At 31.4% G+C, this 72089-nt stretch overlaps 3 protein-coding genes across 3 annotated transcripts; 1 reads left to right on the top strand and 2 right to left on the bottom strand.

The window, feature by feature from the left end:
• Nucleotides 1-34328: 34328 nt before the first annotated feature.
• Nucleotides 34329-35806, bottom strand: LOC145642704 (uncharacterized). The gene is made up of 2 exons (XM_081693876.1): nucleotides 34681-35806; nucleotides 34329-34627 (listed from the first exon to the last, which is right to left on the bottom strand). The coding sequence occupies exons 1-2, from the start codon at nucleotides 35804-35806 to the stop codon at nucleotides 34329-34331; spliced, it is 1425 nt and encodes a 474-aa protein (XP_081550002.1).
• Nucleotides 35807-48456: 12650 nt separating this feature from the next.
• On the top strand, nucleotides 48457-49330 carry LOC145555787 (uncharacterized). The gene has a single exon (XM_081617509.1). It carries the CDS (start codon nucleotides 48543-48545, stop codon nucleotides 49128-49130), a length of 588 nt encoding a protein of 195 aa, XP_081473635.1. The 5' UTR covers nucleotides 48457-48542; the 3' UTR covers nucleotides 49131-49330.
• An 18845-nt stretch (nucleotides 49331-68175) lies between these two features.
• Nucleotides 68176-70626, bottom strand: LOC145555786 (uncharacterized). The gene is made up of 4 exons (XM_081617508.1): nucleotides 70469-70626; nucleotides 70045-70177; nucleotides 69626-69663; nucleotides 68176-68571 (listed from the first exon to the last, which is right to left on the bottom strand). Exons 1-4 carry the CDS (start codon nucleotides 70519-70521, stop codon nucleotides 68385-68387), a joined length of 411 nt encoding a protein of 136 aa, XP_081473634.1. The 5' UTR covers nucleotides 70522-70626; the 3' UTR covers nucleotides 68176-68384.
• Between the last annotated feature and the right edge of the window lie 1463 nt (nucleotides 70627-72089).

Raw genomic sequence — 72089 nt, 5'->3', positions numbered from 1 at the left:
GCAGATTGGTGACTTGAAAAGCCAATTATGTCAATCAACTATGGAGAAGAACAAACACATTGCTTACACAACACTGATTTTGCCAGCGTTAGTTATGTCATGGATTGGGTTTTTTGTGTTCCATTATGTTTGAATTTTTTAGTTGATGCTAAACATAATTGATTAAGATACACAGTAGAATTGAATCACTTATTAATAAAATAGTTATTTCTAATTATTATTTGTTTGTGTCATTGTTTTTATATGATTATTTTATGTTATAGAAATTAATACATTAAATATAGTAATCGACTTAACAATTGAATATATATATATATTACGCAGTAGTAAAAACCTTTAAATGGTCTTGACTAATCCAAGTTAACTTATCATAATTTAATTTAACTAGAAAGTTAATGTTTTGCCTTAAAGGACTTAATAGGTGACATGCCACCATAAAAGTTTTGCCGCAAAGGGCCAAATATTAAACCTAGAAATCTAGAATACAAAGTACAACAAAAGTTCATTATAACCACTGTCGTCTTCATAAACAAAAACAAGAAAACCCATCACTTTCGTGAAACCGTACAGTAATCAAAGTCTTTAACACAAGCAGGATCCCTAATCGTCATTAAAGTCTTCTTTTCCAGAATCATCATTAGACGGATCTTCGCCACCACCACTGTTTTTGTCCGTAGAGTTTGCATCCAAATCATCATCACTACCATCTTTGTATTCACAATAGATAACAAATATAACACCAGTTAGTTTTTCTGAAGAAATTATACAAAACAGAAATACGTAATAACCAAAAACATGATAGTTGAATACCATTTATAAAACAGATAACATATATATTACCATTAAGTTTTTCTCAAATAATAATAAATAAAAAAAATAGGTAATAACCAATAAAAATAATTGATGAATACCAATTATAAAATATATAAAAAATAAAACAGTAGTTAGTTTAACAGAATTAATAAAAAATCTATAATAGGTAAAAACCAAAAGCATAACAGTTGAATACCAATTATAAAATAGATAAATAATAAAACAACTGTTAGTTTAACATAATTAATAAAAATATAATAGGTAATAACCAAAAATATAATAACTGAATACCAATTAAAATAAAAAGATAACAAGAACAACACCTAGTTTAACTGAATTAATAAAAAAAAAACTTTAATAGGTAATAACCAAAAACATCATAGGGGAATACCAATTATAAAGCAGATAACAAATACAACACCTGTTAGTTTTACTGAATTGATAAAATAACTACAATAAGTAATAACCAAAAACAACATAAGTGATCACAGATTATAAAACAGATCACAAATATTACAAATAGAGACAGTTATGAGTTAAAGGTAAAGAAAGTATTTAAAATTACCTGAATCAACATCTTCATTGTCCATCCTAGACTTTGCTGTCTCTCGGACCTCAACCATAACGTCGTCAGTAAAGATGTCCGGCTTTAGGCGCTTAAGCATTTCTTGTACAACAATGCTCTCAAACATGACAGCTTTAAGGTTTCCATGCCCACTTTCCTCACCGATATCATCCTCATTTTCTTCATTAATTCGTTGTCGAACTCTTGCACGCTTAACCTCTTTATTTACCCACTATTTTGCCTTGACATCATACCTGTAACCCAATGCATTACCAACTGTCTTTTCGTTGAATGGTGTTTTTGGTCCAGGTTGCACTACTTCATCAGAAAAATCCACACCAAAATGCTCAAAAACTTTAGTTAACCACATTCCATAAGGAAGGAATAAACCTCTCTTTATTCCCTTTTGAGTTGCAACCATGTAGTCAATCATCATCCTTGGCATGTTCACTTCACACCAGCAAGTATAAAGTACATGACCAACATGTCTAGATAAGTTAAGGAAGACAGTCAACCATTGCGGCAATTGAACGTATAGAAAAGAATCAAATACAGCAGACGAGTTGGCAGGGGCAGATCATTAATTTCTGGGTTCTTTTTTCTCCCAGCGTCCTCTTCCATTAGCACAAGATCTAGACATTTATGTCGATCAAATGCCTCAACAGTACTCCATCTCTTACCAGGCAGAACGGCGTGCACCCCAGATCGCGGGATTTTCAAGATTCTGGCCAATACAGTTTCATCCAACTTTATTTCTTTTCCCTTGACCCAAGTGTATATTACTCCCTTCGTTATGTTAGCATGATCAAAGTGAGTGTAGAATTGGTGAACAAGGTCAGGGTATACGGGATGTTTTTCTGTTAGCAACTTCTCCCATCCTTGGAGTTTAAACCACTGATGTATAAAACCAGCATGGGCTTTGCCGAGGGATTCAAAGTCTACATGCCTCCCCTCGCAAATTGACCGATTACTGAAGTTCTTGTGGAACAACTCTCGGTACAGGTTGGACCGGAACCGTTCATCAGCTTCTGGTGCGTGGTCAGTGCTACCACCTGCTGCAGCATGAGGTGTTGTAGGAGTGGATGCAGTTTGCCTTGTGTTTATTTTTCTAGGAGGGGAAGCTTCTTCCAACCCAACGATGTTTGCCCCTTTTCTTGGTCTCTTTTCCCTGTCGCCTTGCTTGTTGCTTTACTTTAACCATTTTTTCTGGAAAAAAAATGAATAAATCTTATAAGAAATTATCATTACCTGTAGGGAATAAATTTCAAGCGTTAAACCCCTAGCTTGAACCCCACTGTGATCATACACTAAAGTACGGTGGCGTCCAAAAGGGAAGAAGATAGAGCAAAAGAGTCGCCAACAAGTTTTAGGAACTTGTAAATCGTTCACGGGGTGAAGGTTACACCCCTTAACGATCCAAGAGATCGTCAAATCCATAAGATCTTGAACCAAATAAGGGTTCGGGGATGAAGGTACAAATCCAACCTAAAAGAGATTGAACCTGCCCTAATGATAGGCCTCTACTTTATTCTGATCGTATTCATGTGCGCTTTTCAATTAACATGCAATCAATAGGATTAACCCTAAACCTGTTTATCTATGTTGGTTGAATATTAATGCACAAATAAACTATTATTGGCGATCACTTGAATTATAATCACATTAACCCTAACAAGATTATTAAACCTCTTATTAAGCGTGATTACAAGTATTAAATTCCCTTTAAACATGCATAAAAGGTGTGATCAAGCAATAAATAATAAAAATCAAGCAACATATTAAATAAATAAATATCATCAATAAAATTATAATCATCATAACAATAATCAAAATAATAATTATAATCATAATAATAATCATAATAAAATAATCATCATCGAAATAATAATCATAACATTCATAATCATCATAAATTATAACAATTATAATCATAGTCATGTTCATGTTAATATTAAAGCATAATAAAAATAGCAAGATCCTAGGCATGATACTAACAAGATTAATAACAAACCCTAACATGTCACTAAGCAATAAAAATCAAATATTTAGCCTTAACATGATACTAACAATCATAAATATTAGGAAGAAGATAGGAAGCATCGTACTTTTAATCATACTTAATATTAAAATTACCCTAGACATGATACTAGGAATTTATTGTTGTCACCCTAAACATCAAATTAAGGAAAACATCCTAACATGATACTAGGAATCAAAATAACAATCTAAGCATGATTTCTATATCATAATATCAATTAAACCATTAAAGTACTTACTTGGATGCCTCGTACCTCTTTCTAATAACAAAATACACACGTTAGTAACTTCAAGGAAAATAATAAAATTAAACAAACAATTAAATTAAATAATAATTGAAAGAGAGATTTGGGACCAAACCCTCAGAAATTAAACCTTTCACGTCTAGGGCGAAGGCAACTTCGAATATGGCTAGGTGTTTCTAGATCTTGCGAATGCGGAATTTTGTATGAAAAAGCAAAGTTAGAAAAGAGAAAGAGAGAGAGATGAATGAATTAAGAGAGAAAGAATTGAATGATTGCGAATGAAAACTGATTGTTGATGATTATTCGTGAGAATTGGTGAATGAAAATGAAATTTTTAATAAGTTATTTATAGAGAAATCAGACAAAAAAGATAAAATAAACAAAACAGAGTCTGGCGCACGCAAAACGAGATCGGCGCCAGCCATTGGCCATTGGCGCCAGGCGCCAAGCCTAGCTCCTGGCGCCAATGCCTGGAGTCAGGCGCCAGACCTGTTTTTGACGCGTTTTTGAAAATCAGATAAGTTTTGTCGTTCAGGAGGATAAAATCGTATATTTTCCTCGAAAATGCTTTTTGATTTTAATTAAAACTCTGAAAAGTCAACAAAAGTCAATTTATCAATGCTAATTGAATTAGGAATGAAAAGAACCTTCTAGAAGAATCTAGAAGACTAAAACAATTCCTAATTGCATTAGGAATGATAAATCATATTAGGCCCTCCCCTAGATAATTGAGCCGCACATAAGGCTCAAACCGGGCCCAGTTTAGTAAATTGGCCATAACTTCCTCAATATTCATCGGAATTGGGCTTATAATATATCGTTGGAAAGCTCTTGTCAAGCCCCATCCAACTACACTACTATTGGACCCATATCATGGACCAACCAAACTGGATTGGCTGATTTCTTAAAATAAGTTTTCAAAAACAGAGAGAAGAGAAAAGAAAATTAAAACTATCTGCAACACTAGACTTTCCACACTTTCGCTTCATTCGATTATGATTCGACGTGAAAGGTACTCATCACTGGGTTTGGTTTTGGGGAGACACAAATGGGTGTCTACATTACCAAAGGAAAACATGACAAGGCATTTACTTTATTCAAAGGACACCTGGTATAGATTAAAAGGAAAAAGGGTCATTACCTAAAAACAGAACAAGGAATTTACTTTCAAAGGACAACATGTGCTGACCAAAATAAATTCATTACTTAAGAAAACAGAACAAGGCATTCAGATGCAAACAGGTAAAGACCAAATTATTAAATGATCATTACCTAAATGAGAAGCAAAAAGCTTCTACTGGTTAAGGCAAACATGTGCTGACCAAAATAATAACAGATCATTGCTAATAAAAACATGGTTCAGTTAATGTTTTTAAGGGTCAATCCAAATCAAAGAAAATAAATTTTTTCATTCCCATAAGGCTCTAATAGAAATGTTGTTGTAGCTTTTGAAGATAAATGATCCAACCTAATAGAGTAATCATAACCAATGTCAAGTTGAATATTGCATTCACTTTCAGAGGCATACATGTGTACACCAATTGAATAAAAAATCATTTTCAAAGGTTACCAGAACAAGGCATTTACTGTCATAGGAAAACAAGTATAGACTTAAAACACAAATGGTCATTACATATGAAATACAAAACATTGCATATTCTTTCAAAGGAAAAAAGATGTACACCAAAATAATAAATTATCATTACCAAAGGAAAACATGACAAGGCATTTACTTTCAATGGATACCAGGTATAGATTAAAAGGAAAAAGGGTCATTACCTAAAAACAGAACAAGGCATTTACTTCCAAATTACAACAGACATAGATTAAAATAACAAAGATTCATTACTTAAGAAAACAGAACAAGGCATTCAGATGAACACAGGTAAATACCAAACTATTAAATGGTCATAACCTACATGAGAAGCAATAAGCATCCACTATTTAAGGCAAACATGTGCTGACCAAAATAGTGACAGATGATTGCCAATAAAAAAGGGTTTAGTTAATGTTTTTAAAAGGGTCAATCCAAATCAAAGAAAAAAAATAAAAAAAAAGGAAAAAACCATAAAAGAATAGAAACAAAACAGAACTATGTATACTTGCTACAATACAGTCAATTAGCATAGAAACCAACACTTGTTTGTAATAATTTAGATTAAGTAAAAGCAAAATTCACATTATATTAAGTAAAATCATTAGATGAAGGAACATTATATCCTTTGGTCAATTTGCAAAACATAGGGTCACCAACAAACCAAAATTAAAAAATAACATGCATTGTTTTTAATCGAGAAACTCATTTAATTTAAACAATAAATTTGTTCATCAAAATGTCACTTTATAATCGATAAACTAACAGATGTTGAAAAACTTGTGGAATTTAGGACTGATTTACAAATATTATATGCAATTAGGACTAAAACTTGTGGAAAAAGCACAATTATGAGAAAACATTCCCAAAAATGAAGAAAAATCGGAACAATTCGAAAAAATAAAAAGGCAATTAGCACAACATTACATTCGTAAGTTTATAATAATTCAACTAAAAAATTGAAAAGAAAACCTATTAATTATAAAGTACATACCTTGTTTTCGAGTTTGAAGTCGATGGAGGTTTTTTTCAAGAGAGAAGGATCCAATTTTTGAGAGGCTGTTTTTTTAAAAAAAAATGGGGGAGGGTTGTGAAAGGGAAAGGCGGTTTTGATTGGGTTTTTTTATATTGACGGTTTTTTCAATATTTTTTCTTTATTATTGTTTTTTTTCTCAAAAAAACAATTTTGACGGTTTATGGAAAAAAAATTTCTTTTTTTTTTTAAACGGTATATTGTTTTTGTTTATTGAATAGTTAATGTAAATTTTGTTAAAATAATTTGATTTCAAAAAGGGGTTTCATTTACCAAGGTGAATAAGTGGATGGGAGAGATGGAGTGTAGAGGTTGATTTGATATGTGATAATGATGACATTTATTTATCATTCATTTATTAAATTTTTAAATCTTAGTATTTAAAATAAGTAGTTGAGCAATATCCAATATGTGTTACAAGATTATGTAACAAGATGTTGTTAACAAAATAACTAGTGGCAAACCAAATAAATTTTCATTTAATAAATATTTTCATACATTTGTAATCACCAACATCTATTTGGATCATAAACTCGTCTTATGAGAGTCCATTCAAACTCAAGAAGCCCCTTATTTTAATTTTTTTGGTTATAAATGATTATTTTATAGATTAATCGAGACTGATTATTTTATAGTTCATAGTACAATTATCACTTAATAAATTGACACCTTTACCTAAGTTTTATAATTCACTCTACAATTAACATTAATATCACTTGCTTAAGAGATCAAACCCTTTTCAAGTATGCGTGTCTTTTTGAACAATCGTTATATTCAAAAAGGTCTTAGTGTGTCAAAAAGATTAAATTACATACATGTGATATCAAATATATTATTGAATATTTAATTTCTACAAGGTCATTTTTATTGTATTTTGGGCAAGTTGGTGTCATTTAACAAGTGACACAAGTTCATGTCTATATTAGTTATATATTCTTAAGTTGGTATGATTGTGTTTAAATTTTTTATTATTTTAATTAATTTTGTTGGTAAATCTAAATAAATATATAGGTTAATACCTATTTTGTTGTTACAAAAAGATATTTTTTTTTTTAATTTTTTAATTTTTTTCATAAACCAATGCTATCAGTTAGGAATAAATCTCCTAAACAATATGTTAGATTTATTAATGGAATCTTCCAAAAAAACACTGCAGATGAACCTTAAAATTGGTAATTATGTACGGAGGTTTTTTTGTGTGGTTATTTTAGTCAACCAATTTATACACACTACCGTTTTGATATACCTTACATATCTTAAATGATACGTTGTAAACTAGTAATATATTATCCCCTATTATTTAAGTCAAGAATTGACTAACTCAAAATTAAGTGCTTATTTCTGGGCTAAAATAATGGAAACAAACAACAATAATTATGTAGCTGAGTTAAATTTATATATCCTAATAATGTAAGGTTTAGATAAATACATAAAAATCAAAATCAAAATATCACATATCGCTAAAAATTAAATGATACAGTGGCCTGGAATACTTTATTTACAATAAAATCAATAAATATCATTAGTGTATAAATCTTTACAAAAACTTATTTTACTAAAATTCGTTATTGCCTTTGTTAATTTTTATTTTTATTTTTTGGCTAATATTTTAGACACTCAAATAACATTTATTTTCGAACTGTATGATGCATTTTAATAAGTAATAACATATACTGATATAGGTCATCCCCAATAACTCAAGAAAACATTTTATTATTCTCTTCTAATACTACATTAAATTTAATAAATTCTAAGGAGAGGAAAATCAGAAAATTTTGAAATTTAACTAATTGCATACATATATTCTAATCCTCCAATGTAAGATCAACAAAATCCAAAAATTTAGTAATTTTTGGCACTTTTTCGGGTCGGTTGGTGAAGGATGTTGGCGTCCATGTTTCTTCACTAGTAATTATATCATCTAGCATTTCCGCGACCTCAAGAACACGCTTTCCATTTTCATTCAACGGCATCATTTCGAACATATAATTCTCTCTGTAGTAAGAGTTAAGCTCAAGACGGAAAATTTATTTAAGAAACTCTGGTTGACCTACTATCAAAGTCTCTGCTTGTGTTATACCACAACCGATTATTAGTCTTTTCATAAATATCCGAAATTGGATGAAATCTCTTGCTGAGAGACATCATCCCCAAGTATTCCGGGAGGAGGCCCACCATCCATTTTGTCATCGTAGGACAACCCATTATCCATACGATACACCGTAACTTCATCATCAAAGATCATTTTAATCGTAGGCAATTGCCCACAAGAAAACAAGATGTCAATAACCTTTTTTTCCCCAATAGTGTAAAGCAAATGCGACATAAATAAACTAAAATGAATAATGTCAAACAAATGATCAAAGACAGCATCCGGATTAGGTGTCATTTCTGAATAAAATGAAATGATAGATAGAAAAATAAATCGTGGAAGTTTTAAAAGAGAAAGATATTGCAATGAATAATTGATGTGCTTTGAAGTGGTAAAATAGCTATGTATATATAGCATAAATGTGGCGCCAAAATGCTAGTAATTTCCCCCCAAAATATGGCGCCAAATTGTGTAACTTAATTTTTATTTTATTTTTTTAATTAAAAATTGTGTAACGTTTTTGGTTCAATATTATACTTCTTAAAAATGGAATAAATCCTACATTCCAAAATATATAAAATGAAAAATTATTTTGTAAACTAAATATGTAAAAAGATAATAGTACGAAATTATTAATATATGGCAGATCACCCAAGAAGCACTTAAAAACTATGACAGATCACCGAAGAAAGAAACTATTAAGGATATTTTATAGGTAAAACCCTATCAGTAATTGGTCATTACATATAAGGTTAAAAAAATTATAATTACATTTATTTAATATATAAATGTAATTAGATACATATAGGTAAAATAATCGGTCAATCACTTTATACACATCTTACACCCTACTAATTTCTGTTAACGAATTATATCTTTTATACATATTTATCAACAAAATCACTTCCACCATTTACTATGTTTCTAATTTTTGAATTTGATGCGGTTTTAATATAATTTTACGATGATATTTATTATCTTATATTAATCAAATTTACCTTATCTATTTTTATTGAGTAAAATAAATTAAAAATATAATTTGATTGAAAAAAGGATAATATACGTAATTCATTAAACAAAGCATTTCTACATGTTCACACGATCTAAATAAAGAATTTTTAAATTATTTTATTAAATTTTTAAAAACAGTTAGATAAATTATGCAGTTACCAAAGATAACTATCGAAAGTCAAAAAATAAAATCTTCAACCATGTTCATTATATTTCAAAACTGTTATACATATAAACGTGATATTATTGGATAAAGTTTAACCATAATTATAGCCCCTTATTTAGGAGAAGTAACCATAATTAATACATGTACAGATAAATCATATAAATTGGTGCCAATAACAATAAAATAAAAATCTAATATTTATTTTAATTTAAAAAAGTAATAACAGTACAGGTGCAAAAAAAATAAACAATTTATATATCAATATCAGTGATAACCAAACTTTAAATTAATCATTACATATAAATTATGTAGCACAAGTACATGTAATAATTTTTGTTTGCAACATAAACAGTAGTAATACCTTTTTTTTTTTTAAACCAAATACTAGTAATACTTAATAATTACATAATAGATTATTTATTTTGACGTAGACGACGCAAACACATATATTTAAAGTAATCCGGCTTTGGCCTCTTAATTTTGTTTTCTTCAGGGTTGTCATTAAACCAAGTCCACCTCCGACGAACTCTAGAATCATTCACAAAGAACGGTATAGCCCTACCCCACTCACGACAGACAACCATTGCTTGTGCAACCCTTTTTTCGCTCATTTTTGACCAAATTAACTCCATCACCGTCTTGATTCCGCCTACACAAGGACTTTTAGGATTAACAGGTATCACATCATGAAATATGCACAACTGAAAGTATAATGCTTTTGGCAACGGTGGAACAGATCACTTAGGGTCCCTCATTTTATCTTCCGCAATATTCTGTAAACAGTTGCAAACCCTATTGTCTTATGGTTCGTTTTGCTCATCGATTATCTTTTGTCTTTTTAACTGCCATTCATCATAGTTCGAAACATCATTTCCTTTTTGTTTTTTTGCTAGATGATGTAGTGCATCCATCACTGTCCAATGGACTTTTGCATACAGTACGATCATCCTGTGCAAGGCATTTGAAAATTAAATGCAATAACATAACATTATAAGACGTCAATATATGTTCTATTTTACCATATGCTTTAGGAAATGCATAAAGCATAATAAAAGCAAGTAATGAATTATATACGATATTTATGTTTGTGTTATAATAGTAAAATGAAATACATACTAATTAAATAATATAAGATCTAACACATACACTGTCTTGTTCCTCCTCTACGTTGTCTGAATAAATCTCTTTGATCTCCATTCTGCCTTAAACAACACTTTTTTTTTTTGTTATAAAATATTAACCAGAAGAATGAAGTGATTTAGATTTATATTAAAAAAATTGTAACCGTTTTTTTGTATTATCCTAATAATGTAACCGTTTTTTGTAGATAAAAATTAAATTACAGTTTTAGCATAGTATATTTTTTGTTTTTTTTTTGTTTGACGAGGGAACTTGCAGTTGTTTGACTGATGATGGAACATTGGAATGTTAAAAATGCATAAATCAATTCAAAAAAAATATTTTGGCAGATTATTATGCATAAGGCGGTCTTTACTTTATTATAATAATTTCTATAAAAAAACATACACACCAATTATTTAATGTAAATTTAATTTTAATATATCAACTACGCAATACTGAAAGTTGTATTATACATACTTTTTCATAACAAATTTAGATGATCTATTTATAAACAAGGCTTAAGATTAAATTGTGAAAATTTATACTGTAACTGTTTAAATAAAATATGATATGAATTGGCATTTCATAGTGTATAAAATTTTCAAAATATAAATAAAAGGAAAATTTGTCAAGAATAAAACGACCTTTCAGTGGTCTTCCAAAAATCAAACGACCTTTTGATTATTCCGGAATAAAATGACCTTTGACATGGATCTGCTCAAAATAGGATAAAAAACCGATTACCTGTTTTAAAGGTTAACTAGGACACGTGTAGCATATTGATTGCTTAGGATTTTTTATTTTAATTTTCAAATTTTCTTTTAAATAAAATACTTTAATTTAATTAAAACTTAATTAAAAAAAAACCCTCCCCTCTCGGCAATTCCGTTCAATCCCTTCCCCATTTCAACCACATCCCCTGTTCTCCGTGCAACGCCACCGGCACCGGCATTGGTTTTCTCCCTTTTCATTCCACAATACCACGCTTCCCCCTCCCCTTCCCGCTTCCTGCAGCGCCCCCTAACCTCACGCTTCCCCATAATAACAAATGGTTTTATTGGTTGTTGGTCATGAAAGGATGGAGATGTTAAGGGCGGTTACAGCTAGGACATCGATTCCGATAAGCAACTGTTGGGAGTTTCTGTTGGTGGTGGCTGGTGGGAACGTTTCGTTGGGGGAGTTTGTTGAGAGTTGAGGGTTTTGGCCGAGATTTTGGGGGCAAGGGTGGGATTCGGTTGGGCTGTCGGAGTTGTGGGAGCTACTGGTGGATTTTGGTGCCGGTGGTGGGTAATTGGGTGGTAGTTGAGGACTTGAGGGCTGGGGTTTTGGCCGAGCTTGTGGGTGGAGGTGACGGTGGTGGCTGGGCACTGATGGGTGGAGCTGATGATTTTTTTTTTTTTTTTTGATAAAATTATTTTTTATAAGAAAATGTAAAAATAAAAAATAAATAATTAAATTGACCAATCAGATGACGACACGTGTCACAATTAACCTATCAAACAAGTCACCAACCGGTTACGTCCTATTTTGAGCAGATTCATGTTAAAGGTCGTTTTATTCCAGAATAATCAAAAGATCGTTTTATCTTTGGAAGACCGCTGAAAGGTCGTTTTATTCTTGACAATTTTTCCTAAATAAAATTATCATACCAATAAAAATTGTATGGTAACAAATACTTTTAATTTGTCCTTCCCTTAAATAAAATATATGAAATTGCTCCTAAAGTTAAGCAATGAACACCTACAATAAATTAATCATATTTATCTAGTTGCTTTAATTATACTATACCTAATTATGAAATCTTGCTATGAATTTTAAAATCAACGAAAGTAAAATAATGAAAGTTACCATATGTATGATTTTCTTTTCCTTACATATTAACGCTTGTAAATTAAGTTTTTTTTTTTTACTGTTTTATTTTTTTCAAAAAAAAAGACTACGTGCTATAATTGTGTGTAAGGCTATTATTAATACTAATTTGTTAAATATGAAATTTTTAAATGAATCATATACAGCGTAAATAAATTTTTACTCTGAAATTTTTAATATGCTTTATCATGTTCAGTTTTATGTCATTACATATTTAATAAATAATATTAAAACTATTTTATTTGGTGTGATTCACCTAAATTTAAAAAGTATACACTAATAACTAATGTTCATTTCAAAAATAATATTTTATTGATTTTTTTTGACAAAATTAATAATAATAATAATAATAATATTTAATTGATACTATAATAATTTCTAGTTCAGATGCAAAAAATAATAGACGGATCAGTTACTAATTTTTCACAAAAATATGTAATGTCCAACTACATTATATGACATGACTTCATAATTTTTTTTAAGTGTTTCGTGGGTTATATGGAACATTTTATTATTGTTTTTGTTACAAGACCGTATACGTATTTTTTAGTCTTATGAATTTATATTACAGTCGGAAATATGATTTGTAATTTTTTTGTAAAGGTATTTTATGATTAGATTGACTTCACAAAAATAGATTGACTTTACTTAGCATTAGGTTATTTCAGTTATTCGGTAGGATTTATTCCAACTTAACAAAAAAAAAAGTAAATATTGAACTGCTTAATATCTTTAGGGTAATCTGTATGCAGTTTTTGTGCCACAATATGGTGGGAAAATATATCATTTTGGCGCCAATTTAATGGTTTATATACGTATATAAATCACCAATTGTAAAGCATCACAGTTACTTCGACGCAATCATTTTCTCCATTGGTGAATACCCTAAATTCTCTTCTTACTTTCATTTTCTTCAGAAATGCCTCCTAATCCAGAAGCTGTCTTTGACCATCAGTTTGATATTTTTGAAATTAGATTATTTATATCTCATTTAATTTATTGTATTGGTGAAAAAAAGGTAAGTGACATATTGCATGCATGTGGGCAATTACCCACAATTGAATTGATTTTTGCCGATGAAGTTATGGTGTATCGTTGGGATAACGGATTGCCCTTCGATGACAACCCGGATGATGGGCCTCTTCCCGGAATGTTGGGTGATGATGTAAGTCATGCAAAAGATTTAATCGAATTACGCATATTTATGAAAAGACTAATCATTGTTTGTGGTGAAACAAAAGCCAAGTCTTTGATTGATGATGTAACAGTTGGAGAGTTTCTTAAAAATATCTTTCGGCTCGAGCTTAACTCTTACTACAAAGAGCAATATATGTTTAACAAATTGTCGTTGAATGAGAATGGAAAGCGTGTTCTTGAGGTTGCAGAAACGCTTTATGATATTGTTTTGAATGAAGAAACATGGACTCCAGATTGGTTCACTAAACGTCCTGAAGAAATATATTGATTTTATTGATCTTACGTTGGAGGATTAGAAGTTTTTAATTACTTAGTTTGATGAAATTGCAGGTTAATATGGAATAAAACCATCTGTTTTTTTAATTTTTATTTATTTTTATTTTATTTTTGGTTGATGTAATCATTATATTCAATAATACGTATATTCCTTATTTTAGTGGTGTTGATATATTTATGCATAGTTAATTACTTAATTTATATAGAATTATATATGCGGTTTTTTTTAAGATACAACATTATAATTCGTATTTTATTTATTTTAACGGTTTTCATATACTTACTCATGCTGTATGCTGGAAAGTTTTTCACAACTTTTGGAAATAAAAGTTATTTTCGCTCAAATTATTTTTGGGTAGAAAAAGATAATACTCGAAAATCAATAAATCAAATATTGACATATCTTCACACGATTTAAAAAAAAGGAAAGGATAACCACTAACGTATGCAAAATAATAATGAATATATTTGCACCGTAATTATAGGCACGTAATAGGGATTAGTTGGTCATGGTAAAATTTTTATTTATATTTTTCGGTTGAATTATATATTCTTTTTCAAATATTGACATTCATGAAACAGTTTATTTGATATTTAATCAATTATTTCCAAAACGATTTATACAAATAGAAATATGAAGAAATAAATTATTTCCACATTCATGTTTAATTGAGTTTTAATCCTTCATGAAACAGTATCAAATCAAATTTTAGTGGTCCTTCCATGGACAACAATTTGTTTCAAATCAAATTTTAGTGGTCCTTCCATGGACAACAATTTGTTACATTAGACATTATGTTTAATAATGTAATTATATAAACAAATACTAAGGTGATTTAAATACCATTCCACGCACAAATGTATTAACCAAATATAAAATTTGTCAATACCTAGTCACCTAGCGTGAGTTTCTCATCATAGTAAAATTAAAGGAAACAAAAAAAACCGATATATTCAATTAAGTTATACAAATAATATTAAATGGAAAAAAATAAACATCACATCCACATTTGTGAACACGGTAAGCATTAATAGGGATGTAATATATGTTTAAAGATAATTACCAAAAATATAAAAAATCTTAAATTATTCTTCCAAATATAAGTAAAATAAAAGATTAATTTTAAAAGATTTGTAATTATTTGTTAACAAAAAAAAGGATGATTAGTTATTATCCTTTTTCATGGTTATGATGTATTTATATTAAAATTTGGTTTTTTTTTTTCCAGTAAATGTATACAACCTTTTTCAAACTTTGAAATTCAAAGTCAACACGGGTATCTATTAGAGAAGAAGACTCACATATGGATGTTGGTAGAGAAGAAGACTCACATATTAGAGAAGAAGACTCACATATGGATGTTGGTATAGACTCACATATGCAAGCTAATGATACCAACCAAGCTGATGATCGTGAAGTTGAGGTAGGTGACATAAACTTGTTTTATTGTGGTTTGTTTTATTTTAAATAATTCATATTTTATTAACGATAAATGGTGTGTGACAAATTTAATGGCTACATTGACAATTTGAAAATTAGGATCCAATAGAGGATGCTATGCAAAATCCAGAGGTAATATATATCATTTCACATACAGTGTACAAAAAATTATTTTCAACAAACTAAAAAAATTCTAAATATAACATTTGTCCCATAATTAATACAGGTTAGTGACGATGAAGATGAGATTATTAATGTATCAGACACCAACGATGATGAAATTCTAGATTCGTTTGCTGACATATGGCAAAAAATTGGCAAGAAGATAGAAGACTTCACTTTCCAAGATATGCAACAACTGTCTTTTAAAACCCATCATACATGCATTAAATTTTATAACATGTTTGCCAAGGTAAAAGATTTTGGAATCCGTCTAAAGCATGCAACAATAAGCAAAGTTGATGGTCATCCGACTTCACAAAAGATTTGGTGTAACAGAGAAGGGTTTCGTGAAACAAAACACTTTGGAAGACCTGATAGAAAGCGTAAAGAGAGGGCGATAACACGATGTGGTTGCAAAGCATTCATAACTTTCAAGTGGGATCACCGGTATGATTCATGGTACGTGAAAGAATTTGTGGCTTAGCACAATGGCCATGATTTAGTTCCCATGAACCAAGTCTATTTTGAAAGGTTGGTTTTCACTTTATGTCACATACATCATAACTAATTAAATATTTAAGTTTCTACATTCGTTAAATAATATTAATTTTTTTGAATATATTACAGGAGCCACAGAAAAGTCACTGAAGCAGATGAGATTATTTATTATGTTACAAGTAATTAAGAAAGTAATTACAAATGAACAATATTTGTTCTGTTTTATGTATTATGTTACTTTATATATTAATAAAACCAAATATTGGTGATTACTTATTTGTAATATTTATTATGATGAGTGTCCTGTTTATGTGTGTTTTGACATATTTATATATAGGTAATTAATTGTGTCTGGCAGAATATCTCTTAGCTAAGTACTTGTCTTGTTATGACCCTCCTTGTATACTTTCAATTTATGTAGGTAATGACATATGTTATAATTATCTAGGCAATTACAAGTAATTAAGAAAGTAATTACCATTGAACAATATTTGTTATGTTTTCTGTATTATGTTACTTTATGTATTAACAAAACCAAATATTGGTGATTACTTATATGTACTATTTATTATAATGAGTGTCCTGTGTATGTGTGTTTTAACATATGTGTATATAGGTAATTACCTGTTTATGACATAATATCTCTTGGCTAAGTACTTGTTTTGTTATGGCCCTCCTTGTATACTTTCAATTTATGTAGGTAATGGCATATGTTTTAATTATCTAGGGAATTATAAGTAATTAAGAAAGTAATTACAAATGAACAATATTTGTTATGTTTTATGTATTATGTTACTTTATGTATTAACAAAACCAAATATTGGTGATTACTTATTTGTACTATTTATTATGATGAGTGTCCTGTTTATGTGTGTTTTGACATATTTGTATATAGGTAATTACCTGTGTATGCCAAAATATCTCTTGGCTATGTAATTGTCCTGTTATGGCCCTCCTTGTATACTTTCAATTTATGTAGGTATTGACATATGTTTTAATTATCTAGGCAATTACAAGTAATTAAGAAAGCAATTACAAATGGACAATATTTGTTTTGTTTTCTGTATTATAATACTTTATTTATTAACAAAACAAAATATTGGTGATTACTTATTTGTACTATTTATTATGATGAGTGTCCTATTTATGTGTGTTTTGACATATTTGTATATAGGTAATTACCTGTGTATGCCAGAATATCTCTTGGCTATGTACTTGACTTGTTATGGCCCTCCTTGTATACTTTTAATTTATGTAGGTATTGACATATGTTTTAATTATCTAGGCAATTACAAGTAATTATGAAAGTAATTACAAATGAACAATATTTGTTCTGTTTTATGTATTATGTTACTTTATGTATTAACAAAACTCAATATTGGTGATAACTTATATGTACTATTTATTATAAAGAGTGTCCTGTGTATGTGTGTTTTGACATATTTGTATATATGTAATTACATGTTTATGGCAGAATATCTCTTGGCTAAGTACTTGTCTTGTTATGGCCCTCCTTGTATACTTTCAATTTATGTAGGTAATAGCATATGTTTTAATTATCTAGGCAATTATAAGTAATTAAAAAAGTAATTACAAATGAACAATATTTGTTTTGTTTTCTGTATTATGTTACTTTATGTATTAACAAAACCAAATATTGGTGATTACTTATTTGTACTATTTATTATGATGAGTGTCCTATTTATGTGTGTTTTGACATATTTGTATATAGGTAATTACCTGTGTATGCCAGAATATCTCTTGGCTATGTACTTGACTTGTTATGGCTCTCCTTGTATACTTTTAATTTATGTAGGTATTGACATATGTTTTAATTATCTAGGCAATTACAAGTAATTAAAAAAGTAATTACAAATGAACAATATTTGTTCTGTTTTATGTATTATGTTACTTTATGTATTAACAAAACCAAATATTGGTGATAACTTATTTGTAATATTTATTATGATGAGTGTCCTGTTTATGTGTGTTTTGACATATTTATATATAGGTAATTACCTGTGTCTGGCAGAATATCTCTTAGCTAAGTACTTGTCTTGTTATGACCTTCCTTATATACTTTCAATTTATGTAGGTAATGACATATGTTATAATTATCTAGGCAATTACAAGTAATTAAGAAAGTAATTACCATTGAACAATATTTGTTATGTTTTCTGTATTATGTTACTTTATGTATTAACAAAACCAAATAATGGTGGTTACTTATATGTACTATTTATTATAATGAGTGTCTTGTGTATGTGTGTTTTAACATATGTGTATATAGGTAATTACCTGTGTATGCCAAAATATCTCTTGGCTATGTAATTGTCTTGTGATGGCCCTCCTTGTATACTTTCAATTTATGTAGGTATTGACATATGTTTTAATTATCTAGGCAATTACAAGTAATTAAGAAAGCAATTACAAATGGACAATATTTGTTTTGTTTTCTGTATTATGATACTTTATTTATTAACAAAACAAAATATTGGTGATTACTTATTTGTACTATTTATTATGATGAGTGTCCTGTTTATGTGTGTTTTGACATATTTGTATATAGGTAATTACCTGTGTATGCCAGAATATCTCTTGGCTAAGTACTTGTCTTGTTATGGCACTCCTTGTATACTTTCAATTTATGTAGGTATTGACATGTGTTATAATTATCTAGGCAATTACAAATAATTAAGAAAGTAATTACAAATGAACAATATTCGTTCTGTTTTCTGTATTATGTTACTTTATGTATTAACAAAACCAAATATTGGTGATTACTTATTTGTAACGTTTATTATGATGAGTGTTCTGTTTATGTGTGTTTTGACATATTTATATATAGGTAATTTCCTGTGTCTGGCAGAATATCTCTTAGCTAAGTACTTGTCTTGTTATGACCTCCTTGTATACTTTCAATTTATGTAGGTAATGACATATGTTATAATTATGTTGTAGGAAAGGCGCCACCAGCACAAGTTTAGATGGTTGAGATAGCCTTTGATCGCATAAACAACAAGATTGACAGGTGGGGTGCGGCCGTAAATCAGATGTGGAAGCTGATATCAAATTTTTTGGCAGACTTTGCTACAGGAACTAGCGAAGACAATGTTGATAAACCAAGGAGGAAAAAGGGGAAAGCAAAATCTGAAGAAGAAGAGGATGAGGATTGTGATTATGATGATGAGGATGACACTGGTGCTGGTGATTATGCAGACAATGAGGAAAATGAAGAAGAAGAAGATGAGAACCAAAAGAAAGGGACGGTGAAGAAGAAGATCATTTTTAAGAAGGTGAAAAGGAAAAAGACCGAAATAAAAAAGATAAGGGATTGAAAGAGAAGGAAGTTAAGGTTGTGTCAAAGGAAAAAAAAGAAGGCAAAGGACAAGGAAGTTGAAACAGAAGTTTCAACTAAAAAAAATCAAAGCAAGAAGAAGAAAAAAACGAAAGGAAAGAGTGAAAAAGAGGGCAGTGGCGTGGTAAGTGAAGACAGTGATAGTGAGGACATGGAGGTCGTGGATGAAAATGTCAAATTAGTTATTGAGCGCCTTGAAGTTCAAAAGGAGGATGTGCACGATGTTGGTGCTGGTGCCACTCTCAAAGATGCATCTGGTGCAACTTTCGAAGATGCTCCAGTTGAAGAAGAAACTCCTGATATTCCTGCTGATGGCGTGGATGAAAAACAAAGTCTTGAAGTCCCGGCTGTTGATTTGAAAAGTGGTTCGATTGCAGATGACAAGATAACCACTGCAAAAAGAGGTTTTGCCTGAAGACCCTACTGCAAATGCGGGCAACATAACTGAGCATTTACCTGAAGGTGTTTCCTCACCCACAGAAAACAAGGACCATGCCACTGATATCTGATGGCATTAACAAATTCTACTTTTGAACATTACCTATTTAGTATATCTGATTTGTCATTTCGGTTATATTTTGGACAAGTTTAATATTTCGTATGGTGACATGAACAAAGTAGTAGTACTTGGTTTATGATTTTAATATCATATAGTATTTGTATTATATTTAAATTAGATGGTGTTATATATATTTGTTTTAAACTTTTATTTGATGGTAGTTAACGAATAAATGAGCTTAAAAAAAATTGTGAATTAATGTTTTGGCCAGATTAAAAGTTGGCCATTACATATGTATGTGAATGATTTAGAATACTAATTACTCTTAATAGGTACATTAGGCTATTTAGTTTTTTTTTTTTCTTTTGCATTATCATGATTCACATTAGGTAAAAACCTATATTTTAACTAAGAGTTTCTATTGAGATCTAAAATTGTTTACTCAATTGCTATGGAACTATTTTATAAGTTCAGTGAACATTGATAAAAATAAAATGAAATAAAATAAAATAAAATAAAAATAAATCAATAAAAAATAAATAAATGATTACAATTATTTCAAAGTTGTTGAAATTGCAAAAGGTTTGTGTTTTGGCAATAATACAGTTAGGTCATTACATATGTGAAATGTCTATACTATAAATGAAAGTACCTTTACATGGAGAAGTTTGATGCCATTTGGGTATTTGGGTAATCTGTATAAATATCACATGATATAACCCATTATTAAAGGAAAGGTCAAAATAGTGTACATAAGCGCCTCTCTATTAAATTTTCCACACGTTAAAGTGGATGCCATTTGGGTAATGTGTATAGTTATTATATGACATAACCTATTACTAAAGGAAAGATGGAAGTAGTTTACCCAACTTGAATATGAATAAAGACAAATAAACAAATTTTAAAAAACAAAACTTGTAAACACTAATGAAATTTAACTTTTATTTATTTATGTTGTCCATAGTTAATATAGGTAAATACTTGTAAAACAATTCCAAGATAAAAAGATACATTGGAATGAAATTCAGCTTGATTTAGCACCAATCAACCTCTCGATGTTACTTTCTTCATTGTTCTTGCTAAGAAGAAGTCTTGGAAGGTACTTTAATCGTTCAACACGCATGTCAGTTGTCTGGTCAATGAAACAAATGAAAAGGGACTTATTAATTGTACTGTGCAGTAATAACAAATGATATATAAGTTTCACAAATAATAAAAAATGATCTGTACGCTGTAATTAATGCCCTTAATGGCGTTGATATCACCACACTCGATGTATTTCAAAACAAACATTCCACCATCATGACTGCATAACAAAGATTACTTATATTATGATTATTTAAATTAAAACTATGAAAAAGTTATAGTAAAAGGAATGTTGTTGGATATACCTGTTTGACTGTGTTAAAAAAGATAAAACTTCAATTTGAATACTTTTAACATCTTTAAAAAAATTGACCCAAGGGATTTCTCCGCATTGCATTCCAGGCACACGTAATCTAATCACAATTTTATAAATCATGTTAATCACACAATCAGTAACAAAAAAAGTATTACCACAGAGTCCAGTAACTACCATATCCGTAGCAAGATTGTATCGGCTGTCTGTGACCAGTAACGAATCAACTACCCACATCTTTTTTATTTTGACATTAAAAACCAACAGGAACCAATGGTTTTCTTCTATTTCAATAACGGGTATGAATATCTGATGAAAAACCAACATTTTGTGACTCACTTATCATCAAAGACGTTATAAATTTATATTAGACAAAACTTGTATGTGTTAAATATCTCAAACCTGTTCAATCTTGTTGAGATCCCCAGACGGTATAAATGAATCAAACACTTTGGAACAGTAACTGAGAATAGATGGAGTCATGTAATGCGAGCACCTTTTATCTGACTTCAGTACTAATGTCTACACACAGCATGTATCATCCGAATTTATGAGTTTAGAAAATAAAACTTTAATTCCCATTATATGTAAAACCCAATGTAAATACCTGGAATGCTGGTGGCAATATCAGCTTAGTTTGGTCATGTAACCCCATTTGTATATCATACAAATAGACATTCATAAGCTGCAATTAAAATAGTTAAAATAAAAGTATCATGTCATGTTCCACAAAACAAAATAATGTCCTAGAAAACAAATTCGATGTGAAATTAGTAATAATAGTATACCTGATTAGTAATCATACTATCCGGATCCAAACACCAAGATTCACCCACAGTTAACCTGATAATTGATTTATTTTTGGCACAATAAAATTCCTCACTGTTCACATCTTTGCGAACATTCACACATATTTGTTTCTCCAAAGACTCCAGTTGTGATACATATTCAAGAAATAAAAATAGTGTTGAATGGTCTTGATAAAAACGAAACACAACCTCATCACTAGGTGATGTATGTACTTCAATCGTACTGCTTGGTCCCTGCGGTTTAAGCATAAAAGTTTAAGAAAGATATATAGAAATATATTTATAGGCAATGCTCTATATATTTATATGTCTTTGCCTAATAATAAAATAAATATAACTACATATCACCTCTTCAGTTATTGCATTAGAAGTGCATTCCTTCCGCCTTTTTTATTTTGATAATTGGCCCTATGGCATTAATAAAAGTCGAATATGTAATTACAATTAATAATATTACAGAATACCATTTAAATTACGATTACTGTTACTATATGCATTAGGTTTGTAGTCGGTACACAAAAAAAAGTTGCGCATAAATATTGATGAAATTACTTGTGCATCTTGGGCCTTTGAATTGCTTTTATTCCCCTTTTTTGGCTTTGTTAATGATGATTCCTGTGTCTGTAAATGGGGAGGAATAGTCGATAGGTCAGTCGTTAAAATAATACAATGTAATGACCTATGTCTACTTTAGTGATTACATATTTACCTTTTTCATATTCACATTGTTGTCATCAATCTGACTCAATTGCCTTTGGCTTGGCCTCCTAAGCGGCCTCTTCTCCGAATTTGTTTGTGGTTCACCTTTATCAATGGTTGTTATTGCTTTTGATTTTGGAGTATTCACTTTGATATCAGGGCTTCTAACTTTATCTTTTGGTTTTTTGTCCTTTGCTTTTTCTTCATCCTCTTTAAGGTCTTGGAGTGTTTCCAAACCCGGTGGAAATTGAGGCTTAGTAAAACGGATATTTCTAATGTCGAATGAGTCAACATCGAAGGCAGCAAAGTGTGTTTCCTCTACTTCTTCGCCTTCGTCATTAACTTCTAGCTTTCGCTTAGTTGTTGAGACACGTGAGCTAATTATCATCTCGCCATCAGGGCTTAGGAAAGGAGAATACGAACGATTTCCATGTGTTGTTTTACCAATAGTGTCTCCTTCTCCGTCACCCCTACACTCAGTTGATTCTGGAACCTTGGTTGAACTCTGAGATATACTAGCAGCAACATCGGCAACTAGTTTAGCCAATGTAAACTCTATGTTTGACAGTTTGCAATGAATATATGTTATTTGTTTCTCCATTTCCTTAATTTTCTACAAGGATAAATCAATACCAGAGATCATGAGTGATTTTAAAATAATTAAACCATTCTCAAAGAAATTAAATTTGTTTATATCATAAACCCTATATAGACGAAATTAATGTTCATAAATAATTGTTTTTTAAAAATTAAAAAGTTGTTCATAATTGAACCAATTACATTAATAAAAATACAATTGAATTTAATTTTAAAGATTGGTAAAAATAAATAGCAAAAATCCAAATCAATTTCGAGTATACTTACATCGGGTTTTGCTTTTCTAACCATGATTTGAATTCCAAAAGTAATTGTGCAAACTGTGAAACAAATTCAATTGAAAAGTGTATGCGAGGATGATAAGGATGTGAAGCGCAAAACCCTATCGCTGATGTTTGTAAAGATTTTTTTAAAATTTAAAAGATAACAATCATTTAACTTGTACAGATAATAAATTAGGAAAATATCCTACTTAGAATAACTGATTTCCAATATTTACTCTATTCAAAATTTAAAAGATAGTAAATTAGGAAAAGATCCTAATTAGAATATGTGATTTCCAATATTTAAATGCAATTTCTAAAGTTAAAATATATCGATTTCATAATTTTTGTGTTTTGAATAATTATAAGATTAATTCGAATCATTGTCCATGTTCATCGTAATATGAATTGACATCGAAGTAAATTCTATTATAATAATTGGAAATGTCCAATATTATTTATGGACATTACCATTTCTTAATTAATAAATTTTATTTAAGGTTGGGGAAAAAAAAACCTTCTCTCTAAAAAAAGAGAACTACTTCCAGCTTTCCCCTGTCGCCGGCGGCCAGAGCAACGTTAGCTCAATTAAGGTCATTGGCGAGCAATTCTTGACGGCCTCGAGGCTAATTAGGAGCGGTGCTTTGCTTAGCTATCCCAATCGCTCGAAATTTCCTTTAGAAAAGTTAGGGTTAGGGTTTGGTTTTCGACTTTTGGGGATTTTATGGTCTTACAATCTCAGACTATTCCCGCATCAAAGATCTAGTGAATTGGCGATATAACTACGGATACTCCAAGCGGTATAGGTGCAGCGACGACGACGCATCTGTTGAGGTCTCGTTCTTGTGCCAAAGTTTCTTCATCATAATGGTTTCTTTTGGTATCACTTATTTATGTTATGGAGAAGCATGTTTGCTCTCTGTGTAATAGTTTGGTTTTTAATTTTTGATTGCTTTTGGTGTGTTTAGTTGTTATTTCTCATATTTTTTATGGATAACTTTGAAGAACTTAGGGGGATTTTGTGTATTGCTCATGTTGAAGAGGATGATATATCTTCTCATAATTTAGAGCTGCTAGTTGGGAAGTTGGAAAATCCTTTTGGTTTTCTAAACTTTGTTAGGGGTTTGAAAGATGAAGGTAACACTTTTTACAAAGAGGGTAATATGGGATTAGCACTTGCAAAATACTCTCTTGCACTCAAGATCTTATCTTTTGTTATGGTCTATAATGATGAAGATAAGTCAGTTTTTTCGAGCCTTGTTGTGTCTCTTAATCTTAACTTAGGTGCTTTTTATGTCAAAGAGAAAAACTTTGACAAGGTGGGTCAGTTGTGTTCTGCGGCTTTCATGGATCTTGCACAAGCGATTAGGATTGATCCCAATAACAAAGAGTTTCAACAAAAACTCAAGGAGGTGACGTCTTTATTGGGTTGGTCTCCGAATTTTGTTAATGAGGCACTAGCAGTTACAAGAGAGGATGAAATGTTTAGAGATTACGCTACTTTTCGGAAGGAAGAAGAAAAGAGAAAGTTAGGGAAAAAAGGGAAAAGAAGGGAAGGAAATGGTGGTGGAGATGGTTGTGTTCGTAGGTGTTTCGGTGTACAAGATGTCACCAAAAAGAAAAATGATGTTGCTGGCAAATCTTTGAATTCGGAAGAGGGTAAAGTCAACCCTATCGATCAAGATCAAAGGCCCAACATTATTGATAACAATTCTGATCTGAATTCAACTTCAGAAACAAAAAACCCAAATCTTATAGGGTCAAGTTATCGGTTTTGCAACCGAAAACGTATTGATTCCTATTTGCATCTTACTCCAACAATGTATGGAGCAATTTCTAAGGGACAAACACTACATTACTATTGCTCCTCCAAGAAGGATTTCATTAGCATCTGAGTATTGGATACTCCAAAGAAGATGGACTGTGTTAAAACTGAAGTAGTTTTAACACCAATGGAGATTAGTCACCCCCCTGTGAAAGGGCATGATAGGTGTGAAACAACTCCAAATTTGGCACAAGAAGAGTTGACCATAGGTATGGTTGATCAAGTGTCCACATGTGAAAGTTCGTCGGTGCCCCTTCCGGTTGCTCCAGTTTGCGCCCCATCAAAGTCTACTGCCTGCCTCAACGTATCATCTTCTCAAAATTTGATGATATTGGCTTCCTCCCGTCGTTCCAGAGCTAGAAGGAAGAGTCACTCGCCAAGAAGCTTACCTTCTTCTGTTTTTACTAACCCTTTATTTTGCAGGATGAGTGGTTCGAAAAGAAAAGCATCCTACCCCACCGAAATCGTTTGGGTTCCGAATAGAAAGTTGTTATATGGTTCTACCCCTAATGTTTTAATTTGTAATTTAGTTTATGTTTAATTTAGGATTTTGCTGTTGTCAAAAAAAAAAAAAAATTATTTAAGGTTATGTCATATTTAAATTTAGGTCAATACCTGAATCACAAACAAGTTTTATAATTCGATCTTCGATTTTTTGGATCAAACAAGGTTTTGAAAACAATGTGTTACGGTTTCTTCTCAGAATTTCAAGACGAACATATATTACCGAAAAACTTAAAATTTTTGATTTCTTATACATACAAATCGCTATTTGACTTAACTTTGTACAATTAAAATCTATTATTCAAAGATTAAAAACTCACCCACAGATGAAAGAAACCGATTATGTGTACCATAAAAATGCGTAATGGCTGAATATATTTTTGCCTAATTATTCGGTATCCGTTGATGTGCGATTGAAATTAAGGTCTAATGGATGATAGAATCGTGGTTGATTTCATTATTTGATGAAAAATTTCAAAAACTGGGAAGAACATCGATGAACATTGATGAATACGATGAACGACGAAGAACAAATTTTCAAGTTTTTTTTTTTTAATTTTAATTTTGGATATTATTATAATTAGATTTAAATAAAATAATTTGGATAATTAAAATAAGAATTTCAGAAATTCATTAATTGAATTTTGGAAAATAAAAAAATGAATTAAAAAAGGAAAATACCTAAAATAAGGTTTGACCAAGCCCAAAAAATAAATCAAAAAACAACCAATGAAAATTAAGAATAGTGATGGTCATAATAAGGATGACCATAGTAGAATCATCCTTGTTGTGGGTTAGATGGTATGTTTTTTAAGGTGGGTCGAATTTTTTTTTTGTCCAAATCGGCGTTTTCTGGTCGTTGTTTGGGTGGGGGTCTGGTCGTGGTGGGTGGGGGTTGTGGTTTGGGTTAGGGTCGTGGGTGGGAGTCGTGGTTTCGGTGAGGGTTTTGGTGGGTGGGGACTGGTTTTGGTGGGTGGGTGTCAAGTGGGGGTTCTGGTGGGTTTCGCTGAGGGTTTTGGTGGGTAGGGGTCAGTTGGTGGTTCTGGTGGGTGAGAGGTCTGGTCGTGGTGGGTGGGGGTTGTGGGTTTCGGTGAGGGTTTGGTGGGTGGGGGTCAGTTGGGGGTTGTAGTTTCGGTGAGGGTGGGTGGGGGTGGTAGTTTCAGTCTGGTAGGGTCAGTTGGAGTCGTGGTTAGGGTGGGGGTTCGTGGTGGGTGAGTAGCTAGGGGGTCTTGGTGCCGGGGGTGTGGGGTGGTGGCTGGTGGTTGGTGGTTGTTTTTTGGTGGTGGCTGTTGTTGTGGGTGGTGGCTGGTGGTGTTTGGTGGTTGGAAATCATAAATTGTAATATATTTTTTTTTTGACAAAAGAGCTATCAGAAATTGTAATTATTTCAATTTTTTTGTTAATTTTTTTTGTAATTGAAAATAAGAAATTGTAATATTATAACAATTAATTAATAAAAATATTATTTTTTTTACATTCGGTTTGATTATGTATCAATTTAATTTAAAAAAACCAAAAAAAAATTATTTTTATTTTTAATACCCCTGATGGGCAGCGGTTTGGCGCCAAAATCGCTGCCCTTTCACTAAAATTGGCAAGCGGTTCTGAACCGCTTGCCATTTTAAAGACCAATTGGCAAGCCCCCTAAGGGCAAGCGGTTCAGAACCGCTTCCCATTAGGGGGTTTGAACCGCTTGCCATTATGTATTTTGTACTAGTGGAAAAATCAATACGAAAAGCCTTTTCAACATTAGATGTATAAATATTGTTTGACAAAGAATATATAAAATATGTCATAGCTTATTGGTGAAACATTTAATATAAGAGTTTGAGGTTGCATGTTCGAATCTTGTAAAGATTATACGCATGATTTGTTTTTTTTGAAGAAAATGAATTAAACATTTATAGCGATTGTAATCTCTACAATAATCACCACGATTGGATATAGTTTTTTGTATCGATTATTGAGGCCAAGCCCAGCGATATTGAAAACCACTACTAAAGGCTAAGGCAACGGGAGATATTGTATCAAATGACCATGCGTTGGGAAAGCTTTTTGTTGCAATTACAATCGATACTAAAGGTTAAAATAATCGCTACGAAAATGTTATTTTCTTGAAGTGTATCTCCTTGGATTAATTAAATCATTTTCAAAACCATGGGGAAGTCCTTCTCCTTCAAGTTTCTGTTTCAATCCCTGTCCAAAGCATGGAATCTGAAATCCGATGCCCAATTATATACCCTTGGCAAAGGCTATTAAAACTTCAAAATTCGCTCCAAAGAGGAACAGTTAGCTATAAGCGGGGGAGGACCCTGGTTTGTAGGTAAACACCTCGTCCATGTCCAACCTTGGACGCCAGGGTTTTGAGCTTCGGAAGTGAAATTCTAATTTCTTCCTATTTGGATTTCCTTAACAGAATTACCAGTGGAATTCTACAACCTCTCTGTTTTGGAAAAAATTGGAAATACATTTGGCATTTTTGCCAAGATTGATATGTCGCAATTTAGGTCGAATAGATTGCAGGAAATGAAAATTCTTGTTCTTATGGATCCAGATGTAGGAAAGAAATCCTCAATTTGGATTGGAATCCACTGCCAAAAGATAGTCTATCTGGATGAGTTCCCCATCTGCTCCTACTGCAGTGCGTTCGATCACAAGAAAGCGGCTTGCCCGAAACTGATCGCAAAATCACCTTCAATCGCCCCAGACCAAGGCCGCCGTCCGTCGGAAGCTATGGAGGCTAAAATCGAATAGGAAGGGGAATGGATTCCTTTATTAAGTAAAAAGGCAAAGAAGCACGAAATTTCCAATTCTGGAAAAAACTCCTCTGGCCAGAATTCAAATCTAGCACCAAAAGAGAGAGTGGCCCAGCTACCTAATCGGCCCACTCCAAAACCCTTGTAAAACCCTGATCCTTTAGGTCATGTTGTGGTCCAAACCTCTCAAAGCTCCCCAGCCGTTAGATCAAACAATCAAGATTCTCTTACTATACCCAAGCGGTTGATCCTTCTCCTCAAACCCCAACCGTTGATCCTTCTCCTTAAACCCCAACCGTTGGATCTTCCCAGGCTCTTGACGTTGATCCTTCTCCGCAAACCCTAACCATTGGATGTTCCCAAAGTAAGCTGTCTGGAGATAATTTTTTAAAAATCACAACTCCTCTCAACCCTACCTCACAAAGTCAACCAGACTAATTTAATATTGCCACCACCTCCATCCCTTCCAAATTCCAAAATCCCTTCTCCATTACAAAAACCAAGCCAAAAGTTCTCCAAAAACGTGGTATCATCAAACGAGTTTGACAAATTTTTGAAGGGGTATGTCCGGTCCAATTTGGGAGCAAATCGAAATCGGAAGAGATGGCGATGCCATTGAGACTTATTCAGTACCTACTCATGTTCAACCGACAAAATCTAAGATACTCCTTGCCATTCCGACCTCTGCCGCTGCCACTCCCTGTTCTGACAGAGGTAGCAAAAGCCACTCCAAACCAGATCGTTTGTCTCGACCCGCCAATTCCCTAGTATCTGGAATGAAGGGTCATTGAAATGGAATTTCTTCTCAAAACCCCATCAAAATGGCTCAAGCTCACGAATTATCAGAACAGACACTTCATCCTTAACCCACATTTTGTAGACGCACCTCACCAAGAGCTTATGATGGCTCACAGACCAGAAGGAAGCATTTATCCTACTCACCTCCCAGATCTTCAAGTCCTCAAGGCAATCTGTCCCTTCTTGGAAGTCTTTATGCGATGGTAGATGACTTTAGCACAAAGGGAGAACCTCCCTTGGGTTATACATCCTCAATTGGCCTTCTTAGTAGATCCCACGCCAACCCTCCCTTAGTTGCAAACTATCTTTACATTGACCTCCGAGCCACTCAAGCTGACCATGGCCAATACAATCGACTCCCTGATCATCCTCCAGATCCAAAGGGAGGCCCTGCAACTCCACATAAAAGCAACCTGCATCCCGGATGTGGACTTAGGGGACTTCCTCATAGAAGCAACCTTCAAAATTTCCAACAATCACCTTTTCAGCGACCTACAAAAAAAATTTCTCCACCTAGGCCCTCAGACCAGCCACAGAATTTGGAAGGAATTCTTTCAAGCCGGACCACTACCTGAACCCATGATCATTGTTTCTTGGAATGCAAGAGGGATTGCCCGTGGAACATTCATCCCCCACGTTGAACACATCATTGCTGAACACCATCTCGATATCCTTTTAATCTCTAAAACCAAGGCCTCTAAAGCCCATACTCAACACATAATCATACCCCTACCCTTTGACAAACATTTCCTAGCCGAACATGAGGGATTGTCTGGTGGAATTTTGCAACTCTGGAACTCTGCTTCCGTTGACTTTCCATTAGTGGGCAGAGACCTTCATGAAATCCATGGTGTGGTAAAGGTAACAAATTTCTCTTTCTTTATCTCTGCAATTTATGTTAGTACTAAGTTTAAGTCTCGTTGTTATACTTGGGATGATTTGGTTAAAATTAGTGAGGATATCAACTTACCTTCGATAGTGATTGGTGACTTCAATGAGGTTACCTCCCAAGCTGAAAAGTTAGGAGGTAAACCAGTCAGAATTAGAAGAGTTAATAAGTATGTGAAATGTATGTCTACTTGTGGCCTAATTGATGCTGATTTTTGTGGAAAAAAGTTCACCTGGTCCAATAAAAGGAGGTTCAGACCTATTATGCAATGACTGGATAAAGCCTGGATCAACTGTGTTTGGATCCAAGCTTTCCCCCAAATCTCTGTCCTCCACCTTCCTAGAGAAAGCTCTGACCGCTGCCCCATCCTTCTCTCCACAGACCCCTTTGTAAGCACCACCCCTGTACCTAGATCTTTCAAAATGGAATCATTATGGTACCTACACCTGAGCTTCAAACAAGTTGTGGATAGTAGTTGGACCAATCTCAATGGTTCCCTTACTAATAAACTCTCTACTATAACCCCTTCAATTTAACTTGTGTTGGGGTTTGGTGAGTCCGACTCACCGCGGAAACAATCCCGAAAACAAGACCGCACTCGCAATAAATAAAACCATAAACATAATTAACTTAACAACAAGATTAAGATAAAAATATTACCTTTTGGAGCGTGCTTCACCCGACCACTTGGGCTCTTACTTGAAAGCTAACTTAGAAATTACGAAGCCTCCAACGATGATCCACCCGCACCAACGATCACCGACTAGGTCCAATGTCTTGGGGTTAGCAAGACCCGACCGATAAACCCGAGTAATTGAGTTCAAAGGCTTTCACAAAATGTGATACCTTTTCCAACTCTTGAGTTCAAAGATTTTCACTACTAGTGATCCCTTTTCCAACTCTTACTCAAGCATCATTTCCAATGCCCTTACTTGGGTATTTATAGGAAATGATGAGAGTATGATTGTCTCTCCCATCAATGTGGGATATCGAGATTTTCACATTTTATTTTAAAGGTAAAATAAAATTATTTAAGCAAGCTAGTAATAAATCAACAAGTGTCAACTATACATGAGAGAGCAAGTGAGGACCACTTGGAGAGAGGGGACCAAACTTGATCCCCACTCTATCTCTCCCTCACCTTGCGCCACATGTCCTCTCCCACTTGGGAATCAAGGCTCCCAAGTGGGCTTCCCATATATTCCTCCCTTGGTCTCGGCCCAGCCACCTGTACCTTGGAGTTGCGGGCTGCTGCTGCTCTCAGCTAGCAAGCCTCGCACTCTAAGTGCGGGCTGCTGCTGCTTGAGGCCAGCATGCCGCGCACTCCAAGTGCAGGCTGCTGCTGCTCCTTGGTGTCGAGGCTTGCCTTGGCTGCTAGCATTGGTGCGCTAGCACGCACCAGCCAGCCAAGGCTCAGCTTGGTGCGCATGCTGGCCACCATGCTACGCATTGTGCCCCTAGCACTCGGACTGCTCAGGGCACTCCGATGTTAGGGGTATTTTGGGAAATATGTTGATTTATTACTATTTGCACGTCTCGTCTTTTATTATTTTCGACTCGACTTCCGACGCTCTATGCTCGAATTTTTGACGTCTAAATAAATATTACTCGATCGACTCATTAATTCCTTACGAATTTATTCGTCGCTTCGGCTCGTTGGTTGCTTGGGTGTGACCCAAAGGGTTCAATCAAGATTAAGCTGTAATATTAATAATGCATTAATATTACTAATCGGAAGCGGCCTCCACCCAGGCATTCCGATCACTTGACCTTACTAAATATATTAGCTTTCTAATAATTCTGAACCCACTATCAGAATAATACACTTGTTCGAAGGACATTATTCCTTTCAATCTCCCACTTGTCCTTCCGGACAAGTGTGCTTTTAGTGTATAGCCCTTTTCCTATGTCGCTTAATGCCTCTTCATGAACTATAAGGTAAGATTTTATTTGTCATCCTTATTACATCTAGAAGTGTTTCTCGATTTCGAGTCCGACTGTCAATAAACAGATTGTTTCTAAAATCCATCCGAGCACGACCATGCATTTTTACAGTCTCGCGCTACGAGAGGCTTTGTAAACAATAAAGTCATCTTTCCTATTTTAGTAGGGGGACATTTCCAGTCTTGTAATTATCATGTATCTATTAGTTGTATGATTTCATATTTCAAATCTATATCATTTATATGTTGGATGATATCATCTGATCTATTGTGTTTATGGTATCATCCATTGCCTAGATGATATAATCTCTAAGCCGGGTTAGTGTTTTTAAGGCTTGCCTCAAAAAGCTCTCGGTGAGCCAAGCTAAGCCACACACAATAGCTTCTCTTATAAATAATAATTAACAAGAAATTGTTCAAATCTCTCTTGTCAAAGACTGAATCATATGAGGAAAAAATAAAAGAAAAATAGAATTTGTAGTTTGAAGATATTTTAGTGCTCAAAATTGACCATTTCATTTATGAGGAAATGAGTTAAATTAGAGGTTTTGGGGTCCTGCATAGCCTACTAAAACTTATTTTGATTTGATGTTTTAAAGCTTGGATTGATGATAAAAGTGCATGCTAATTTAAATCAGGAAAAAAGAACTGCATTAAACTTTGACAAATCCCAATTACATACAAAGAATATAGTAGTCGCATGAAGGGGAGGGGGTGGAATCTCTGACACCGAAAAACATTTATGCTGCTTACGGCACCTAATCCCTAAAGTTTGTGACGCATTGGTCAACCTAAAGTTTGTGCTATATTGAGCGCATTGAAGCAATAGTTTGAGCCAATTTTTTCTAAAATCTATTACATCCTCCGTTTCTTTTTAGTTGACACGTTTCTTTATTCATGTTTCCCAATGCACAAATTTAACCATTAATATATTTAATTACCGATAAGCAATATTTGGAAAATATGTATCGTGATGAATATAAGAAGATACCACATGACTATATTTTTTTTTATTACGTATAATGCACAAAACACGATCAAAGAAGAATGTGTCAATAGTGCTAAAGTCAAAACGTGTCAACTAAAAGGACATTTTGTAAGAAACTACCTTTTTAAGCAATTTTTTTGCGAGAAACTACCTTATAAAAAAAATGTTGTAAAAAACTACCTTATAAAAGCTAAATGTTGTAAGATACTACCTTTGATCGGAAAGTGAGAGTTGACTAAATTTTTCCGGTGTTGACCAAGTCATGTGCCGGTCACATGACATTTAATTCATCTTGGGTATTATATGGATAGGCTCGAGGGAAATTAGGGGAAAAAATGGGGAAAGATGAATTAAACGTTACGTGACCGGCACATGACTAGGTCAACGCCGGAAAAATTAAGTCAACTCTCACTTTCCGACCAAGGGTAGTATCTTACAACATTTAGCTTTATAAGGTAGTTTTTTACAACATTTTTTTTATAAGGTAGTTTCTCGCAAAAAAAATGCTTTAAAAGGTAGTTTCTCACAAAATGTCCCAACTAAAAAGATGAAGGTAGTATATCTAAATGGTTAATATTGATTGATAATTTTCTAGACAAACCCTACGCTAGAATGTTGCCAATTCATGAAACACAATTCTTCAATGGTGCCAAAGATGATTAACAGATTGATTGATATTTTCATAAAATACTTTCATATACCATATAATTTAACCTTATTCTAATTCCTGATACTTACTATGTAATTTAAAGCTCGTTCATGTTTATGTATTTAACCAGGGGCGGAGCCAGGATTTTCAAGTCCTGGGGGCCGGACTTGTTAAACAAGGGATTGATGGAAAAAAATTAAAATGTACTAGTATTTTATTGTTACAAAAAAATTAGTTGAATCGTACTCTACGATTTTTCATGGTAGCAAAATCATCAATCAAAGATTCAACACTAAAATCTACAACAATCTCTTTTTCTATGTATACAACCAAAACATCTCTAAGAAAATCATCCTCCATTTTACTCCTTAGTTGAGTTTTGACGATATTCATTGCAGAAAAGGCACGCTCACAAGTTGTTGTAGAGACAGGAAGAGTTAGCACAAGACGAATCAATCGATCAACAAGAGAAACGTAGACGATTTCCCTGTTGTAGTTAACTCTTGGCAAAGATGTGATAAGGTAGATAACTTATCGAATTGCATATTTACACAAATATCCAAGTAAAAATGTTGCAACTTACATTCAAGTTGATATTTTTCTTGTTCAGAGAAGTCTTCAGGGTAATGCTTTTGCACCAAGTGGCATATTTTATGAACATCAAAAGACTTAAAAGAGTCTTTAGGATCCAATGTTGCACTCAATATAAGAAGATCAATCATTTGTTCATCAAACCTATTATTAATTTCTTGTAGTTGTGAATCTGAAGCTGCAATAAATAAATCAACTCGATAATGATGCTCCATTGTTATTTTTCCACCTTGACGAGAACGACCTTTACCGGCTGTGTAAAGAGTAGTCATATCTGGAATATCAACATTATTCTTCTCACAAAAAGACTTAACCTTTTCAAATAAATCATCCCAACTAGTCAATCTAAAATTTTGTATCAAGTCTTTTGTTGTAGAAACAAGACTCATAGCATTCACTATATCTTGACCATGCCGTTGTAGAGCTTGGCATAAATTAGCAGTCACCCCTAAAAGTTCCCTCATCAAGTGTAAAATAAAAATGAACTCAAAGGACATCAATGTATCATAAGCAGCATCAGCATTGGCACGTTGTTCAGAATTTCCTTCTTTAATAATGGATAAAAGAACACTACATGTAGAAGAAAATGTCCTTACTAAACTGTTGATTGAATTCAAATGAGATGTCCATCGAGTATCAGCAGCACGCTGCAAGCTCCCTATTTGATTCAATCCTCGCCCAGTTTGAACCTTGTCATTAGCAATCTTATTTGCTAAATCAGCTTTTTGTGCAGCTTGTAACTCATCATGTCTTTTGGAAGATGCATCAACTATATTGACTATAATTGCCAATTTAGTGAAAAATTGTTGTATGGGAATCACTTCTTTTGTAGCTCCAACCAAAGCTAATTGAAGCCGATGAGCAAAACAATGAACATAGTATGCATAGGGTGAATCTTTCAATATTAAAGCTTTCAAACCATTAAATTCCCCTCTCATATTAGAAGCTCCGTCATATCCTTGACCACGAATATTTTTTGGGTTCAAGTTATGATAAGACAAAACTTTATATAATTCTTGTTGCAAGGTTAATGATGAAGTGTTTTCCACATGAACAAGATCAAAAAATCGTTCTTTTAAAATTCCATCATGATCAACAAACCTTAAAACAATTGTCATTTGTTCTCTTAATGCCCTATCTTGCACTACGTGAAAAAATAAATTTGGCACCGGTTCAAACCCGGCCTAAGGCACCGGTTAGAACTGGTGCCAATTTGGGGGGTGCCAAAAAGGGGTTTAAAAAGGCACCGGTTCAAACCGGTGCCAAAAATGGGTTTAAAAAAATGTGGAATTGTTTTTGGCACCGGTTAACCGGTGCCAAAAGTGCCAAATATTAAAATATTTTTTTTTATTATTTTTTTTTAGAACAACAAACAATTAAAAATCGACTTAAATTATTTAGAACATCAAAATATAGATCGAATTTCAATCAACATAATAAAAAATTTACAATATATAATCAAAAGAATTTTACAATATAGATCAATACAGTAGTAGTACAATTACAACATATAAAAAAAAAAATTTCGAACGATTAATATAATTAAGCTTCCATCTTGCTCAATATAAAAAAAAATTTCGAACGATTAATATAATTACAACATATAAAAAAATTACAATATAAATAAAAAAATAAACTCAATATTCTTGCATCTTGCTTCTTCCATTTAAGATCTAACTCAAGATACCTGCACCAATTAAAGCAAAAAAAAACGATTAATATAATTAAGCTTCCAAAAAAATTAAACCCAGAAAAAATAAAAAATAAAATCGAATAAAATGAATATAAAAAATAAAATCGAATAAAATAAAAAAAATCGAAAAATAAAAAAGAAAATCAGTTGGTAAGAAAAAAAAAACCCAGAATATCATTTAAAAACCAAAATCGAAAATCTGGAAAAAAAAACTCAGAAAATAAAAAAAATTCGAATTTAAATCGAAAAGTAAAAAAGAAAATCCCAAAACAAACCCAGAACAAATCTTGCATCTTTAACGGATCTAAATCAAGTAAAAAAATCAACAAACCCAAAAACGCATGCATTAACCCAGAAATCGAAAAACAAAATCAAAATAAAAAAAAAAACCAGAAATAGAAAAAAAAAATCAAAATCGAAATAAAAAAAATTAACCCAGAAAAATTCACAAATCGAAAACACCCAGAAATCGAAATAGTTGAACTCGGAAAAAAATTGAAATCGAAAGAAAAATAAAAAACCCAGAAAAAAAAAAAATTTAAAATCGTAGCAAAAAAAACCGAGAAATCGCTGAAAAAAATAATCAAAATCAATTGAAAGAAGAGTTTGAAATAAAAAAAAATCAAAATCGAAAAAAAAACTATTAAATTCGATTGAAAAACCTCAAAATCGATTGAAAAACCTCAAAATACGTGTTGCATGTTGTTGTCTTCGAATTTGTTGGTGGTTTTCGAGTGATGATAGAAAGGAGGAGGAGATCCAGAAAGATAAATGAAGGAGAGGAGAGGAGAACGGCGACGCGAAAGAGTAGGAGAGGAGAGAGAAAGAGGAGGAGGAGGAGAGAGAAAGAGGAGAGGAGAGAGAACGACCGAAACATTTAGGGTTTGGGGTAGTTATAAGGGCGGTTTTTTTTTTTTATATTTAACTGAACCGGTTCGTAAAGGCACCAGTTCAAACCGGTGCCCTTTTTATTTTTGGCACCGGTTTGGGCTGAACCGGTGCCTTTTCTATTTGTGTAAAATTGCGCCCAATTTTGGGCCGGTTTAGGGCACCGGTTTGGCCTGAACCGGTGCCTTTATGGGGGTGCCTTATTGTATTTTTCTACTAGTGTTGAGATTCATCAAGGATGACACAAAATTTTGATTCTCCAATTTCCTTTCTTATTTTATCTTGCACTTTTTGCGCTCAAATTTGCAAAATCTCCTTTTGAATTGTGGACGACGTATATGAAGCATTCCCTAAAAATAGTAGTGTTACTTAAATGATGTTTGGGATCGGAGCATTGAATAAAAATACAAATCCTCTAGAACAATTTATAATGAGTACCTGGAGCATTTTGCAAAACGACTTTGTTCACATCTTTGTTGTATGAGGCTATAAACTTTATTAGCTCAAGAAAGTTTCCTTGATTCTTAGAGTTTACACTCTCATCATGGCCTCTAAATGGACAATTTTGCAATGCTAGCCAAGGAACTGCATCAATTGAAGTTTTTAACCGCAACTTGTTATTCTTAATCTCTTCTTCTGTCTACCCTAAAAGTGCTGGTTCAATATGTTGATTTGTATTCAACAAGTCATCACACGCCTTTTGATTCTTATTGTGTTGGGAATTCGGACCTTTTCCCATATGATTCAAAAAGGAACAACTCTTTCCACTATTCACTTTTTTCCAATTAGTAAACCCATCATAGGTAAAACATCCGGTTGCTTTATTTGTAAAAAGAAATCATGGAAAACAGAATGTCGCATCTCTTGATGGAGAATATTCTAACCAAGGAAATTGTTTAAACCACGTTGATTGAAATGAACGACGATGTTTTTCTGGCCTAGAATAGGGATAATCATTAATGGGTTGAAACGCTTTTAGTCTCAGATACTCCCTCCTTATTTGCTCACGCTCATTGGGATGATAGTCACTAATTTGTTTGCGTAGTCCGGGATCACGCTCAAGAGTACATGAGGTATTTTTATCGTTAGTTTCAAATCTTGGAACTCTTTGAGGGTTATCAGTTTCGGGAATTGAAGTACCAGATCTTTTTTGCCCCTCAAAATTTGTGTTTTGCTCATTATCATCACTCAAATTACTTTCGGGATTCAAATTTGCCTTTGAAGTGGAACCCTCTTCTTGTTGATTATTAACTTTTTTGTAAAAAAAAATCTAGTGTTATTGATTTCATGATTTAACCTATATCAATACAAAACAACAACTATCAAATTAAGTAGCATATAACCCTAAAATTTGATCTAATGGTCTATTCAATAAATTAAAAATTAGCCAAAATTATTAAAGGAGTATCATCACCTAACCAATATGACAGGCTTCATTTGTTGTATCATATGTGTCTTCAATACCATATATAATAATATCTAGGGGGGCCAAGAGTTAATAATCAAGGGCCGCAAATCTGGGCCGGGGAGGCCGGGCCTCCATCAGCCCCCCCCCCCCCCCCCCCCCCGGGACCTTTGCCCTTGAATTTAACAAATGATCCGAGTTTAAACAATTTTTGAAGCTTGTTTAATAAATGAGCTTGAATACGAATATAGACATGCTCTTTCATATAAGTTCATGAACATCTTATTTATTAATGTTCATGAACTATTCGTTTTTATTTATGTTTATGAACTACTCGATTGTGAATCTATGTTCATGAGTTGCTTACTCAATATTTACATTCATGAACAAGCTCCATTATTGCTCAATTCTATTTTTACAAATTTATGATACATAATCTAAGAGGACAATAAAGTCAACGAAGCAGCAAATAATAAGCCAAAAGGAATAAGATGGGCCTAAGATGCGATATCTCAAAGATGCAAATTTAGTTCTTGTAAGTGGAATGTAGCTTTGATATAAATTGTCACTAATAATCCTCTATAAATTTATGATTAATTCACAGTTGTTAATTTATTTCTTAAGTTTACAATAAAGATTTAATTACTATGCTTATTTTGAGATTTTTAAATGTCAATAGTACAAAGCTTGTTTAATACTTCCTCCGTTTTTTTTTTAGATGTAACACACACTTTTTCACGGTATTTAAGAAATGTGGGGTTCACATGATATAATACACTTTAAAATGGAATGAGTGATTGTTAGGAGTGTAATTTAGTGGGTCATGTGCTTTAAATAAGGGAAATATTATAGTTTTTCCCTAAAGTAACTTTTCTTTTATAGTGTGTTGCAAGTATTGTGACATTTCCTTTTTAGGGAAGTGTTGCAAGTAAAAGAAAACGGAGGAAGTATTAAGTTCGTTCATGAAATGTTTTTTTATCATATCGTTTGATAAACGAGCCATTCACAAACTGTTTACTAAAGGAGCTGACTTCAATAAGATTTTGAGATGAACTTTTACAGAATTTTGAAAGTTTGGGATTGTGGTCTGACTCACCTCAGGAAATAAACATGAACTTGAATAAGATAACACTCGGTTGTCTCGACTCATTACAACCGAACTACTTCTATCAAGTTGTACATAGCATGTAAAGGAGGTAGTACAATAATCCCAAGAAAAAAAATACCGTTTTGAACATTTACTGAATCTCATGAAAATACAATCATATACTTCTTACCATTATAGAAAATAGTAACTTATGAATTCTATGTACATATAAATATAATCTCCTTAGGTAAGTTTTTTTATAAAAAAAAAAATCATGGAAAGCCAATAGTAATTTTTGTTGTCTATATATACAACGGAAAAGTAAAGTCAATGGTCATATTCCAACATAAAGTCCCTCTTCACAACAAAAGTGACTTATAAGAAACTTTTTCATCACTTTGAACATATAAGGTCTTTCTTTGAAAAAAAAAGTTAATATATAAGCACCTTTCTACAAATCTATACTAAACTATTAAAAGGCGTTCCTAAGAACGTTCGCGTGTCACGTAAACCCTCCTTACTACGCCACGTCATCTACTCAACTATTCATTATGTCAGATGGCTCTCGTTCCATTTGTTTTTCATTCCATGTCATGCACTCTTCATTATTAAAAAAAAAATTCTCCATAAGAATTAAACCCACAACCTCTATTATTCTAAAACTAAGTATTTTACCACCAAGCTATGTTGTTATTTATGCAATCTTTTGAATAAAGAAATTCATATTTAGCAAATGACAATATGAACAACATATTTAATTACAAGAAAATTAAATCATACATTACAACGTATTTTAATGTTCAATTCCATGTAATTATCCAGGGCATTGCCCGGGCCCAAAAAGCTAGTTAATCTATAAAAAAAACAGCTACATAATTTTGAAAAATTAGTGCACAACATATTATTGATAATGAAAAAAAAATCTATTCAAAGTAGAAACATACAGGCCATGCTTGTTCCATAAAACAAAATATATATATAAAAAAAACGTTGTGTCGAAAACCAAGAACAAAAATGAGATCAGACAAATTCGATGGTACATATTGTATTTTTATAAGAGACAAGGGTGGATGTTTAAATAAAGAATTTTTGTGAACAATTACCTTATGTATATACATATCAAATCTTACGAAAAACTATCTTATAAATGATTCATTTTCAATTATTTTTTCTCCTTATTCCATCCAACTTCTCAATAATCCCTTTAGAACATCATCGCTCATGGTATAAAAATTTATACCATTCTTCTCTCTCTACCACTTTCTCACTCCTCGACATCATTTATACCACAATACACTATACTTTCTCCAAAAATTACCTCACCCATGGTATAAAAAAAGTTTACCACCGTACTTTCTCTCTCCTATATGTATTAATTATACAATTAATTTAATTATAATGATTTTTTTTATCTATTGTTGGAAATAATTAATTATGTTTGTAAAGTTAATTAAATAAAATAAGCAATTTAGGAAATAAAAAGCGAATTCGAAAAAATATATAAAACTATATCAATATAGTCGTCTATGTTTAGGTCTTGAAAAATTATGAACAATGATAATTTTTTCATAATTATATACTTTATAATTTTGTCTTAAAATGCAATTGAGAAAAAAATTATAAAATATACATGATAATCAAGCCACATGGCGTGACCTGGTTGGTTTATGTTACACAGGGACCAAAGCAAATGTTTACCATAGGATGGTATATAACTATATACCATTCCATGGTATACTTTTACACCACCATTGTAGTAAAAATTATCATATCTATCTATATATATACTAAAATAACAACCGTTGTTATCATCATTGCCTACGTGTCACTTTTTTGTGTAATTTTTTCCCTCAAAAATGCAAGGATGATGTCATATTTTTTTTTCCCTTTTTCAACTACCCTATTTAACATAACTTTGAAAATATATTCCATTTGAATTTTTAAATTTTGGATTTTCTACACATCTATTAACTATTACTAAAACAGAAGTTGCTAACACCACTATTGCCCACGTTTCGCTTTCTCAATAAAAAATTTCCCGCCTAAATGCAATGATGATGTCATTTTTTTGTTGTTGTTGAGAAAGCTATCATGTTTAACATTTTTGAAATTTAAATATTAAAAACTTTTACATTACAACTAAAATCTATCAATTTATCGTATGAAATTGAAACAATTTTAAATATCACACTATTAAATGATCTCCTACATTGAACTATGAATTAGACACACTAAACAGATACTATATCATAATTTTGATTAAAATAAAAAATTTTAAAATTTTAAAATTACAAAATATACAAATTATTATTTATTCATGTATAATAGCAATTTATTTATTAAAATGTACAAATTAAAAATAGGCTTTATATAAACCGTGCATCGCACGAGTTCTAACCTAGTTTTGGATGAATATTTACACCGTGGTATAAAATTATACCACGAGTGTTGATGCTCTTATAACTCCTAGTTCCCCTTCTCTTTTATGCCCCTCCTGATTTAAGGGAATAGTTAAGTGGTAAATGATTAGGAGGGGATTTTTTAAGGGGTAGTAAGTTTAGATGGGAAACTAATAAGGGGACTAGTTTTTAACAGGTTTGGTACTTGGGAAGTTTATTCTTGTGTTCCGTATTATTCATAATTTCACAATCATTCTTTTTCTTAAAAATTATTAAAATCTAATTAATCCCAATAAAATCTTGAAAGCTAAATCTAATTACCAAACATGAAATATATCCCAAATTATCAATCCTAGTAAAGATAAACATCCAACATTTATCAACAAATCACATGAAAATACAATTTAACAACTTAGATGATTGAATATATACTACATAATAATCTAAAAATTCGTCGTAAAAGAGAGAGAGAGAGAGCGCATTAATCAGGGGCCATGTAAAAAAAAGAGTTGAAATTCGAAATTGAAAAAAATGAAGAACACGAAAGGTAAAAATTGCAATAAAAAAGAATTAAAATAATTTGATATTGAAAAAAGTGAATATTTTTTTTTATAACCATAAATTAATATTAAAATTACAGTAAATATATCATATTGAAAATCGAAGTTAACAAATTATTGATGAAAAGAAAAATCATAATTCATACCAGATTTAAAAGCAAATTCGAATTTAGATTGCAATATCATGGCCATGGATGGTACTAAGGAAGAAGAAAGAGAATATGGGAAGAAGAGAGACACTAGGTTAGACATGATTTTTTTACTAGGTAATTGTTACTCAAGGGGGGGGGGGGGGGGGTGGGTAATATATTACCCTCATTTGAGGGGTAGTTTTTTTGGGCCCAACATATTAAACTCAATCCAGGCAAAGAGTGAAAGCCCATAATTACATACTTACCCTTTAATTTTTACACCCCATTTCCCTCAATCCATGCTACTTCTTATTGTTAAATTAAGCACATGATAAGAACTTACAATATTCAGGTTTTATAAGGTAGTAGGTTTTATGGGAAATTGTTTTGTGTACCCCTATCCTAAGGTTTTAAAAAATGCACCGTTTACCCTTAAAAACTTTCAAATGCACCATGTACCCCCTGAAGTTTGTAAATAAATGCACCAAATAACCCTAATCCTCTAACAAATGCACATATCATTGACTTATTAAACTAAAATCATGTCCACACACTGACTCACTTTTAGTACTTTATAGGAAATTTTGTCTAAAACCACCCATTAAATAACACTTTTTGTCTAAAACCACCAACAATAAAAATTGTTGCCTAAGACCACCCAAATTAAAATTTTTGTTGTCAAATTAATGCCACCGATCACAAGAAATTAGACCTTGACTAAATTTTCTGGCGTTGCCCTAACATGTGCCTTGCATGTGACTTCTTTTTTTTCCCTTTTTTTCCCTCTATTCTTTCTCCATATTCTAAAACCCATATACTCTTAATAACTTCATCATTCCATGGCCTGACTCCTAACCTTTCTTCAATTTCTACTCCTCTCACCCCACCCTTGTTTGTCTTTAATTTGTTGATTAATTTAATGTTCTTTGTTTCCTTCTTGCCCCAAATTAAAGGAACTCAATTCTTTAAATTAAATAAGCAACAAATGAATTCATATTCTACCTTCATCATCACAACCATAGGTAACCATACGACAACATCATTGGCATAAGGAGCTACTTGGTTGGTCATGGCTTCCATGGAAATCATTGCTGATTGTTTGTAAATCTAGGGTTTGGGTTGTGGTTCAATTTCGGGAGAAAAAAACAATTGGTACAATCATTTGGGTAATTGATTTTCCATCGGAGCGTACCTCGAGCTCTAAGTTCTCCATTGAAGCCACCTCTATTTCTATGTGGGGCTAATTTTCGGGTAAGATCGTGGCATGGGTAATGGGTAGGTGGGGTTGATTTTGTTTGGGTGACATGTTTTATCGAGGTGGGATACAAATTAGGGATAATTCAAAGGGTGTTGCTCCTATCCAGCAATGGGTGATAAGAATTTTAGAACTTAAGAAGTAAAAATGGAGATTAAAGAGAGAACAGGGAAGAAGAGAGGGAACCCAAAAATATCGAAGGAAAAAAAAGGAAAGAAGGGGGGGTCATTAGAAATCACGTGCAAGTCACGTGCCCCAAGTCAACGCTGGATTTTATGGTCAATGTCGGAAGGTTAAGTCGGCTTCTCATTAAGAGCAAAAATTTAAATTCGGGTGGTGTTGGACAACATATTTTTAAGTTGGTAGTTTTAGACAAAAAAGTGTTTTTGACGGGTGTTTTTGGACAAAATTTCATACTTTATACTCCCTCCGTCCCCTTTTGATAGTTCCTTATGGGCAAATTTTAGTCCCAAAATGTTCACCCCATTTGTTTTTTCCAACAACCATTAGTATTAATTTTTTTTACCAAAATTCCCTCCAATTTGCAAGAATACTTGTGCAAATTTAAATTTCCCATAAAAAATTTGTTTTACTATGTACTTTTATTGTTTTTTTTCTCTTTATTTTTTTGCATACCTAATGTCAATTTACTTTTTAAGTGTACTTTAACTAGCTATTCTTATTTGTGTTTATTAATTCCCGTGAAAAATGCCTATAAGGAACTGTCAAAAGGGGACGGAGGGAGTATTTATGTAGTAAAACAACATAAAAGCATAAATTACATCAAAATTTAAACTCCGTCGATCATTCTAAATCTTAAACTTTTGGGTGTTAGAATTTGCTTATTAATTAAGTTTACTTATAATTAAATGATTTAGCATTAAATTAACATTACACTATAATAGTTTCATATAATTTAATGCTTAGAGAGTCTCTATTTAACAACCACAACTAAAATTCGGCTAAATTGCGACCGTATTTCTATGACCGTCTGAAAAACGGTTGCAAATTATGAAATTTGCGACCGTTTTTTATGCGGTCGCAATATTACGACTGCTTTGACAACGATCACAAATTTGCGACCGTTTTTAGCCTTTTAAACGGTCGCTAGGATGTTTGAATAATTAAAAATAATTCTAAATTAAATTAAATCGTTTGCGACCGTCAAAGACGGTCGTAAATGTCATAATCTGCAACCTTCAAAGAGACGGTCGTAAATATCATAATATGCGACCGTCAAAGATGGTCGTAAATGTCATAATCTGCGACCGTCAAAGAGACGGTCGTAAATGTCAGAATCTGCGACCGCCTCTAAAACGGTCGCAGATTTCTAATTTTGCGACCGTTTTAGCTGTCGTAATTGTTTTTTTTTTTAATTTTTAAAATAGGGTATAAAAGAGATGGAAACTCACCCTAACCCTAATATTTTCACAGCCGCTACTCCTTCATTTTCGTATCTCCTCTCTTTCCTTCTCACGTTCCTCCTCTCTCTAATTCTCTTTCTCTTTCTCTAAATTTCCTCCCGTACTCTTTCCTCTTCTCCTTCTCGTTCTCTTTCCTCACCTTCCTCCATCTCTGTTTCTTTGTTTCTTTTTCATTTTATCTTTTTCTTAGGATTTTTGTCAACTAATGAGTTGCGGTGTTGTATTTTCGTCAAAGTTTGGTATTAATGGTCAAATTCAACCATAAAAATTCCAGATCTGTAGTTTTTATGGTCGAATTTGACCATATAAAACTAAAGAGGAAGAAGTTTTGTGAAAGGTATGTATTTCTTCTCTGAATTTTTATTATATTTTTGTTTATTCTCAATTTTTGTTGTTTTATTTTGTTCTCTAATTTCCATGATTGTTCAATTTTTTTCCGATTTTTGTTTGTGTTTTTGTTTGAGTTTTGGTTCGATTTTTGTGTGTTTTTGTTTGAGTTTTGGTTCGAATTTTTGTTGATTTTGTTCAAATAGTGGTTCGATTTTTGTCGAAATTGTGTGATTGTTTGAATTTTTGTGGGTTTTTTTGAGTTGAATTTTTGTTCAAATTTTGCTTAGTGTTTGTGGGTTTGATTTGTTTTTGTATTTTTTTTGCTGATTTTTATTTAATTTTTGTGCATTTTATTTGTGGGTTAAATTTTTTTTTTATTAATTTATGTTGTTTTTTTTTCGATTTTTTGTTTGATTTTTGTAAATTTGTTCGAAATTATATGGGTTGTTTTTGTTGGTTTAATTGGATGTTTTTGTCGGTTCAATTTCTGGGTTGATTTTTTTGATAAATTTATTTTTTTGGGTTAAGGGTGGGTGGGTGGTGGTCGGTATTGATGGTTGAAGGTGGGCGAAGGTGGTGGTGGGTAGAGGGCGGCGGATAATGGTTGTTTAGGGTGGGCAGTGGTGGTGGCTTGGGTAGGTGGGATCTAGTTTCGGTGGATCTAGGTCAAGGGTGAGTGGGTGGTGGGTTTGTTTTCCTTTTTTTTTTTTTTTTTAAAAAACTTTTAGCGACCGCTTATGACGGTCGCTAATTTCAAGATTTGCGACCGTTTCATAAATCGGTTGCAATTATTAATATTTGCGACCGTTTTCTTCACGGTCGTTGAAAATAGTAAAAACGGTCATAAAAAATCTGCGACCGTCAAACAGTCGTAATTTTGTTTTTTTGCGACCAAGAGAATAACGATCGCCATGTTACGATCGTTGACGGCCGCAATTATGTTTTTCGACCGTTTTTGCTATTTTCTGCGACAGTTTGAGGCGATCGCAATGTGGCTCAATTTTAGTAGTGAACATTAACATTTACTGTGAGGTCAAGGGTATTTGGTGCAATTTTATACAAACCTCAACGGTACAAAGTGCATTTAAAAGTTTTCAGGGGTATATGGTGCATTTTCTATAACCTCGGGGGTACATGAACTTGTCTTATTTAATGCAATAATTCAACAAAAGGTAGTTTCTTACAACATTAATTGTTTGAAAGGTAATTTCTTACAACATTAATTGTATTATAAAGTAGTTTCTTATAACATCTATTGAATTGTTTAAAAGGTAGTTTCCTACAATATTTTTTTAATCAGGTAGTTTTTCACAAAAACCGACTTTAAGGTAGTTATTCACAAAAATTCCTTAAAATTATTTGTAATATGGAGAGAATAAAGAACGTTGTTGTGAGGGAGTGTAAGAAAATAGTGGATCAATCTAATAGGCAAGTGAGCAATATAATATTTTTTTTTAATATTTTTTTAGTGTTTAAAGAGCCACATGAAGGGGATGATAATCGATACCAGGATCTCCTAAAATCGAGTAGGAAGCTCTAAGCACTTGAGCTATCCCTCACTTCAGAATAACAGAATAATACACAAGTATTTTTTGACAAAATATAATACTTTAGGTGGTAATTCGTAAAACAACAACAATTTTACTCCCTCCGTCCCGTAATATAGTTCATGTTTGTGTTTTTTCACAGTATTTAAAAAATAGGAGGAAAAGTGGATAAATTACATTGATAAAAAGTAAAAGGTACAATCATGGATAAAAGTTAAAGAGGGAAAGTGGAAAAAGTACAAAGCATATGCAAAATTCAAGGGTAAATTAGGAAGTACAATGAATAAAGTTAGAAAAGTGAGAGTATAATAGTATTTACATACTATCCAAAAATAAAAACAGGAACAATATTTTGATACTCCAAAATAGAAAAATAAGAATAATATTATGGGACGGCCGGAGTAGGTGATAATTGTCAAAGAATACAAAAAAAAAAGGGTCTATTCACATTTACTTCAGTTCATTTCAACTTTAATTAATTCAATTCAGTTCAGCTTCAATCAGTTCATTTCAATTCAACTCCTAATTCCCCTCTCATAAAATATTTATTTCATTTCAAATCAGCTCATTTCATTAAATGTGAACATACCCTAAAGTAAAGTGGGTAGATTAGTAACGAATGAACAAATTAAAAAGAAAAATAAGGCTGGACTGAACTATGCTAGTTTACGCGAGCTTCGTACTGTAACGAGAAGTCACATGAATCATTTAATGGAATGGTTAATATCGATTAATAATTTTCCATAATCCATACCCTAGCTAGCTTAGACCGTTGTGAATTCGTGAAACACAATTCTTCAATGATGCCAAATATGATTTATTGATTGATGGATATTTCATTAAATGCTTTCATATACCATTTTTCATATAATTTAACCCCATACTAATTCGTGAGACACATGACCTTAATGGTGCCAAAATTTCTCTTGTTTTATATTTTCAACGCTAGCTAGCGAAAATGGGGGACTACAACCTATCCAAGAGGCAAGTTAGCAAGGAGTGGATGCCTTAGCTTATTAGCTTAATCTTCCCATCTATAAAATGAGTAGCATCAAGTGCATGGTTCAACACCAATTAAAACATCCAACATAAACATAAACATAAACATAATAAGCAAAGTGTTCCAATAACGAAAATGTCTCCAAAAACAGCCACTATCTCCCTCGCTCTCCTCGCAATTACTCTTACTCTAACACTGTCCTCCGCCCATGCCCACTGCCCTGCTTCAACGATCCCTGGGATCTTGAAGTATTATGGGTTACCGCCCTCGATTTTCCCTGGTGATGCTGTGAGCTTCAGCTGCGATCCTGTCAACCAAAACTCCATCAGGTTAAATATTAACTTGCGTGGTAAATGTACCGTGGTTAACGAATTGGGTGCTATTCAAAATGTACTCAAGTGCTCAGAAAAGATATCGGCGGTCTTATCACATGACAAACTGAGCGAAGTTAAGGGAGTGACTGTCCAACTCTATGTTAAGCTTCTCCCTTGGCTCGATGCTGCACCATTTGGTCCCCTCATGACCATAACCGGTGCTGAAGCCTCTTACGCACCTTTTAACATAAAGTTGTTTATGTTTAAGTCTGACACAGGTGATAGTCCAGCCTTCCCCTACATGTTATTCCCTAATCAAGCTCCCAAGTGTGCCAATCTCGCTTTCTATGACACCGTTGTTGCCAACACCAACCAAGATATTCCTTTAATTCCTATTCTTGTTGCTTAATAAGCCAAGTTCACGCTTCCACTCGCACGCAGTCTTGCACTTCACTTGGTGATGCTTATCAATCGTTTCTATTTTATCGTGTATGTTTGTGTTTTATCCTTTATCTATGCTTCTATTTTTGTTTGTTTGAATAAATCTGCTTAAATGTAAGCAGCCCATCAATGTAACACATCTTGTACTTGTATGATCATCTCATTATTTTTGTTTGTTTGAATAAATCTGCTTAAATGTTTCTATCAGTCTTATTTATGTATCATAGAATTTTTTTGCTTAGCTTATCAAGATGTCACACTACTAAAAAAAACTTGGAAAAATGACCCCCAATTAAAGACCCGTTATTTAACTAACGGATTTGTTTGATGTAAGAGATTTTATTTTAGTTATACCGGGCCTCTTAGGTGTATTAGAAAAAAAAATATAAAAAAAATTAAGAGACCGGTTCTCTACCTAAGGGTCTTGAAAAAAAAAAGATAATATATTGTTAACTTAGATGGAACACACAAGAGGGGGGTGAATTGTGTAGGAACTAGTGTTCCCAAATTTTGCGGAAATTAAAAACGTAGAACGAAATAAATGATGCAAAGAGATTTTTACGTGGAAACTCCTTGTGCCCAACAAGGAGAAAACCATGACCACTTGGGATTTTCGAACACGACTTCACTAAATAGGGCAACTACTCCGTTACAACCTATAAGGAACTCGAAAAACCTTAAGTTCTAATTAGAACCTAAGCCAACCCCAAATGCTCACTCTAGCTTCTACTCCGAAGCCTACACTCAAGACTTAACTCTAAGTCTTTACAAGGATCACTCAACCCTTTCCCAAATTACAACTCAGTAATTTGAACTCTACGTGTTTAGATATCTTACAATAGTTGGAACATAGGAATACTCTCACTGACAAATATAATTTTTTTTTACTCAAATGTTGTACGATTGTCAGGATACCTTAAAACTAAAAATCAACTCCTTTTTTATACTGTTTCATCAACCTAGCCACCTTCCCCACATTCTCCACTACTTGAGGTGGTATTCCTAAACTTTAGGAACTAACTCAAGCAATGTAGAGAAGTCAGGAAAGTCGTTCAATATAGAACGTGGGATGAGATTTGAATAAATCTTTTCCTTGGAGAGTAATTTAAGGAATCAGTTAAAATCTTTTTACAGAAGATATTTATTTTGTTAATAAATATAACAAAGAAATATCTTTTTATAATTTTAACAAAAACCAAAAATAAGATAAAAACCAATTTTATAAAACTGATTGATCGTTTCACTTTTAATTCCAATTAACTCTCGTATTCCTTGTGTTCCAACCAATCATAAAATATCAAACACTTACATAAAGCCTAAAAATAATAACTCATACTTTTTAGTCTTCATGTAATGCCCGTTACTTTTATGATATTCCAATTGGACCTTTGATAACTCTATCTTGCCAAATAGAACATCCAAGCATAAAACCTTATTTGCCTTCTTCACTTCAAATTGTTGTGTATCCCATATGTAGAATAAGGACTTCTCTTAGTTCTTACCCCGGAACTTTGTTCTTAATAAGAACATGCCTAAATAAACTGCACACTTAATACACTTTTATCAAATCGAGTTTGCTTGTCATCACCAAAACTAATTTTATATGTATATATATATATATATATATATATATATATATATATATATATATATATATATATATATATATATATATATATATATATATATATATAATAGGTTGTTAGAGATACTGTATGTTTTAATATAAAGTTTCATTATCCAATTTTTAAAATAATTTTTATTAACATTTAATTATATAAAAATAATGTTAAACGAATGCATTGACATGTATGTAATGTTTGAATGTGGCATGTATTATGGGACAGGGAAGCTTCTAACGTAGTCGTCGACTACGGACGACTACAGACGACTATGGGCGACCACGCTAAGGGATTAAATCTAAACCATATTATGGTTGTTGCTTTATCTTAGCCTTTGAATATTACAGTTTTGAAAAATTATAAAATCTAATTTACACCTCATTTAAGTCATGACCAGTCAGCGCCCCGTGAGCAAAGTGTTGTTTGTTTTCTTACTTTTAGAGGGTAATTTTTTTTTCTTTTCAAATTATGAATTTTTTTTTAAAAAAAAAAAACATCCAATTTAACTTTCAACTTTCATTAATCATCCAAAACACATCTTAAAATTATCAAATTATATAAGATTTCATTAAGATTAACGTATAATCATTACATATATGCTTCAATTTTCTTAAAACCAGAGTTTGTAATCAATTTCAATATCTACATTCTTGAAAGTTTACGGATTATATCTTATTATTTCGTGATTAATTGTTAGAAGGAAAAATGGAATCTAAAAATCCAACCTTTGGCCGGTCTGACAATAAAAATCCAACCTTCTATTAATCTCACAAAAATCCAACCTTTGCCCCCCACCTTCTTTGACAGATCCATTTGACCTTGAACCTGTTAAACAGGTTAAAATCTTTTTTTTTTCCTTTTTTTTCTTTCTCCTTCCTCCTTCCTCCTTCCTCCTTCCTTTCTCTTTCCTTCCCCTCCATCTTTTCCGGTCACCGACCCAAAACCACCCAACCACGACCACCCAACCCCCTCCCCTTAAAAAACCGACCACCCTATTTTTTTTTTCCTTTTTTTTTCTTTCTCCTTCCTCCTTCCTCCTTCCTTTCTCTTTCCTTCCCCTCCATGTTTTCTGGTCACCGACCCAAAACCACACAACCACGACCACCCAACCCCCTCCCCTTCAAAAACCGACCACCCAACCCCCTCCCCTTCAAAAACCGACCACCTAACCCCCTCCCCTTCAAAAACCGACCACCCTAACCCCCTCCCCTTCAAAATCCGACCACCCTACCCCCTCCCCTTCAAAAACCGACCACTCTAAGGTGGTAGTGGTGGCAGGGTACGGTGGGGACGGGGGTTCTCTGTTTTTTTGTTTTTTTTTAAATTTTTTTTAAATAATTAAAAAAATAATTAACCAATTAATAGCTGACACGTGGCATGTAACTTACAAAAACCGGTCATCAACAGGTAATGGATCTGTCAAAGAAGGTAGGGCGCAAAGGTTGGATATTTGTGAGATTAAACGAAGGTTGGATTTTTATTGTCAGACCGGCCAAAGGTTGGATTTTTAGATTCCATTTTTCCTTGTTAGAATAGGTATGATTTTATGTTTAATTTGATCAGCCAGATGAATTCATGAATAATCATCCACCATTATTGTATGTTGAAGCTATGGACATGATTTTAGGTTGAAGATGTATACACAAAAAAAAAAATTTGAAAAAAAAATAAAAAAATAAAAAAAAAAAAACTGATTTGCATTATTTTTTCCTTTTTTAACATTTTTTGTGCCATTTTTTCCTTGGAAACATCAATCATGTTAATAGATAAATATAAAATCAGAATCTATTTAACTATTACTAAAACAGAAGTTGTTGACATCATCATTTCCCACGTGTCGTTTTCTCAATAAAAAATTTCCTGCCTAAATGTAATGATGATGCCATTTTTTTCGTAAAGTTATCATATTTAACATTTTTGAAATTTAATTAAATATTGGAAGCTTCTACATTATAACTAAAATCTATCAATTTATCGTAGGAAATTGAAACAATTTTAAATACCATACTCTTAAATGATCTCCTACATTGAACTATGAATTAGACAACATTGAACAGATACTACTACGCTCATAATTTTGATAAAAATATAAAAAAAATTAGAAATTAAAAAATATACGTAATTCTTATTTATATTCATGTATAATAGCGATTAATTTTTAAAATGTACAAATTAAAATTAGGTTTTTATAAACCGTGAATCGCATGGGTTCTAACCTAGTATAAATTCTAATATAAGGAAAGAATCTTTTCCATAACTAAAATATTTTTTTGAACAATCATACTTAAAATATCACAAATATATTCTTGTCAAAAAATTATCAATCAAAATATATATATATATATATATTCCATGATTATTGCATTAAACGTGAGTTTAAGAAAAAAAATTGCATTGAACGTCAAGTACAGGTTACTAGAGAATTATTAGGCTACAAGTCAGCCAACTAATATGATATATGAGTATATGACTAAATCATAAATAAAGATATATTTGATTGTACATACTCCACAATAAAATTAGTGGAATATATTTGCATTGGTACCGTTCTTAGTCTAACACTTTAAGTAATTAAATCTTTATTTAAGATTAATTGTATATAACTAAATAAATAAATATCTTAGTCTAACTAAATAATTTTTTTTTTTGACGGAACTAAATAAATATTTATGTAAGATTAGAATTTACAATAAAATGGAATATATCTTTATAAGTTAAAGCTAAATTATTATTTTTTGATTATTAGTTAAAACTAAATAAAAACTTTATTAGTTATATACTTCGTATATAATAAAAGTGGAATATATGTAAGATTAAGGGCCTGTTCATATTTACTGAACTGAACTGATTGGAGCTAAACTGAGCTGAAATGAAAATTTTATGAGAAAAAAAAAATTAGGAGCTGAGCTGAACTGAACTGAATTGAAATGAACTGAAATTAAGTAAATGTGAACAGGTCCTACAGGCCATTAGGGCATATTCTGATTGACTGAGCTGAACTGAACAAAACTTATTAGAGCTGAACTGAATATTTTATGAGAGAAGGAAATTAAGATATGAACTGAAATGAACTTAATGGAGCTGAACTGAACTGAACTGAAAATAATCTGAAGAAAATAGCCCATAGTCTAACGCCTATAATAAGCTGAACTGAACTGAAGTTATTAGAGCCGCACTGATATTCTTGCATCCCTTCCATCTGACCCATTGCCATCCCTAGATGCACCCAAAATGAATGTCTTTTTTCTTGCCTTTAAATTTTGCTTTTAGATATCCCTAAGTAAAACTTTGGAGTATCTAAAATGATATTTTATATTTTCCCCCAAATTCATAGAAATATACTATGTAACAATCATTACTTCGTCTAATCACACTCGTTTCTAATAAAAACAACTTGACATCAAGTACATATTATTTTTAAGCAACAATATATACTTGAATTTACGTAGTACGTAAGAAAAAACGTAACTAGGTGATCCAAAATAACTTCTAGTCACTCCTAAAATAAGAAGAAAAAGATTAATTTGTCTTTATTCGGAGGTCATTTATTGAAATTCGTACACACAAGAATCATAGCAATATCGATTAGTTCTTTGTTTTTGTAATGGATTTATTTTGCGTAGAACAAACTCACAAAGTATACTTAAAACTCGCTTTTAGATATCCCCAATTTAATTTTGGACATACCCAAAATGATATTCTTTAGTCAATCAGACCGCTTGAGGAATATAAGACTTGATTAATAAATAGATCACGGAGTATAAACTATCTCCCATTTTGGGGTATACCTAAGTTATATATCGGCGTACCTAAAACAAAGTGGTTCATTTTTTTTTTGGTACAAAATACATAAATATATATTAATACAGTTATTTGGGATATTCACATACATATTTAGTAATCTTGACTATATTAATTGTCACTCTATCTAGATTAAGGGCATGTTCACATTTACTGAACTAAACTGAACTGAACTGAATTGATCGAGCTGAAATGAATACTTTATGAGAGAGGAAAATTAAGAGCTAAACTGAACTGAACTGATTAGAGCTGAACTGAACTGAACTGATTAGAGCTTAACTGAATTGAAATTAAGTAAATGTGAACAGGCCCTAAGTTGTCACTTTTGGAAATTTGGATATACCTATTTTATATTTAGGCGTACCTAAAACAGAGGGGTTCAATTCTTTTTTTTTTTTCTTTTTTTACAAAATACATAAATTAATATTAATACAATTATTTCGTATATTCACATTCATATTTAGTAATCTTGACTAGATTAATTGTCACTCTATCTAAACAAGGTCTCATAATATAAGTTAATCACAATTCTTTTCAAATTAGAAATTAAAGCCTGAATCTATACTATTAATATATTAAAAGGTGTTCCTAAAAACGTCTCTATGCAACGTAGGCCTCCTTACTACGCCATGACAGTACACTCACTCAACTCCTTATTGTGCCACTTCATCCACTCAATTCCTCAATATGTTTTTGTATATCCCTCCATTAATTCACAATAAATGCTATCTAAATCTAAACAAGGATTGTTATGTAACAGGTAATGTTTTGGCCGAGAAGTTAATTTCAGCATTTAAATTCAGGCTTTCTACTTTAATAATAACCGTGATTATGCTGATGAGACCTCAGTTAGATAGAGTGACAATAAATCTATCCAGGAGTTCTAAAAATGGATGTGATTATCCAAAATAACCATATACTCTATATTTTGTAAAATAAATAAAAAATTAAACCACTTCATTTTAGGTGCTCACATATAACTTAGGAATACCCAAAACGGAAAACATTGTATACATCGAACGTGATCTATATTTTAATTAATAAAGTTTTATATTTGTCAATCGTTCTAATTGACTAATGACATTCAAATTTTTCATACGCCCAAAATGAAATTGAGGATATCTAAATGCAAAATTTTGATTATAATGATCTAACTTACAACTTAGGTATTGTTTGGCATCATTTTTGGTTTTCAGTTTTCTTTTTTTTTGTAAAACTAAAAACCAAAAACAGGAAACAAGAAAAAGGTGTTTCCACTTTTTTTGTTGCCAGTTTTCAAAATTATCATGATTTTAATAAGTCTAAATAATTTTTGCTTCATTATGTGACATATATAATATACTTTAAAAAAACCAAAAAACCATAGCAATGTCAAACATCTAATTTTTTTTTTTTTTTTTTTTTTTTTTTTTTTTTTTTTTTTTTTGCTTTTTTTTTAAAAAAAACATCTAAGTTAGACATTTCTTTCAACCTTTTTTTTAGTATTATTAACGGCATAATATATTAAATTACCAACTGATAAACCTCCACCCCTAATTTTAATTTGACTATACATCACAACCAATAATAGTAATTTTTTATAATTTTTAATTTAAATAGATTAACCTTATTATAATTTTAAATTAAATAGATTAACCTTATCGTAATCATCTCTCGCTTTTCCTCCAAAAAAAAAAAAATTGGTGTTTTAAATAATTTTCTTTTTTTATTAAAATAAAAAATAATGGGTAATATACTTATTATAGGCAAAGATGAAAAGATATTGGGATATTCCACCTTAAATCACGAATCACAAAGGTTTAAATTTATATTCGGATTCTTTGAGGATTTATGTTGTAGAAAAACGGTAAAAGAAAGAAACAAGATATTATTAAGTGAAATATGATGAGTGATTAACTATTGCCAAAGATGAAAAGATTTTAAGATATTCCTATGTCACAACAATGTTAGTTATTAATAATTATTAATTAAACATAGTTAGAATTTGTTATGTGAAAATTTAATTAAATTTGAATATTCCAATATAAATAATTAAGTTTTTTTTTCCCGAACAAATTTAATTAAGTATTTCAATGTACGCAAAAATAGTAAAAAAAATCCATGTATAAATAATATACGTAAAGTGTTTTTTAAATATAAAGAAAATTATCCTTTGGAAATATTTTTAAAATATCATGATCCTATCTTAAGGCAAAGATGGTGGAGACTTGAAGACTAAAAGATACTCTCTTATCACGCATATTTTCCGATTTTTTTTTTGTTTTTTTTTTTTGGAATATATTTAATTGCTAATCCTTGATGTTCATCAATGGTGGCTTAGACATAAAACATGTAATTGATGTCATATTACAATTTATATTGACTAAAAAAACATAGATATTAATGTAATGATTATCAATTTTTTACTACTAATTTCACATTATTGATGAATGAAGTTTGAAATTGATGATAAAAGTTAAGGTTGGCAATGGAGATTTTTCTTTTAATAATCCATTGATAAGGGTTGAGTTTAACATTATTGATGATGAAAATTAAAGATGAAACTAATTATGTGTAACTAATTTATTTTTAATCCTTAATTATTTAACGAAACAACACATTAATGAATTTTTAAATCATAATTGTTAGTTTTTTTGGAGAATGAATGTTTTGGTTGAAGCTGAAGGTTTTAGGATGAAGATGACATAAAAGATTAATAATGTGAAAGATGATTTAGGTTGAAGATGAAATATTTAAATTTTTTTCGATTTTAATGAAAAAAATATATTCATATGTGTAAAACAAAAAAAAAAAAAAAAAAAAAAAAAAAAAAAAAAAAAAGTAACCAAACAATCCTTGGATGATTGTGTAGCTTAGGTGTTGGATTGGGTGGCTATGATTAGACAACTAATAAATCAACGGTTCAGATTTAATCCCTTAGTATAGTCGTCCGTAGTCGACGACTACGATAGAATTTTTATATGGGACAGAGGGAGTAGCTAAACAATAATTAGAACATTGTCCTGGAAACACACTAGTTAGCTATCACAAATTCATATATCTAATATTAAACTTTCATATTAAGTCAGAAAAATTGTTTAGAATAATCCGTACGTTGCCTTATCTACACATAATAATCCTAAATTTGGTTTTTTCTTTTAATAATCCAAACTACAATGCAAATTTTATCAATATGATCCCAAATGGTCATCCAACTTGTTATAACAAGTTACATGCACATTTTAGCACCATGATTGGTAAAAAAGTAAATATATATATATATATATATATATATATATATATATAATTTAGAAATATAAAATAAAAAATAAAAAAACATAAAAACCCACCACACTTTCCCCCTACCATCACCATCCCCTCCCCACCCCGCCAAGCTCAACCCACCATGTCAGATGCCCTTACTCTAGCACCACCCCTCCCGTTACCCCCTTTTCTCGCCCCCTTAAACACCACACCACATACCCTATCCCGTAACCCCCCCCCCCCCCCCGATATCCCTAAAGGCCCTTCCCCCCCCCCCTCGGTCGGTTTAGCCCTCGACCGCCCGTCCCTCCACCCTCAAAACCCCTAGTCACCAGGGTTTTGAGGGTATGGGAGGAGTAGTTGGGGGTTTTGCAACGGGGAAAGGTTGTTTTAGGAATTTCGAGGGAGGGAAGGGGTCTAGTGGTTTAGAGGATATGACATAGGGTAGGAGGAAGGGCGGCGACCTACATAGGCGAGGAGCAGGGGTCAAGGCGCGATGGGGGGGCAGTGGAGGCCTGGACTGGGTCAACAGTGGGGAAGGGAGCAGAGGTGGCTAGGGCTGGTAGTGGTGGTTTCTATGAGAGAAGGGAATTAGTAACTTATGATTACTATGTACATATAAATTAATTTCCTTAGGTAAGTTTTTTTAAAAAAAAAAAAAAAGAAAAGATATCATGGAAATGCGATGACACTTAGTCCATGGTCATATTCCGACATTAAAGTCCCTCCTCATACCAAAAGTGATTTATGAGGACCTTTTCACCACTTTGAACATAAAAGGTCCTTCGTCGCAAAAAAAATGAACATATAAGTACCTTTCTAACAAATTTTTCTGTAAAAGCTTTGAAAAATTAGTGCACATCATATTGATTTTTTTTTTTTTTTTTTTTACAATAGCAAATGTATTTATAATATCATAGTCAAAGATTCAAATACTAAAGTAATCACCAAGATTATTACAGAAGTACACGTGTCGTGTCCATACTAATATTTTCCCGCCATAATTTTTCATTAATATACTATATACCAAAAAAAAAAACACCTAAATAATAGAACAATAATACCTTTATTTACAAAAATAATTTTTTTTGAGGGGAAAATAAAATATTAAATGTATATCTAATCTATAAACAAATACAAACTTATAGCAATATATAAATATAAATTTTTCTTGTGAATATCCGAGTGGTTGCTCGGGAAAATAACTAGTTTATAAAATACAGAACAAGAACTAAAACTTAAATTATGGCTTTTAACACTTAAGCCTTTACAACAACTTTTGACATTATAAATAAAATTAAACTTTAATTGGCTGGACATGTCGCAGATTAGGGACTCCTTACAAACTAAGGAGCAAAACATACTACACAATCAATAGCTTACCTCATTGGCAAGAATGCTTATCCTTACCTAACAAAACCAATTCATCACCAAGTAAGGTCATCAAATGAGCCACTGAACTAGTGACCTCCTAATCAATAGCTTACCTCATTGGCAAAATTGCTTTGACAACGTCGCATTGAGGCTCAAGAAACTCCAAAACAAAGTTTAGGCGCCAACTTCAGATAACAAATTTCAAGAGTAAAGATCACAAGAATCATTACAACCAAGGGAAAAGAAACCAAACCAATACCACTTCAACAAAATACACACCTTAGCCAAGGCCAACTTCTTATTCAAACCTCCAACAACAAAACCTGCAAACACTTTTACCACTATAACCACACCACAATCCTTAACAAAGGATCCAAACTCCCTCTACACACAACCATCCAAAATACTATGGCCAACAGAACTTAATAGCCCATAAAACAACCAAAGGGAGCTAAAAATACCATAAAACAAACTAAGACAAGTAAACTCTGATAATTTAATTACCAACTAAAAAATACTTAGGAAAGATAACAAACCAGAGGAGAGCACCGTCCAAACCGAAAACCTGAAACCACGAACACAAACACGAACCCACGAATACAAGGAACCTCAAAACCCTAGCCCTAACTTCATCGTTTCCGTCACAAACTTCTCTTGACGGCGGCGTTAGGCCTAGCACTCCAGTGCAAGGATCCACGAAACCCTAACCCTAACTTTATCGTTTCCGTCATGGTCAAAATTACTAATGACCTATGACGGCGGCGTTAGGCCTTGTCCTTAGGCCTTGTTTCACCGGCGGAGAGACCTTTTAAACAATATCTTTCCACGCACGCTGAGGTGGGGAAGGTGGAGGAGTTCAGCGTTCAGAATTAATCCCCTTGAAACTTTTTTGACAGGTATATGCTCACACAAACACCTTCAAAACTAGAAGAACTGAATATGAGAAGGTAAGGGCGTCAACTTTTATAGTGTGAGAAATTAAAGACGCTCAATAGAGGAGGGAGAAAGGGAGAAGTAAGGACAAGAAGAAGAGAAAAGAAGGCTCGCCGGAGATAGGAGATCGGCTTCTAATCGGTGAGGATGAAGACACCTCAGAGAAGGGGAACGAAGAAGGGGAGAAGGAAAGTAAGTGAAGAAGAGGAGGGGAGGAGGAGACTCGTCGGAGTTCGGCTGCAGCGCCAGAACTCCGGTGAGTTACTAGGGTTTTATGTGGTTGTGGGTCGCAGAGGATTTAGAGAGAGAACATAGAGTTTTATGTAGTTATAGACCAGATCAAATGCACGGCATATTGACAATGATATAAAATAAAAAAAAAATAAAAAAAACATGAATTCAAAGTATAAGCACACAGGCCATGCTTGTTCCATAAATATTCACCCATTTAACGTTGTCTTAAAAACCTAGAAGAATAAAAACAATGAGATCGGACAAATTCGATGGTACATATTGTATTTTATAGGAGACAAGGAGTGGATGTTTAAATAAGGAATTTTTTTGAACAACTACCTTATGTATATACATATCAAATTTTGCAATAAACAACCTTATAAATATGATGTATTTTCAATCATTTTTTCTACTTATTCGGTTATTCCACCCAATTTCTCAATAACCATCTTATAACTCCTACTTCCCCTTCTTTTTCATTGTTAAATTAAGCACATGGTAGCAACTTACAATATTTAGGTTTTATAAGGTACTTTCTTAAAACAATTTTTTTATGGGAAATTCTTCCGTGTACCCCTAAGGTTTTACAAAATGCACCGTGTACCCATGAAAACTTTCAAATGCACCATGTACCCCTGATGTTTGTAAATAAATGCACCAAAAAACCCTAATCCGATCCTCTAACAAATGCACATATCATTGACTAATCAAACTAAAATCATGCCCACACACTGACTCACTTTCAGTACTTTATATTTATGTAGTAAAACCGCCTAAAAGCATAAATTACATCAAAACTTAAACTCCCTCAGCTCGATCATTCTAAATCCTAAACTTTTGGGTTTTAGAATTTGCTTTATTAATTCAGTTAACTTACACTTAAATGATTTAGCATTAAAGTAACATTAAACTATAATAATTTCATATAATGTGATACTTGAGAGTCTCAATTTAACTAAATTACTATTTATTATGAGTTTAAGGGTATTTGGTGCAATTTTATACAAACTTCAAAGGTACATGTATGGAGCATTTTAAAGTTTTCAGTGGTATACAGTGCTTTTTTTAAAACCTCAGGGGTACATGGAACAATTTTCCCTTAAATGTCTCTTATTCAATGTAATAATTCAACAAAAGGTAGCTTTTTACAACATTAATTGTTTTATAAAGTAGTTTCTTATAACATCTATTGAATTGTTTAAAAAGTAGTTTCTTACAACATTTTATTTAAAAAAGGTAGTTTTTCACAAAAACCGACTTATCTAAGGTAGTTAATTATTCAAAAACTTCCTTAACATTATTTGTAATATGAGAGAGAACAAAGAATGTTGTTGTGAGGAAGTGTAAAAAATATAGTGGATCAATCTAATAGGCAAGTAAGCAATAGAATTTGTTTTTTTTTTTTTAGTGTTTAAAGAGCCACAAGGACCCGGGATAAGAATCGATACCAGGATCTTCTCAAATCGGGAGGGAAACTCTAAGCACTCGAGTTATCCCTCACTTCAGAGTAACAGAATAATACACAAGTATTTTTTTACCAAAATAAAATACTTTAGGTGGTAATTCCTAAAACAACAATTGTACTCTTTTTGTCCTGCATTATAGTTGTTGTTTGTGTTTTTTCACGGTATTTAAGAAATATGAGAAAAAAGTGAAAAAATTACTATGAAAATGCCCTCCATGTGAGAAATTCGATCAAGGGTAAATTAGGTAGTATAATGAATAAAGTTAAAATGTGAGGGTATAATGGTCTTTATATACTATCCAAAAATAGAAACAGGAACAACATTTTAGTAATCCTAAATAGAAACATAGGAACTATATTATGGGACGGGGGGAGTAGGTGATAATTGTCAAAGAATCCATAAAATAAAGTGGGTAGATTAGTAACGAATGAACAAATGAAAAAGAAAAGTGGAGAAATCAATATAGGACTGAACTATCCTTTATGAAAATTCTATTGTGGTCGTTTGAAATATGACTATCATAATATTTAATGATTATATAGTTCATAATTAACGTATTTTCATCCAAGCAAGTAATTAATTATATAACTCTATTTTTCTATAAAACATTATTATCAACATTTTTTAATTTTTCAAATTTGTAGTTTTACTTATATAATTTTTACTCTTATTTTATAGTTTCTCGAAAAATATTTATTTTATGTTGGATTGAAATTTTCAAATATTATATTTGCATTGTAGAATATACAATACTAATTGTGTCCCATTTATAATGTGAAAAAATGAATCACTCATAATATTTATCATTAAAATAATAAGGTAATCATATTATTTATGCTTTAAAGTGAAGTCAGGCCTGTAACACATTATTGTTGATGCAATTTTTCATATAATTTTGACGTTCATTTTTATTATGCTCAAGGTTTTGTTGATTAGGGTCATTTTTTCTAGTTGTAGACTTGAAGCTATAATGCTGATATTTTTGCCTGGCTAGAGCGAAGAAGATGAAGAAAAGGAATTTTTGTTGTTTCGTATATAAATGTCCAAACACTATTTTTAAGAGTTCGTTAAAAAAATATTAACGTTAATGAGGGCGAACATAAAATGACTATTTTTTTTTGGAGGATTTAAGGTTACATTTGGTGATTAAGTTTTCGCATTTTTCACCTTTTGTTGATCATGTTTTTTTTTTTTTTTTTTTTTTTTTTTTTTGGCGCACTTTGATGATTGAAGAAAATATTCAAGTTAGAAAAATAAAATGTGAGACAAAAACTTAATCACTTGTGGTTAAAAACATAATCTCCCAATTTAAGGTTAACCACTAGGATTTAAGGTACAGGTACATCATTTTTTTTTTCCTTCTTTCGAAAAGAGTCAATTAATTGTTCCCCTTTATTTATTTTTTTAATTTTATTTTTTTTCCTTCTTTCGAAAAGAGTCAGTTGTAATTTTTGAAGAACTTTGGTTTCTGTTAGATTTGGAAAACTTATATTTGTGAACGTTTTCCTGTAAATTGCTTAATTTAAAATTATTTCCCCGCTTAGTTTTTTTGTTTTCTTTTTTTTTTTCCTAGTTCAACCTAGAACCGCAATCAACGATAGATGTTTTACAATGCCGCTGATGTTATTTTAACTTGTGTTCCTTTCCCAATGATACTTATTATACTGTGTATTACTCCCTCTATTCCTAAATTACATTCTTATTTCTAATTCAATATGTATTTCTCACATAATATAGGAAAGAAGAAATGTAATTAAGGGACAAGAGGAGTACTTATTAGCTTGCTTAAAGAAAAACGTATACTATACATCTGATGATTCTGATCTTGATAATCCTCCAAGTACACCAAATACCATATACTCCACGGCAAATTTTATATTATAAAATTCCCCTTTGGACTCCATCCTATGGGTTCTTAAATTTTGTGTCCACTCTACTATTGTAATTATTACGAAACTGGGAAAATATGTACAAATTTTAAATTAAGTACTGAAATTTGACAATCAAAAACACTCTTTCTCTCTCTCTATAGAACTCCCGTGCATAGATAATTAGGTAGATACATAATAAGGGGTACAATGTACAAATTTATACTGTAATTTGGTAAACAACCACCATAGGAAAATTTATCATGGATTGGGTTTTTAATAAAGAAGATCATATGAAATTATACATACAAGTATAACATACAGTAGTTATTTGCATATTATAGCTACTTAGCTAGCCCTATATTTGTCTTGAATTGGTCGTAGTCCCCCAATTTAGCTAGCATTGAATAATTGGTGTTTCAATTATTTATTTATTTATTTTTTTAACGGCATGTGTTTCACTAACGAAGAATTGAACCAGTTAAAACAAAACAAACGGTTTTTCTACATTATGGTACCCTGGTACCCCCAAATGTTGTGTTTTCTATTTGTGCCCTTCTAAATCCTAACTTAAAACAAAGGATTTTTCTACATGGTACCCCCCCCCCCCCCAAATATTGCGTTTTCTATATTGTGCCCTTTTAAATCTAAATTTCAACATGGTGCCCACAAGTTTTATGTATTGTTTTATATATGCCCTTCATAAGCTGTTTGTTGACAATAATTAACTTCTGATTAAGATAACCACCCACCTTAGTTAATTACTACTTAAAAATTTAAGAACATAAAATACAAAATTAAAACCCATTTTGATCAAACCCTTCACATTCCATTTCTCGGGGGCCCCTGTTTTATTTAGAACGATTATCTCATTGAATTCCCAATTGTTACAAACCCTAAGATTTTTGCCGAGAAATTCAAAGCTAATAAGGATCGACTAATATATACAATAACATATCCAAAATTCTTCTTTTCATTTTTCGATAAGAATTATGGTGTTCTTTCAGGCAAAGGTATGATTGAACAACATTTTTTCATCCTAAATTGATAATTATTTTCTTGTTATTTTCTGTTTACAATAATTAAAAATGATTAAATTAACTAAAAGAGTTGGTAAATTTCATACTAGTAGTTCGTTGGTGGGTTGATTTTCCAATTAATCAATCTACTGTATATTTTGATGCGCGCGATACTATGCCATGCCATGTCGTGATCTAATAATTTTAGTTTTTAATTGGCTTCAATTTTTCGTTCAATTGTCAGTGTAAATTTCTTGCAATGTGTCCTTTATGTTTGCCATGTTGAATGTCTTGAATTTGTTTCAATGGAGTTGTTTTGGTTTACAAGTATCGAATTTTATGGTTTGTTCATAGAAAAGAGTTCATTTTATCAATGCTTATTATGGAGAAGAAGACGAAAGAAGCTGGTAATGGTGGAAGATCGTAAGTTTGGGGGATATATGACCACATTATCTTATAAAGTTATAATAACATATTACTAACCAATTTTTTTAAAATTAAAGGAAAAAAAATATATATTGCTAACCATAGTTAGTAGTCAATTAAAAGTGTTTAACATTAACATTATAAATGGTGAAAATGATTAAGTTATTTAAACTTGTGGGCACCGTGTATAAGTTTAGATTTAGAAAGGCACAACATAAAAAACGCAATAATTTAGGAGTGCCATATAGAAAAACACAAAAAGCATATTTGACGGTCCATTAATTAAGAAGAGCATGTGACTCATGAATTAGCAAGGGCCCGATTAAATTGTACCTTATATGAAAGCATTTAAGAATATTTCAATCAATCATGTTTAAAAATATATCAATCAATCAATATTGTTTGGCGCCATTGAAGAATATATATATAGTGTCTCATGAATTATTGGGCGCTATTGTCAAAAAAAAAAAAAAAAAAAAAAAAAAAAAAAAAAAAAAAAAAGAATTATTGGGTAACAGTAATGTAGGGAAAATTACAAATGATTCATATAATTAATATCTGCGCGAGACAGCGTTAGAAACTAGTTGAAAATCAAGTTTGGCTCATATAATTTGGCTATTTTGTTTTGGACTGTATTATTATTTTGTTTGATTCATATAATTTGACTATTTTGTTTTGGACATGTTTACACATTTAAGACAATGTTTTGGACTGTGTTATTTTGCTCTAATCTACCTACAGCTACTGCGGACAATTTCTCTGCTCTGCGGACAATCTAAAAAAGCATGGCCTAATTATGGGATACAAAAGTTTTATCTATGTCTCACATTTTTTTGATAATGTGAGACATCTTACAGGTCATCTTAGCTTCTAACTAGTATACTTACACACATCTATCAAGTTACAAATTAAACTCTTCTTGTGATGGAAAAATCTATGGAAGAACATAAAAGAACAAAAAACAACACAAAATCGCTCTGTATCATTTTCCAAAATGCAATCTATAGACTTATTAGTCTTACCTATAGAAAATATACTAGTGTAAGACCCGTGCCATGCACGGATAAAATTGAACCATTATTATTATGATTAATAATGGTCATAATATAAGACAACCTTTTTATAATCGGTATTGTTAATACATTTTTTTTTACGGAGAATTAGAAGTTAATTTAGTAAATGTTTAGCCATTTTTTATAATTATATACATTAATACATATATAAACTAATGAGTCTAAAGATATCGTCTCAAGATTGTTCTTTTATATTGAGTTTTTTTTTTTTTTTTTTTTTAAAAAAAAAAAAAATACCATCCAACATTTCTATAGTTAAACTTTTAGATCCATATATAAGATCGTGGTGGGTAAATATATTTTATTTATAAGGACAAAATAATTTAACAATAATGTTTTATAAGTGAATAATAATTTGCCAAACCTAAATCTAACCATTTCTTAAATTTTTTACCATTGAATAAGACTTTTAATTGTTACTTGTCGTATAATACACATATTATATAGTATTGTCTATTGTGGAATATAATATATGCATTATCTTAAAATATTATTTTTATTACTATTGATCAGCACTAAGAATTTATATTACAAATTCTTCCGTTTTGTATAATGTGTTTTCCGGCTTTCGATGAACGATGTGAACTTTCATTTCTACCAAACCATAGGCTAGAATCTACGTTGCTTATTCTGGTGATATTAGAGGAATATGCTAGTTCACTCGAAGAACCCAATTGACATTGACCCACAAATGATCGTTCATAATCATTTAAAGTGTAAAATTGAGATTTTTTAAGTTTATTTACACTATGTCATAATGCTTGTACTATAAGCCATTTTAAAGGGCGGCTAAATTAGAACAAAAATGAAAAAATTGTTACTAATTTGAAGTCATAGAAGCAAAAACTTACAATTTGATATGTCATTGAGTGGTCTTCTTAGTTGATTATCTGACCTTTGTGAATGATATGATAGTCGTTGTTGCTTTTCCTTCAAAATTCGATATCTATTTAACCTTGCATTTTTTTTTATCGCATTGATCCATATCTTTGATATGAGTTAAAATGATATCATCTAACTATACATGTATATATAAAAAAAATTGAGAAATATATATGTAACTAATGTATATTTAGATTATCAATTAGACAACCTTTTTGTGTGATTTTATTAATAAAATTAATATTTCATAGTAAGTGAATATATTTTTATTTTGATGGCAGTAAGGGAATATATATAGAATACAAATAAAACTATATCTAGATAGTATTGTGGAGTTGCTTAAAAAAAAAAAGTATTGTGGAGTATAAAAATTATATTAGAATATTTAAGATTTTATATTGCTTTTTAACATTATTTCTATTTTAATAATGATATGGTTGATACTTGATACATTTACTATAAATATATATTTTTATATTAGTTAAATAATAATAATGAATCACTCAATTATTTTAATCAAGATTATGAGTCACTTCTTTCCAAAGAAAAAAAAAATTATGGGTCACTTTTAAAAAAATAAGCACTATGGGAGATTTATGGGCATATGTTAGATAATCATTATTTGAATTTATGGGTACATTTTAGATCACCCTGTCTTTTATTCATCTTTAGTAATTGAAAATCTTTAATAATTGAAAAGGTTTGGCATAATTTTGTTGGTGATGTGGCTAGTGCTTAGAATTATATGACAGAGTACCTTAATTCTTTATTATTCAACTTTCACGGTTTGTTATGGCTTATTATGTACAAATCAAAAATTACAAATGTGTGATATTTGTTATAAGTGGCGTTTCAATGTGTAGTATTTAAATATCATGTTTTCAACTTTTCATAATTAATTTTTATACGTAATTAAAGTGGTACTTATTAGTTATATATGTAAGTTAATTATTATTATTATATAAAATATAAGTGAGTAAGACAAATAGAAATAGAAGGAGCGAGAAATTTTAGTGAGGTTATTCTATAAACCTAAAGATATATTCTCTTATTAATATCTTTAACATAAATAAAGATAAATATATTATTCTCCTAATAGGATCAATAAAGAAAATATATCACACATATATTTTTCAATATTGATGATATCATATATCTTAACAATATCATAATTATTGAAGGTGTCTAGCAAAATAGCTCACATTATATTATTCTAAAAATAAAATTAGAAAAGAACATATTATTAATCTAAGAGTAACAACTTGAGCATACAACAAAGACTCAAGAATCATCTTCATCCTTTTCGTGCTCAACCTTAATCTTTCGTTGATATTTGGTTGTAGAAAACTCAGTTGATGTAAATTGGTCATCTGCATTCATGTCATTAACATCTTTAAAAACACCTTTTTTGATTCGGCGTGGCACCACTATTTGAGCAATTGTCATCCGAGTGCTCGTTGCTAGAAATCTGTAATTTTAATGTATGTATTAGTGATATTAAAAAAAATTGCTAAAAATATAAAATAATATTTGTATTTAAGATGACTATGGAGTGAAAAAAAACCTAATAATATTGATACCTGGCCAACCTTATTGCAGTCATTGCCAATATGTGCAAAAGCTAAATAATAATAATAATAATAATAATAATAATAATAATAATAATAATAATAATAATAATAATAATAATAATAATAAAACGAATATTAATTATTAATCATCATAAACCTTAAGTCGAAACTAAGTAACAACCTTATAAGCATTGTCCGACTCCTCAAATTTATAAATCTATATCTATAAATATAACTAAAGTAACAACCGTTGACATCATCCCCTATTTAAATTGTACAGATGTCAAGTTGTGGTAAAAAATTAAAATTTCCCGCCTAAATCTGACATCATATTCTTATTTATATTTATACTTATTTTTTAAACCTTTTTATTTTTTACCTTGAATTATTAAATTATAATACGGAGTTTTTTTTTTTGGAAGATAATTATTATAATATGTTATTTCTATTTTTTTTTTTTTTTACATTATTATGGATTTATAAAAAACTATCTCGATCCCAAATATAATTACTCTCGGTTTAAGAGTACTCCGTATTGTATAATTTTGTTTATGGTTATGTTTGTATATTAATTTTTTTTTTTCTCATATGAGGTACATATATAAAATTTATGTATTTCAAAGAAATTTATTATGTCATGCATCGCACGGGGCTAATTTAATTTAGAACTATAGATCACCGTGCATGGCACGGGATCTAAACTAGTGATTTTATTAAGTTTTTATCTTCGGACATCTTCATAACTGTGAATAAGGGACAATATTGTCGAATATTATACTCATAAACTTTTATCTTAAACAAACATTTCCTTTCTAAGAGTTCATTCAAATCATTAGGAATCAAATCCATATTATCTCCATCCTGCATCATTCTAAATTCATGATATCAGAATTGGCATTATTGATCACAAATTTAATTCAATTTACTAAAAAATTAAAATATTTGTCATACCTTTGTTTGTTTTTCTCGTAGGTATAAAGCAGATTTACCTAGAAGATGCACCAATTCACGATCAAAACAACAAATGAAGCACTTCTAGAATCATCAACTACCCTAATCTGGACTTTGAATCTTGGAACAGGTTCAACATAAGTATTGCACTTTTCACACAAAAAACTTTGTTAGCCCTTCAACATTTATCTCCTTAACCTTCTTAAAATCTTTTTTACAGGCAAGGTAGAACCATCCATTTTCAGTTTCAATGGAGTCAATTGTAGCTAATGTGACACAAACACACACCTACAAATATAAATAATTAAATAATATTTATAATAATAAATTTTAGTCATATAAATTTGATAACTGTAATTTTAAACAATATGATTTCTGCATCATAATTGTAAAATAAAATAGTAGTAGTAAGCACTTGCCTCTTGTGTATAACGGATCTCATCAACTGTTTTTCTTTCAGATTTGTTTAAAAAGTCACTCTCATTTTTTGGTGAGATATAACTACTTATGTCAGTCACCAATTCCGAAGAAGTCTTTCCACCCTTATCAAATCTGCAAAATTAATGTAACAATCAATATATATTCTGTTGTATAAGTAATCAATATATATATTTTGGGGGATATTACTCTTTCAAGAATAGTATGCATATCTAAAAAAAAATCATGTTCCTGTTCTTAAACTCATTCAGCTCATGAATATCATAATTTAAATAGAGTTTAGTCACAAATAGGGAAGTTGATAGCATGGTAGTACTTGTTATTAAATAAAATTTAATAAACATGAATATAATAGATAGTACTAATAATATTGATGTCAAAACCAAAGCCCGTAACTTTACATACCTTGCCAAGTCTTGATTTTTACAAACTGTAATAAGATGATAACTTGACGGCATGGATGCTCAGATAAATAATCTTGTAATTGATCAGCATATCGATTCTATAAAGTGCATCTTAAAACATTATTTCTGAATTTAATAAACAGAAATATCATTAATTCAATATTTACTATACCTTTTCATCCATTAGCACCATCTCAATAGAATAGATATCAGCAGAATTGGAGAATGATAGTGCCCATAAACGAATTACTCTAACTCGCAAGGTTACATTCTCAATAGTAGGACTTATGTCCTTGATGAATACTAAATTTTCAGCCATGAATGAATGAAAATTATGGTTAAATAATATAATAATAATGGTTGAACAGTAAAATAAGAATTAAAACCCAAATAAATTGTGATCAATGATTATATATGGTTTATATATAGGGAATAGATCTTATGTAAATATGTAAAATTAAAATTTTTTACTCGTATCTATTGCCAATCATGCATAAAATTGACATTTAATGAAAAATTGCAACTATATTTAGATAGTATTGTGGAGCATAAAAATATATTGGAAGTTTGAAAAGATTTATACTACCTTAACATTTTTTATTCGTTACTCTCCTCAATCATGCATAAAATTGATATTTAACGGAAAATTGCAACTATATTTAGGTAGTTTTGTGGAGCATAAAAATAATATTGGAAGTTTGAAAAGATTCTATACTATCTTTTCACATTATTTATGTTTTGTGAACGATATGGTTGATATAATTACTTTATATGTATATATTTACTATGTAAAGAATAATAATCAATCCTAAGAAAAAAAATATATAATAAACCGATTGGTAAAGAATAATAATCAATCCTAAGAAAAAAAAAAAAGTTAATTTTTTTATGCAATTTCAATTTCAATCAATTGACGAACTACCTAAATTGAAACATTGTAAATTAAACCTAAATTTCATAAAATTCACAGCTAAAACATTCAAACAAAAATAAAAATCAAATATAGCAACAATCCAAAAAATTAAAGTTGATAAATTGATTCAAGAGCAATAAAAATGAAAAATAAAAAACACTAACCTGTATTTGAATTAAGGGTTATGAAATGATGATGCTTTATAATTGTACCTATATATCTTCGAAGTGTTAAAAATTGCTTCTTTCAAAGTTTGAAGAGGTGAAAAGAATATCAGTGAAGAAAAAGAAAAGAGAAAGAGTAAGTTCTGGATGTTTCATCTTTGGGATTCTAGAATCATGGTGAAGTGCTCCGTATTGAACTATTCCTTTTCGGGTGTTTAAACAATAAATAATGTATAATAATAATAATAATATATAAGGAAATAATAAGGAAATAATTATATATAATAAAAAAATATAATATAATAATAATTTAGGAATTAATGAAATTGGCGGGAAAAGAAGAAATGACATTGTGCCAAGTGTCATGGAAGGTTTCGCTTTTAGTATAGGTTAATAGATATAAAAGCTACAAATAAACAGAGTGCGGATAAAAAATGTAGGGAGGAGAAATTACAAATATGATATTAAGATTTTAGGTATGTAATGTCATGGAAAAACCACTGCCTGTAGTTGTTAAATATGGGTCTGGATCACACCCATCACGG

This window comes from Chenopodium album, chromosome 8 (genome assembly GCF_948465745.1).
Source record: "Chenopodium album chromosome 8, dcCheAlbu1.1, whole genome shotgun sequence".
In the NCBI taxonomy this organism is placed as follows: domain Eukaryota; kingdom Viridiplantae; phylum Streptophyta; class Magnoliopsida; order Caryophyllales; family Amaranthaceae; genus Chenopodium; species Chenopodium album.
This window is presented reverse-complemented; position numbering and strand designations above follow the sequence as displayed.

Coding starts and splice junctions, on each gene's coding strand:
- LOC145555786 (XM_081617508.1), bottom strand. CDS start 70,521: ATGCCGTCAAGTTATCATCTTATTACAGTTTGTAAAAATCAAGACTTG. Junction 70,178..70,468: donor AAAAATCAAGACTTGGCAAG/GTATGTAAAGTT, acceptor TTAATTTTGCAG/ATTTGATAAGGGTGGAAAGA. Junction 68,572..69,625: donor TACGAGAAAAACAAACAAAG/GTATGACAAATA, acceptor TTAAAATTACAG/ATTTCTAGCAACGAGCACTC.
- LOC145642704 (XM_081693876.1), bottom strand. CDS start 35,806: ATGACAATTGTTTTAAGGTTTGTTGATCATGATGGAATTTTAAAAGAA. Junction 34,628..34,680: donor AGAAAAATATCAACTTGAAT/GTAAGTTGCAAC, acceptor CAATTCGATAAG/TTATCTACCTTATCACATCT.
- LOC145555787 (XM_081617509.1), top strand. CDS start 48,543: ATGTCTCCAAAAACAGCCACTATCTCCCTCGCTCTCCTCGCAATTACT.